The sequence below is a fragment of the Salarias fasciatus genome, chromosome 12 (genome assembly GCF_902148845.1).
Source record: "Salarias fasciatus chromosome 12, fSalaFa1.1, whole genome shotgun sequence".
Classification (NCBI taxonomy): Eukaryota; Metazoa; Chordata; class Actinopteri; order Blenniiformes; family Blenniidae; genus Salarias; species Salarias fasciatus.
In genome coordinates this window covers 29,529,489-29,601,300 of record NC_043756.1, presented here as the reverse complement: position 1 = coordinate 29,601,300, position 71,812 = coordinate 29,529,489, and the positions used below count along the sequence as shown (strand labels likewise).

Below are 71,812 nucleotides of genomic sequence, written 5' to 3'. Positions count from 1 at the left end.
TGATAACTGACAAGGAAACAAAGATCTGGCTTCAAGTATTGAAATTTTATTTTCAGTGAAACAACATTGTCTCTGTCCTCACAATGAAAACAGTTCATAAAATAAACAAAAACTGCACTTATGCAAACTTAAATGCGCCTGTGTCGTGCCAAAACTTGATTTTTCCAGAAAGTGATTTCCGGTAGGCGGAATCAGTTTTTGTCAAGCAAAATAAGCTGATTTTGACATTGTAATGTCTTTACTCATTTTTCAAGTGGCATAAAGTACTGATTGTGTTCAAGTGTTGTAAATCTGACTCTGCTGTGTTATATTAAAACATTTGGGGGCAAAATATCCCTCTGTATACAATACCAGAGGCATGAATCTGTTTTTGGCAAGCAAAATAAGCTGATTTTCACATAATGTCCCTTTACTGAATTTTCAAACCGTACAAAGCACTGCTTGGGATCAAATCACTCTCTTGAGCGATCTAGTAATTTTGGTGCAGAAAAAAAAAAACACATAGAACAAGGCAACTGGACGTATAGGAGGCTATCAAATGCAAACACATATAAACATCGTTCGATGTTCATAAACAAACTTGTTTGAGCCCGATGGAGACTGCTGCAGAGACACAGAAGCTGCTTTCCAGCCGTCCGCGGATTGGCTCCGTTTCTTTTTCTATTTTTTTTTTTTCCTTTCCTCACTCATGGGGCGCAGCGGACTATTCAGCCAATCATTACCGTTGTTCTGAGGCGAGCTCACATTTTGAAAAGCACGATTGGCTTGAAACTTGTCACATGGAAAAAGATGCCTTCAGGGTTCACAAAAAAATCCAACAGACAGCTGCGACAGGCTGATTACAACCAATTACAACCACACTTTCACGAAATGGTCAAATTATTGTATATTTGGCCTTTTTTAGGATTATTGAACGTACATCATACAGAGGGCAAAATTATCGTACAAATACGATAATTATCGTACACCTGGCAATGCTGCGAACGCTGGACAACTGAGCAAACAACAGAGGCGAAGTTATGATACCAACTTTAAACTGATGGTGATCAACGCAGCAGAGTCATCAAACAACTGCCAGCCGCCAGGAGATCTGGTGTAGCAGAGCCTCTTTCTTATTGGAGAGCACAGAAAAACACCTACAGAATGCTAATGCTATGACAGGGGTCGGCACCTTCGGCTCCCAGAGCTGCATGCGGCTTTTTAGTGCCCCCAAGTGGCTCCCTGGAGCTTCTTCAAAATGTATGAAAATGGAAAAATATGGGGGGGATATATTTTTTGTTTTAATATGGTTTCTGTGGGAGGACAAACATTCTTAGCGTTTCAAAATGCTGTAAAAGGCGTGCATAATAATTATTAAAGGTGCTGTAGGCAGGATTACCTTCGCAAGATGGCGATTTGACCCATCCAAGATGGCGATTTGAAACCCGGAGTCGTGCCCACCTCGGGGTGCTGAGCGGGGCCGGCAGTGTTGCTGCCGCCTGTGCCGGCGTGTTGATTCACCTGTGACCTTTTCACGGTGGGCCTGGTACCAAAGCCTTTTTTTAAAGAATTTGTGCCGTAGGCAGGATTACCTTCGCAACATGGCGATTTGACTCATCCAAGATGGCGATTTGAAACCCGTAGTCGGGGCCGGCAGTGTCACGGCCGCCTGCGCCAGCGGGTTGATTGACCTGTGACCTTTTCAAGGCGATCCTGGGGTCAAAGCCTTTTTTTAAGAACTACAGGAGAAACAGACAGTGTCCTCCGGGGAGTTTTGATGATATCATGTCCGATGAAGCAGGTAAATATGCGGGCCTGGACTTCCTCGTGTGCGTTCACGAGAAGCAGAGATTAAGCGGCGCCCCCCTCGACCAATCAGGATAGAGCCTCAGGGGCTCTTCTGATTGGTCAAAGATACCTGGAGCGGTCAAGATTCCTTTTCAGCTCAGAACAGAGACAGATGGAAACGCTGCGTCCTCGCGGTAGTGCAGTTATGCTACACTCCTAAAGGATTATCAATGGATACTCTAATATTTAATTCAAACAAAACAGAAAAATTTGCATTGACTAGCAAAATCCTGCCTACAACCCCTTTAAATTTCAACATTTCTGTCAACCAAGATTTGCGTCACAGCCTGTGACAGCACTGCAGCGCGGCGTTGTGCCAGACAGCTGGCTGCTGTAAACAAACCAGCGGGTCTGTCATGGGCCATGGATCCCAAAGGTACAAAGAGAAAGATAGATATTCAAGGAAGAATAGACTGAATCATTTGCTTTCATTGCCAATGCGGAAGGATTGCCTGCATGTTTGCTTTGTAATTAGTAGTTACTGGATGTAACTCCAGTTCTACGATTAAGTGCGTGCCCGCCTACGGGCTTCGCTAGTGGCACTCCCCTTGGCGCAGCCAATCAACTGAGACAACAAAAGCTCGACGCACCAATCCCCCGCCGCCCGATGGCGCAGCTCCACGCCCCCCAAGGGTATACCCCGAGCTGGAGGCAGCCATTCTCCCTTCTTCTGAATCAGCCAAGTAAGGGAAGCAGACAGCTGGGCCAGCAGGTAGGCGGGCACGCACTTACTCGTAGAACTGGAGTTACATCCAGTAACTACTAATTCTACTTCGTAAGTGCATAGCCCGCCTGCGGGCTTCGCTAGTGGCACACACCCAGGCGAAGGCCGTAGGCCGATGAATGTACTCCCGGCTGGCATGCTGACGGGATTGGTGCGTAAGATGGAAGTAAACAAACTGTACGTCCAGAACGGTCGCAGAACCCCCGAAGAACGAGGCGGCATCCACGCGCGGATGCGTCGCCCACAGGGTGAACAAACATCGCCACAGCGACACACACACGCCAGCCGGCGCAAGCCACAGCGGCAGGCGGGGAACCCCTGGTCCGCGACCCACACAGGGAAGCGGCAGCCGGGCTAGAGAATCCAATACAGCAAGCGGCAGAACTCCTGTTCCCGCGACACCGTCACTGTAACAACATCTGCACACCGTGGCAGAGCCAAGCGGCAGGCGGGGAGAAAACCCTGGCCCGTGACCCCACCCAGGATGTGGCAGCCGGGCAAGAAGACCAACACGGCAAGCGGCAGAACTCCTGTTCCCGCTAAGCACCATCACAGTCAAAACATCAGCAGGCCGTGGCAAAAACCAAGCGGCAGGCAGGAAAGCCCTGGTCCACGACCCCACTCGGGACGCGGCAGATAGGCCAGAAGGACCAAAACGGTTAAGCGACAGAACTCGTGTTCTCGCTGAAACCGACATGGCCACAGAGTCAGTGCACATATCCAACAGATATGAACGCGGAGGCCCAGGAGGCAGCCTGGCAGATGTCACCGTGACACCCCTGCACAGGGCCGCACAGGCAGCCACACGCCGTGTGGAATGAGCATGAATCACTGCCAGTGGCGAGAGATTCTGTGCCCTGCAGGCAGCTGCAATAGCGCCCCCCACCCAGTGGACAAGACGCTGAGAGGTTGAGGGGGCCCCACGCCCCCAGGCTCCAAACCCCACAAACAGCTGGTCCGTGGTGTGAAAACCAGCTGTGCGCTGGACATAACGCAGGGCCCTAACCGGGCACAGCAACCGCAGCCGTGGGTCGTCCTCAGATGAGCCAGGCCGGGAGCAAGCGTTTGGATCCGGATCACTCGCGATCGGAAGTCCGAAGTGATCACCTTGGGACTAAAGGCCAGGTTAGGCCAAAGATGCACAAGTCCCCCATCCTGGCTGAACAGCCTGCAGGATGGGCGGACCGACAAGGCGCAGAGATCCCCAACTCTCTTGGCGGATACTAGCGCGAACAAGATGGCGACCTTGAAGGAGAGAAAGCGGTCCTCCGCCTTCTCCAAAGGCTCGAAGAGGGGAGCCCCCCCAAGACCCTCCAACACAACGTGGAGGTCCCACGGGGAGACCCCATGCCTGGGGGGGGGCTGTAGCCAACACGCCCCACACAGAAACCACTTCACCAGCGGGTGACTGCAGAGAAGCGGCCAAAGCCGCCGTAACCCGCTGTGGATGGTCGATTGCAAACACCGCAGTGTGGATGCAGCACAGCCACCGTCCAGCAGGGCCTGGAGGAACTCCATGGAATCCCAGGCACCGCCCACCGCGTGGTGGTCCAGGGTGCCTCCCCACCCTGCGAGAGACGCATCCGTGAACACCTCGATGTGATGCGATACGCAGCCCAGGGGGACTCCTAGCATAGGAGAGCAGGATCCATCCAGAGAAGGAGATCCTGGCATGCCCAGGGGCGGGATCGAGACCTTTCTGCATCTGTCCCGCTTCCCCAAGCAGCGGAGGCCTGCAAACCACCGTAGCAGCCTGTGCATGTGCAAGAGGCCCAACCGTACCACCAGGTGGGCCACGGCCATTAAATCCAGGACGGTCCTGACCAAACAGACCCTGACCAGAGGCATGGTCACTGCAGACCTCAGGGCTGAGAGGAGGGAGGCTCGCCTGTCCACAGAGAGGTGGGCCGTCATAGAGAGCGTGTCCAGCTCCAAACCCAGATAAGCCATGTGCTGAGCTGGGGTGAGTGCGCTCTTGTCCCGGTTCACCAAGAACCCCAGGAGCTCTCCAGGAGGTGTCGGTGATGATGCCGGGACCGGGACGCTCAATAGCGGGAGCCCAGGCTGGCAGAGCTCCTTGCTCTGAGGCTTCGCCGTGTCAATACAGGCGGAAGCCGGCGGAGCAGAACGTCACTGAGAGCGTAATGAATGAAGCCGGGACCGGGGGCCCTACGGCGGAACCCAAGGGTGGCATAAGTCCGCCGCTTCTGTCGCTCCGCTGTGCTAACACAGACAAGGGCTGGCGGAAAACGCTGCAGCGCAGCGGTGGAGGGGGTGTCCCACAAGAGCACGGGCGGTCACTTTGGGGCCGCGGACCAGCACTTGTTGGGGGCAAACCTGGGGAGGTGGCATGATCCCGAGGCTTCTCGGGCCGCTGAACCTTGATGATGATGCCGGGACCAGGACGCTCAATAGCGGGAGCCCGGGCCGGCAGAGCTCCGTTGCTCTGAGGCTTCGCCGTGTCAATACAGGCGGAAGCCGGCGGAGAGACATCGCTGGAGGTGGTATGAGTGATGCCGGGGCCAGGACGCTGCGCGGCGGTAGCCGGGGCGGCACGGGCACAGCTCTGCCGCTCCGACGCCTCACTGTGCCAACACGAGCGGAGGCCGGCGGATAAACGCAGCTGGAAGCGTGGCGTGTGATGCCGGGAGCGGGGCACCGTATGGCGGGGACCCGGGCTGGCGAAGTTCCGCCACTCTGACGCTTCGCTGTGCTAACACGAGCATACGCCGGCGGAAATATACGGGTGCCGCCGGGGCCGCAATGCCCCACGGTGGGGACCCGGGCTGGCACAGCTTCGCCGCTCTGATGCTTCATCGTACTCGCATGAGCCGAAGCCGGCGGATAGTGCAGCCTGGAGCGTTTGCGGGGTGCCAGCAGGACATCGGCAGCGCTCCGCTTGCGTGACACGCACGGCGGGGAAAGCTAGCGGCCCCAGCTCGCTGCTGTGCCCCGCGTCCACAGCCTCCGCGCGGCAGAGCGTGGAGGGAAAAACCGGTGACGGTGCGTGCGGCCAGGCGGCTCCGTGTGCAGTCCGCTCACTGTTCTACGCCGCTTATCACATAGCGGGGCGAAGGGAGGGAAGAGCCCCGCCGAGCTTGATGCTCAGTCATACAAGCACGGGAAGGGGGAGGATAGCTGATCTTGAGAGATGCAGCTGTGGAGAGGGCGTCCCATGAAGAGCGCGGGCGGCCGCTCCTGGGCTGCGGACCAGTGCTTTGTTGGGGACGAACCCGGCAGAGGCGGTGCGGTCCCGAAGTTTCTCGGGCCACCGGCCGTGGTAATGCTACCAGGGCGGGGTGCTCATCAGCGGGGACCCAGCCGGCGTGGCTCCGCCGCTCTGACGCCTCGCTGTGCTTAACACAGGCGGAAGCCGGCGGAAAGTAGTTTGGAGCGTTGCGAGGCACCGTGCAGGACCACGACGGCGCTCCATTTGCGCCTCGCGCTCGGCGGGAGAGCCAGCGGCCAAGCTCGCCGCTGCGTCCCGCTTACACGGCAGCAGCGCGGCGAGCGCGTGGAGGGAGAGCCCGTGATAGCGCAGTGCATCTGGGCTGCTTCGCGCACGCTCCGCTCGCCATTCTCTGCTTTATCACGTAGCGAGAGAAGGGAGGGAGAGAGCCCTCCAGCTTGGTATGCTCAGTCATACAAGCGCGGGAAGAGGGGAGGCTAGCTGCTCCTTCGTGATGTATCACAACAGCCGTGCTAATGGTAGCCCCTCACCGTCCTCTTGGCGGTGAGCGGGGCATCCCAGACACGCAGCACGCAGGCCAGGAACGGTGGCACGGCGGGACACAGCACCGCAGTCCTGGACCGAGTCCGTGACTGGGTTGCTAGCCCGGGTGCTAAGCCGTGCTGCGCCGGCTCGGAGGCTACGGCGGAGGCGCGAGGCCGCGTTGAGCGGCGGAGGTGAAGAGCCCCGCGAGGTGCTCCACGGGCTCGCGGGGGGCTCAGGCAGAAGTACTGCAACAACACAACATGAGTAGGGCAAACTAACCTGTCTCACGGTGGTCTGAATAAGGTGGAGAAGGCGCCGTAGCATTTCGTGGGCTCCATAGACGCGGGGACGCCGCTGCTGCTGCTGCTGCTGCTGCTGCCGCATGCGCGGGAGCCGGTGATACGGCTCCATAAAGGCGCTCGGCAGGCAGGCAGGCAGGACGGCCGCTGGCAGTGATGCCGTCAGCCGACGCAGACAAAGCAGCGCTTTTGATGATCTTGCTCGATGAGCAGGGTGATAGGCCCGATGCCGACTGGTCACGGGCTGGTCCATCCATCTTGATCCGATGAATCTTGATCCAAAGAAACTTGTGGCTTCTTAATGTCTCAAGTGATGCTGAGGAAGAAGAAGGGAGAATGGCTGCCTCCAGCTCGGGGTATACCCTCGGGGGGCGTGGAGCTGCGCCATTGGGCGGCGGGGAATTGGTGCGTCGAGCTTTTGTTGTCTCAGTTGATTGGCTGCGTCAAGGGGAGTGCCACTAGCGAAGCCCGTAGGCGGGCTAAGCACTACGAAGTAGAACGAGAAGTTAGCAAAAAATAACATAATTAGTCATTTGGAAAGACATTTTCAGGAAAGGCATGCTACCATTTGCAGCCGACCACCCAGTTCGCAGAGAGAAACGTGCTTCTGAAGAAATTAGAGGAGAGCAAAGATCGATTTAAGAAGTGGATTGCATCTCCAAACTACACTACTGCTGCAAGTTTGTTGCAACCCGAGAGATAATAACGCGAGGAAAAAGCGCCTCTCTACGCAAAGACGGTCAAGAAACGGCAGGCGCAAATACCGCCCCGCCTCAGAGGAGCTGCAGTCCTGTGTGAAGATGAAAGTTTCATCTTACATGTCCGATGTTGAGAACCTGTCCAGTGATGTCCGAAAACAGAAGTCACATTAAACAGGTGAGAACACAATCCTGTCAAAGGCACATATTTGTTATCAAAGTTGTTTTTATAAAGAGATTTCCGATTTTTGTCAGTATTTTGAATGACACGCAGGGACATTATTGTTTTTAATTGCTCAGGTCCGAGGATTGCTGTGCTGGTGTTGTGCTGTCTGTTGCTGAGAGAGGAAGGGGAAAAGAGAAGAGGATGCTGCTGCACTGCACCCTTCACTGAGTTACTTATTTGCAGAAAACTAAAGAGAAGAGGATAATGCAATATTGAATTTAAACTGCCTTATCTTAACTTTATGCTTTACATTTTCAGAAAGCTATTCTACTGTCTTCTACTTTTTCAAGCAAGCTGCCTTTTAATTGCAGGCTGTTTTATTACTCGTTTGCAATCGTGGCCTGTTCATTTGTGTCTGTTGCTGCCATAAGTGGGAAAATAGAAAAAGGATTGTTCTGCATTTTATTCATTTGCACTGACTTCAGGCTGCCTAACTTTGCATTTGCAGAATGCACAGAAATGCACTGAAATCAAAATAAAAAAGCTTGTTTTCATTTTATATTACCTATTTACCTTTTCAGAAGGCTGCTGTTCTATTTGTATAGTTGCAGACTGTGTTTTAACTGCAGGTGTTTTATTGCACTGTTACCCAGATAATGGGAAAAGAGAAGAGGACTGTATTATTGAAGTTTGAAGAGGATTGCACTTTATTTCCATGGGAAGGTGTGACATTACAGGAGGCCTATCAATAATACAATAATAGGCACGTTCCATTTTGTTTTTGTTTTTTCAAATCCTCAAAATAAAAATGACACCAACAATTTGATTTCTTTACTGTATTTCTTTAATTTCATCAATGTGACAAAACATAATACATTAATATTGTAATGGAAGTTAAACGTAAAGCACCAAGTATCGTACAGCAGGGTAGTCATGTGGTGTTTCATTCTCTCCAGGATGTGCTGCAGGGAAAATAAACATACACAGGGGTGCACATAATATTTTTTTGTCTGCTTCTCAGGGGAGAACCTTGGGTTGTTGCTTGGTCCTCACATTTTTAAATACATTTTTTCCCATGCCTACCTACAGGATGAACAAAATAGAGGGATACTTGGACAGTGTTACATAGCCTGAAAATGAAGAGAAGCAGCAACAGAATGTCTGAAACCTTGTAACTTTCACAAAATATAATGCTGTTTAAAGCTCTGAAAAATAAAAGTGCTCGTACAGTGTCAACTTTCTCACTTAAAGTTGCTGTAGGCAGGATTTTGCTAGTCAATGTTAATTTTTCTGTGTTTTCTTTGGATTAAATGTTAGAGTATCCATTGATAATCCTTTAGGAGTGTAGCATAATTGCACTACCGCGAGGGCGCAGCGTTTCCATCTGTCTCTGTTCTGAGCTGAAAAGGAATCTCCCCAGCTCCAGGTATCTTTGACCAATCTGAAAACCCCATGAGGCTCTAACCGTGATTGGTCGAGGCGCGTTCGTCGCACGTTCTTGTGGGAGGGGCTTAAAGGGACTTAAGGCAACTTTTCAAAATTTACCTCAGTGCTGCCGCGATAGGTGCTGCGGGTAACTGCAGCCACCAGCCAAGGCGGCACGGGAGCGCGCACAAACATTTTACAGAATGTCCGGCTTCACAGCACTGCACCAGGGATGCTCATGCTGTTTACTACGTCGCGGATTACTGCAGGACCACAGTGCATATTATGTGATTTTTTCGTAAGCATCCATTTTCACTCCCAAATGCAGCTGAAGTTCCCTCCATGAATCAAACGCATATCCAATATTTATTTGCGTGCCTGCGCGGCTTCGGTCATATTTTTATTTATTTATTTATTTTTGACTCACGAGATAACGCTGATAATAGGGCTGCGTTAAACGATTACTTTTGTAATCGATTAATCTAGGAAATAGTTCTTCGATGCATTGATTAATCTAACGATTCATTTTAATCCGTCGCGGAGCTCCTCTCCGCCTCCGTGTTATGCGGCGGGTCCCTGCGCGCTCCGCGGCTGGCACGGAGCGCGTCTCCGCCCGGGAACAGAGATCCGGAGCTCTCCCGTCAGCCTCCGTGGGGCAGCTCCACTCGGTCCGTGGAAGCCGCGGCCTGCTTCACGCGCCTCCGTGGAGCAAGCCGCGGCGTGGCAGCTCCGGATCTCCGCTCCCGGGCGGAGACGCGCTCTGTGCCGGCCGCGGAGCGCGCGGGGACCCGACGCATAACCACGGAGGCGCGTGAAGCAGGCCGCGGCTGCTGGAGCTCTCCCGTCGCCGCAGTGGAGCAGCTCCGGGCCGTTTACCCAATCGGCCCCAACTCAGCAGGGAGCGCTGCTGAGACTGGCCGCCTGTGAGTGCTTTGGGACGGGGGAGGGGCTCACGCAGCACCCGCTGCTTGCTGAGAACAGCGGAGACGTCCTGTCATGTCTCAAGAGCACCGGAAAAAGCTGCTAAATTTGTCGCTAGTTACTTTTGACAAAAAAAAGTCGAAAAGAGGCTTTGGAAAGTCGCCAGATTTAGCAAGAAAGTCACCAAGTCGGCAACACTGCCCGCCCCTGATCCCAGCAGTGTTTGAGTCCGTGTCCACGGCGGCCATGTTCTTCCTGTTCGGCAACGCGCATACAGCGTCAATTTACGTCACATCCCCACGATTGCGCGGGAAATTCGGACCCCGAACAGCAACAAATTATTTGGCACACAGCCTGTATAAGGCAGACACGCGGATTGGCCTGTTATTTTAGGTTTTTAATGCTTCACGACCCATTAGCATTGAATAAAGTGGAAATGCATGTGTAGTTTTTCACAAATCTTGCCTTAAGTCCCTTTAACTTTCGTAAGGGCGTGATGTCAGAGAAAACAGGACAGGATTGGCTATGCTGGGTTTCAAATGGCCATCTTAGATGGGTCAAATCGCCATTTTGCTTAGGTAACCCTAAGCAAGATGGCGGAGATGCGGAATCCTGCCTCCAGCACCTTTAAATCAGCGGTTTTCAAAGTGTGAAGCATCTCCCCTGGGGGGCACCAGAGGGCTTCAGGAGGGGTGCGGCAACCTTTATGTCCCTGTGCAGCTGCCGTACCCGCAGCGCGGGAGTGCAGACTCAGTGCAGTCCGAAGTATTATCCGCGTCATTTTACTCACAACAGCAGAACATAATAATAATAATAATAATAATACATTTTATTTGTAATGCGCTTTACATTTCAAAAGAAATCTCAAAGTGCTACAGAACAAGATTAAAAACAATTCTCAGGCAGAATACAAAGATCAGAAAAGAAAAAATAAAAAGTTAAACATAACATATTAAACATATTAAACTTCAAGTCAAGACCAAGATGGAGAAGACAATGGATCTAATAGGCCTTTGAAACAATAAAGTCTTTAGGCCTTTTTTAAAGGTTTCCACACTTAGTGGGGCCCTCAGCGTCTCAGGGAGAGCATTCCACAGCCGAGGGGCCACTGCCTGGAAGGCCCTGTCTCCCATGGTGGAGAGTTTAGTCCTGGGTTGTTGGAGGCAGTAGGTGGAAGAGGAGGAGGAGCGGAGACTTCATGTGGCGGTATGGGGTGTAAGTAGTTCGCGGAGGTAGGACGGGGCAGTTCCATGTAGGCACTGGTGAGTGAGGAGGCAGACTTTGTAGTGGATTCTGTATTTGATTGGCAGCCAGTGGAGAGTTTTGAGTATCGGTGTGATATGATCGAATTTGCGCCTCCTCGTCAAGATCCGGGCAGCACAGTTCTGAATGTGCAGCAGCTTTTGCAGATTCTTGCCAGGGATCCCGACGAGGAGGGCATTGCAGTAATCCAGCCTGGAGGAGATGAAGGCATGGACCAGCCTCTCAGCGTCTGGTTGGGAGAGGGAGGGGCGGAGTTTGGCGATGTTTTTGAGGTGGAAGAAAGTGATTTTACAGAGGTGGTTTATGTGGGTTTCAAGAGTGAGCTGAGGGTCAAAGATGACTCCAAGATTTTTAACAGAGGATGACAGGGAAATGTTATGACCAAAAATGGGAATACTGCTGAGGGGGAGGGACCGAGTTTGATGTGTGGTACCAACCAAGATGGCTTCTGTTTTGTTGCTGTTTAATTGAAGAAAGTTTTCAGACATCCATGCCCTTATCTCCTCCAGGCAAACACAGAGAGCTGGTGGTAGAGCTGAGGGGAGTGTGGGGTCCATTTTATGTATAACTGAGTGTCGTCGGCGTAGCAGTGAAATGAGACATTATGTTTTTGAATGATATGACCAAGGGGAAGCATGTATATGGAAAAGAGGGTTGGACCGAGAACTGAACCTTGTGGTACACCATAGCTTACAGAATGGGGGAAAGACTTGGATTTGCCGAGTTGCACATATTCTATTCTGTCCGTGAGGTAGGATTGGAACCATTTGAAAGTGGTTCCAGTGATACCAATCACTGATTGGAGGCGATGGAGCAGAATGGTGTGATCGACGGTATCGAAGGCAGCTGACAAGTCCAGTAACAGGAGGAGGGATGGTGAGCCCTGGTCCGCAGCCATGAGTAGATCGTTCATGACGCGGACCAGAGCTGTCTCTGTGCTGTGTGCAGATCGGAAACCAGAATGAAACTTTTGGTAACGCTTCCTTTTACAGTACGGTAATTACCATGTATTAACGTGGTAATTGCAAGGTAAGTACCATGTAATAAGGAGAAGTTACTGTAAAATTACCATGTAATTACAGGGTAACTATGTTGCTAATTGCCTAGTACTTTTAGAGTAATTACCAAGCCAATTCCAGGCAAATACCAAGTAACTACCTGGTATTAAGTATTAATTACTGGGCAATTATAATGTATATAGCAACTATGTCGGTAATTGCCAAGTACTTACTAAGTAATTGCTCAGTAATTACCATGTAATCATTGGGAAATGTAGACTTTTTACTAGGTATTACTAGGTACTGCTGGGTGTGTACGCTATGTATTTCCCTATTAGTCAAGTGTTTTTTACTACTTACCTGGTAACTTCTTAGTATTTCCCAGTAACTACAACATTTACCTGGTAATTATGGTTGAACTGTAGACTACTGCAAAAGGAAGTGAGGCCTGTTTCCACACTATTACCTGGTAACTACTTATTCGTTACCCAGGAACTGCAAAAATACCTACCTCGAAATTACATAGTTATTAAAGTGGATTTGTACTGTAAAAGGAAGTGAGGTCTGTTGCCATGTTATTACATGGTAATTGCTTATTTGTTACCTAGTAAATAGAAAAATATTTACCTGGAAATTACATAGTTATTAAAGTGGATTTGTACTGTAAAAGGAAGTGAGATCTGTTCCCATGTTATTACATGGTAATTACTCATTTATTACCCAGTAAATAGAAAAATATTTACCTGGAAATTACATAGTTATTAAAGTGGATTTGTACTGTAAAAGGAAGTGAGGTCTGTTTCCATGTTATTACCTGGTAATTACTCAGTATTTAGCCTGTTACTCGGAAACTTTCACATACCCCACAAACTTGCACCAAAAATGCAGCAAACCCCATCAGTGTCTGTGATACAGTGTCTGAACAGCACACTGTATCTGTCAGGAGATCAGAGTTTCCATCAAAACCACCATCACCAGCCATCACATTACATGAAGATGAACGCATTATTATTACACTTCCTCACTCCAAACACCTCACTGTGACAGACATGCAAAAACAAGAGAGCTGCCAAAGATAAACATTTTAATCAAATGGAGTTCAACTTCTTATAAAACAATTTACAAAACAGTGCACATTTTTAGCAGTCAGGCACCTTTTTTTAAGAAACAGAACAGATTTCTTTTGCAAAAAACAAAATACAAAAAACATTGATAAACAATCACTATAAGTCAACATTAATAAGCAAACTGCTCCAGTCGTGTGAATTCACATCATCATGTGTTTTCTGCAGACCCGTCTGGTCTACAGGAACCCTTGATCTCCATCATCTCGAATACCAAGGGCCGTCGTCGCCAGGTGTTGTCACGTTGTCCACGTCCAGACTTGTACCTCCCTCGGCGTGATGGAAACGAGGACAGCACAACTGTTCCTTCTTAATGCTCAGGGTTTATTCACTTTAACACCCAAACCCCAAACGTGAGAGCTGAAAACATACAAATATACATATTAATAAGCAGAAACTTACACAATAAACAAATATACACATTGCACAAAACACAAATATCTTTGAACCTTCAAATATACACATGAAACCGACAGGAGGAACAATGCGGTTTTCGTCCTGGCCGTGGAACAGTGGACCAGCTCTATACCCTCCATAGGGTGCTCGAGGGTTCGTGGGAGTTTGCCCAACCAGTCCACATGTGTTTTGTGGATTTGGAGAAGGCATTCGACCGTGTCCCTCGTGGTGTCTTGTGGGGGGTGCTCCGGGAATACGGAGTCCGGGGCCCCTTGTTAAGGGCCGTCCGGTCTTTGTATGACCGGAGTAGGAGTCTGGTCCGCATTGCCGGCAGTAAGTCGGACCTGTTCCCGGTGCATGTTGGACTCCGGCAGGGCTGCCCTTTGTCACCGGTTCTGTTCATAATCTTCATGGACAGAATTTCTAGGTGCAGCCAGGGGGCCGGAGGGGTTCCGGTTCGGGAACCACAGGATTTCATCTCTGCTTTTTGCAGATGATGTTGTCCTGTTGGCTTCATCGAACCCGGACCTACAGCATGCACTGGGGCGGTTCGCAGCCGAGTGTGAAGCGGCAGGGATGAGGATTAGCACCCTCCAAATCCGAGGCCATGGTCCTCGACCGGAGGAAGGTGGCTTGCCCCCTCCAGGTTGGTGGAGAGACCCTAGCCCAAGTGGAGGAGTTCAAGTATCTTGGGGTCTTGTTCACGAGTGGGGGACGGATGGAGCGTGAGATTGACAGGCGGATCGGTGCAGCGGCTGCAGTGATGCGGTCGTTGTATCGGTCCGTCGTGGTGAAGGAGGAGCTGAGCCGAAAGGCGAAGCTCTCGATTTACCGGTCAATCTACGTTCCCACCCTCACCTATGGTCATGAGCTTTGGGTCATGACCGAAAGGACAAGATCCCGGATACAAGCGGCCCGAAATGAGCTTCCTCCGTAGGTGGCTGGCGCTCCCTTAGAGATAGGGTGAGGAGCTCAGTCACCAGGGAGGAGCTCGGAGTAGAGCCGCTACTCCTCCACATCGAGAGGAACCAGCTGAGGTGGCTCGGACATCTGTTTAGGATGCCTCCTGGACGCCTCCCTCGGGAGGTGTTCCGGGCATGTCCCACTGGGAGGAGACCCCGGGGAAGACCCAGGACACGCTGGAGAGACTATGTCTCTCGGCTGGCCTGGGAACGCCTCGGGATCCTCCCAGAGGAGCTGGAGGAAGTGTCTGGGGACAGGGAAGTCTGGGCATCCCTGCTGAGACTGCTGCCCCCGCGACCCGGCCCCGGATAAGCGGTAGAAAATGGATGGATGGATGGATAACAGAAACAGCAGTCCTCTGTGTTGTTATTTAGCCTTTTCGATGATGCCCATTTGGGGAGGGAGAGAAAAAAAAAGAAAAGCACGAGCATTTGTATGGGGGAGGGGGTGCATCGTGGGTATTTTGCCCAGGGCGCCAGATGTCTCAGCACCGGGCCTGCCTACAGGAGAATATTTCCATTGAGGAGTGGGAGAAGGCATGCACTAAAGTTCAATTGCAAACAGTGAACACTCACTTAAAATATCTGCAGTACAATTGGCTGATGCGTTTATATATGACTCCTGTTAAATTGAACAAATTCTACAACACAGTGCCGGATGTTTGTATAAAATGTAACAAAGAAAAAGGCACAACTTTTTATTGTTTGTGGCAGTGTTCTCAGATAAGGATATTTTGGGAAGAAGTGAAACTGTGTATTGAGGAAATACTAGAGTAAAACTATACTTGGATCCAAAAATTTTTTTAGGAAGTATCTATTATTCTATTTATATATATTTTTTTGTTTTAGCGTTATCGTTTATTTATTTATTTATTTATTTTGTATCAGAGTTGATGCTTTGTTGTTATTACCTTGGCAAATGTTATACTGTTTTACTTATTTGAGGGCATCACTGTGTGTGTTCCACTTTTGAAAATGAATAAAGACACTGTTGGAAAAAAAAGTGTGTGGCTCCATGTAGTGGATCCCCAGTCACATGGAGGGTCTGGTTCAAGTCAGACTACACGGAATGGAGACAAGTAGAGTTTGATTCGGTCCACATTTTTAGGGTCCCTTACAGCAGAGCATGGCTGTGAGTGTGAGTGACAGACAGATTGAGCATTATGACATAACATTCATTAGTCTATCAAAGAACTGTTCCAAATATTTATAATTACTTCTTGTGTCTGTTGACTGTCATATAACGTGCATGCAACATCACATGAATTTCAGCAGATATAACAGAAAGTCAGTATGACCTCCCTGAAGTAACATACATTTTCTTTAGAGAAGAAAAAAGGAAAAGAAAATATAAATTTCGAATTTTATCATTCAGGAGACTTCAGATGGCGTGACCAAGGTGTTTTCATTGGACTCCTGCCTGATGGGTGTGGATGAAAGTTTGATTGAAATGTAGCTGGTCGAGATTCTACCAGATCCTTCTGATGAGACTCAGAGCGGGACACACAGGACTCAGAGCAGCTGCATCTCATCAGGTTTTTACATTTCTGTCTTTAAAATGATCTCACTGAATTTCTGTCTTTAACTTTACAGTTTGATTTCAGCATGTTTCATGTGACCAGTAGTATGAAATAATAATAGTTTTCAAAAAAGTTTTTTTTTTTCATTAGTTCCAAACATTGTTGTGCAAATTCAATAAAATGTTCCTGTTTTCACTGAAAAACATTATAGGTGGAGTCCTGAAGCAGCTGAATTGTGGAAAATGATTAAAATGATCCAAAAAGCTTATAAATGCTTCAATTAGTTGAACTCTTTCAAATTTTCTAAAACTTAATGAAACAGCTAAGGTCACAAAAATGAAATAGAATGTGTTGTGAGTTGCAGTTCTGAAACTCTCTAAATTAGCCAAGTATTAATAAACTAAACATAGAGCTTTCTGAGAAAGATGCGCTTGTCTTCCCGTACTCATCAGACATTCCAGCTGTCTGACTACGTCTTTCATTGTTTGTTTGGATTGTTTGTGAACCGCCCTTAGTTTCAGCTGTTTTTAAAGTGCTTTGTAAGTGCCTGTTCAGTGTGTTATGGCACTATGGTGTGTTCATTTGTACCTCTTTTTATCTTGGGTTGATTTCACTGCAGAAGAATTTTCCTTTAAAGTTTGCCAAATAAGTCCCATCACTTCTCGGAAATGCAGTTTAAAATAGATATTTGTGTCCATTTCAATTTGGGGCTGATGAATGAAAACCACTTGCAGAACTTGTTATATTTAACTTTGGGTCTTGCCCCTCTGGCTGGGTCTCCCATCATCTCCTGTGTCCTCTACCCCACCTGTTGTCTGTATCTGCCCACCTCATCTTCTCCTTGCCCGTGGCATTCTCCTTTCGCTCATCAGTGGGTGCGTTTACATGCAGTCAATAACCCTTTCTTAACCAGAATATTAGCAATAACCCGGTTGCGCACAGCCATGTTAACACGTGCAAAAACCTGAATATGCTCATATTCCGGTTTTTAAAAACCTGAATATTACCCTTGGGTTACTCCTTTTCTAACCTGAATTTCTGGTCATATAAACGCGCATCGGGACATGAAATACTGCTCTGCACATGGTCTACCTGCAAGGAATCTCGGTCTTTTGAGTCCAGGAACTACTTGTGACACAGTTTAACTGCAACTAAGTAAATAAAATGTGCCAAAACGATCGTTCAGTTCTTCTCTTTTACTGAAAAAAACGGTGCATTGCATCATTAAACATATTACCACGTCTGGCTGGCTTACTCTTTTTCTAACAACATGCAGAGAGAGCCTGCAGCGCCCTTCTTCTTCTGTGGTGTCTGTGTAAAATAAGGTTGAACATGCAAACAGCACACCTAGTGGCATAAAGTGCAAATGCAGTCATGGCGTGTCTGTGCTCCGCAGTTTGAATGGGGAGATCCCTGATCATGTAAACAGGAGTAACTCTGTCTGTTTAAGCATGTAAACGGGTTACCCCAATATTGATTGCATGTAAACGTAGTCAGTGAGTTACACCTTTATCTTTCCCATTTCAGCCCTGCTCTCCTCCTGTGTGACTGTTAGTACAATGTGAATCTATGTACGTATGTGTCTGTCGGTGTACAGTATGTGGCAGTGTTCGCTCCTGCGTGGGCGCCATCCCTATGCTCTTCTATGTTGTTATGTAAATTGAAGAGTTCCTACTCTACATAGAAGTCTACGTTTGAGTCCATCACCCACCGGTGTGACAGCAACGAGTCAAATTATCAAACTACAAATGACAATACCTGAGAGCCGCACCTGTTGGAAAGCATTACAGAAAATACTTAAGTGTCATTTGTGGTAATACAGTGGAATGTTCTTGTAATCACTTCCTGTTTCACCTCTTTTCGCTACAACTACTTTATCTGTTAGAACCTTTAGAGCAGTGGCATCACTAGACCTATTTTAGGGGGGCTGAAGCCCCCCTAAAATAATCTCAAGCCCCCCTAAATAATTTGGTGTTTTTTTTATTTAATATTTTTTTTGTTTTTACAAAAACGTGCAGACAAATTCAATATAACGTGCCCAGAATATTAGTTGAAATCAATAATCATATAACTTGTCATTATTAACGCAAATATGATCATAAATCTGTCAGTTTCCCTTTACTTCACAGTGTAAGCTGGAGCGCCCGTCAGAGCGTTGTTATCCAGTTCATTCCACTTGTTCATATAGAGTCGCCCACATCACTTGAACTCCAGTCCAGGTTTTCTCTGCCACCTCGCTTGCTGCGCAGCGCTCAGAGTCTCAAGAGCAGGAGAAGATTCAATGAGTAGATCAGGAGAAGATTCAGGAAAAATGGATTTATTAAGGCTTTTCAACAAAGTATTTATCCCAGCTGGTAGTAACAGTTAGCTCCAGCCCCTGTCTAACAGCAGAAAGTCCCATGTATTTAATAAAAAAAAAAACCTGTCTGACACACTCCCGATGAGCGAGAGACGTTTCAGCTCGCGAAGTCGCAGCTAAAAAACACGCTGCTATTGAGTTAACTTGTTAGTCTTTCATGCAGTGGATAATAACAATACACTAACAGTAATTATTTCACCATCCCTATTGACCTGCAGGAGTCAGGAGGACAGAGCAGCTGAGAGCCTGAGAAGGGAGAGAGAGCTCTTCTGGAAAGGTGAGTCTAAAGCAGGACTCACCACCTGCAAGCAGCTGATGATCAGCAGCTCCGTCTGAAAACAGCCACGATTCACCCAAGATCCATCTGAAACTGAGTTGGGATGGGGGGGATTGTTGTTGAATTATTTTCCCTTGAGTGGATTTAAAAGTAACAGTGTCAAAATGAAGAAACAAACAAAACAAAAAAAAATCTGAAAGTGTGGATATTGTTCTCTAAATAAATGTTCCTGAAATAATACTTTTGTACAGACATATACCAGATGTGATTTGGAGTGGAGTATATTCGAAGTTGCCACAAAATGATCTCATGTTAAATGACTTTCAAAAGCAAAGTGAGTCATGTGACATGTTAAAATATATCTCCCTCTCTCTGACAAGGGGAAGTCCTGCACCTATTGAGTGCCTAATTCTTTTACATACATTTTTTTTTATTTTAGGGAAACTATGCAGCTCTTAAAAAAATCATTAAGTTTGTAACAAGTAGCCCTTCACGGCACTTGGTGACCCTGAAGCAGCTCTCAGGGTCAAAAAGGTTGATGACCCCTGGTTATATTGTATGAAAAATCTAAAGGTTCCTTAAGAGTTTTACATACTAATGTATCTCTGTTAAATCTGTCCAGAAAAGTGGAAAAGCTACTTCTCAGTTTTTGTTTGCTGTTTGTGAGCGTTTATGCTTGCCCACTACATTCGCTCACATCCTGTGCATCTCCTGGGGGCTAAGCCCCCCTTGTATTCAAAACCTAGTGATGCCTCTGCTTTAGAGCATGTACCATATCTCATTTTATGATTGTTGATTGTAGCTTTTTCAGCACCAGCATTACCTGCCCTAACGGAACCCTGTTTTCACTGTTTCGGTCTGTTCTCTAGCCTAGCTTAGCATTAACATTGGTGCTGTCTCTGTCCTTTTTTCCTGCCTCTTTCTCTTGCTCAATGTATATTTGATGTTGCTTTCTCCTCAACCTTATCAAGTTCAGCCATTTGTCAGCATTGAAGGCGATGCCCAGTGAGTGATAAACCTGGTTCTGCATCCTCCAAACAGTCCAGACTGCGGCGAATGCTAACAAGGAAGATGGTTCTGTTAGTGTTCCTTCAGTAGGTGGTTCTGTTAGTGTCCTTGAGCAATTGGTTCTGTTGCAACACGTCCTCCAACTCAAGACCACAGTAGTCATTAATTCATGCCTCAAAATACAACCATGGGGTACATTTTGACATCAAGTGCCTCCATATAAATAATGTCAAGCTCAAATATAGTGCAAAGACACACGTACATACACGTACATACATGTCCACACACACACACACGCACAGTCTCGTATTTCTATCCTTGTGGGGACCTTCCATTGACTCCCATTCATGTCTAGCCCCTAACCCTAACCCTAACCCTAACCCTAACCCACACCACAACAAAGCCTAACCCTAAAGAAATGTTTTTGCACTTTTACTTTTTTCAGTAACAACAACATGGTCAAGAAAACACTGTTTCTCCTACTTAGGACCGGAAAAAGGTCCCCACAAGGCACGTCGTTCCACGTTTTGCTATCCTTGTGGGGACATTTGGCCCCAACAAGGATAGAAATACGAGAACACACACACACACACACACACACACACACACACACACACACACACACACACACACACACACACACACACACAGTATTCATTCCAAATTGTATAAGTTGTAAACATCTGTGAGGGCTGCAGTCCTTTTCCTTTATTTTTTAAATAACTGACTAATCATCCTTTATTTTATTTGTTGTTGTTGTTGTTGTTATTACATCGATACTTCATATTCTTCAGTACTAAATTAAAAACATCTGGAAATACATGACACTAATTTTGTGATATAATATATACAGACAGATGGTCAAATTGACTAATTTACAACAGAAGAGGAACAAAATTGTTCTAGCAGTATGAATACACAACTGATTCAAAAACAAATAAATGAATATTTGAAAAATAAAAACAGAAGTTATTTAATGCACAGAGGCATACTTGTGGGCAAATATTATTAGTTAAAGAGCAAAAACTCCATCCTTAAAGAAAAACAAATCAGTCTGTTACACACACCAACTTCCTACTGCTTTGCGTTCAGAGTCCTTAGCAACCAGCATAGCAATCAGCAGACTGACAGCTCTGCAGAGAAAGCTTTTCGAATGCTCATCAAAACGTAAAAAACAAACAAACTGCAGATCACATCCTTAAACCAAGTTTAAACTAAGTGTATATTTGTTTCGAGAGAAGCATTGAGTAAATTACAATACAGAGATGTCTCCATTCTATAGATTTCATTGTGCTTCTTCCTTTGATCTGTTTTAGAAAGCATTTCAAAGATTTTGTTGTGCTTTGAAAATCAAACTGAAGTCATTATTAAATGCAGAGAATCATATCTGTGGTCAACTGTAACTCTTAAGAACGACTCACTCCACAAAAAAATGAAAATAAAGGAAAAAATACCACTCCATCAGTCAGTGATGTGGTGACATTATTTACATGGCCACTCGGAGACACTTGATGTTAAAACCTACCCCATGCTCCTCATTCGAGGCATGAATTAACGACCACTGTGCTCATTTTCTAGGAGAGGACAATCTCTTCTGTTAATGTTGGTGTACCAAACAACCATCAGCTGAGGGTTGTTTGAGCAGGTTGTTCTGTTAGTGGTCCCCCAGCAGGTTGTTCTGTAAATGAAAGAAAAAAAAAAGAATATTTGAAAAATTAAAAAACATAGTTGTCCTGTGTGTCAACAGATATGCAAAGAAATGTTACCCATTTGTTCTTTTCATTCATAGGCTGTCAAGCCCAGAAGTTCGGGGAGAGTTGAACTGTTTCCAGTTTAGAGAACACAATGGCAACTGCACATTCTGGTGAGTGCAAATGTTTGTCTGGGCTGCTTTCATACCAGGAAAGTCTGGGACTTGGCTCTTCTGGCTAGGTGCCGGTGAAAAATAAATTTAACACGTGCATTAAAATGTACCATACGTTCGTGTACTAAAGTGTGAATAAAGGAGACGTATTATGCTATTTTTCAGTCACGTCATATTCTACAATTCTACAGTTTCATTCAGCAGACGCTTTTGTCCAAAGCGACGTACAACACAAGCAAGAATAGAGACATAAGAAAGAAAGAAACCATTAGTAAATGCTTCAATTGCTTCAAGTGTGATTGGTCAAGGGAGTTGCCATCAAGTTGCAGAAGAGGAGCCACTACCCCCCTCCCCCCACACCTTTTTTTTTTTTTTTTTTTTGTGTGTCAACTTAGTCAGTGGTACATAAGTGCTGGGTTTTAGAACACCTGACCTATTCTTCCCCAAACATGGGGTCGGATTAAGTCCCTAGGTGTTCTCTGAACAATTGAGTCTTCAATTGTCTCTTGAAAGTAGAAAGAGACTCGGCCGAACGCACAGAGTTAGGAAGTTCGTTCCACCATTTGGGAACAACAGAGGAGAAGAGTCTGGCTGGAGGTTTAGAGCCGTGCTGGACTGGAAGCACCAGACGTCTCTCACATGCAGAGCGAAGAGGGCGTGAAGGAGAGTAGACCTGGATCAGGGAGTCCAGGTCGGCCGGAGCCGTTCTTGTAAGCGTTTTGTAAGCCAGGAGGAGAGATTTGAATTTGATCCTGGCTGCAACTGGAAGCCAATGAAGGGAGATGAACAGAGGAGTGACATGAGCACTTTTGGGCTGGTTGAAGACCAGACGTGCTGCTGCATTCTGGATCATCTGTAGAGGTTTGACTGTACATGCAGGAAGACCCGCCAGAAGAGAGTTGCAGTAGTCAGTGCGTGATATCACAAGAGCCTGAACCAGAAGCTGTGTGGCCTGTTGGGTCAGGAAGGGTTTGATCTTCCTGATGTTGTAGAGGGCATAACGACAAGACCGAGAAACTGAGGCCACATGAACCTTAAAGGTCAGCGGGTCATCAATCATGGAACCCAGGTTTCTGGTTGAGTTAGTGGGCACAAGTAGGCTGGAGTAGTCTCAGAAGCCCAAAAACATAAAATTTAAGTTGGCTCGCCCCAAATTCATCCTTTGTTCGGAGTTTCAGCAGTATAAAAAGTCGTTCTGAGAGCTTGTCTGTTTCTGAGCCTGCTTTCCTATATGCACTTGAACGCATCTGTCCACACACACGCGCGCGCACACACACACACACACACACACACACATACATGTGCAGGTGTTTTGACTTTTGACAAGAACCATTTATCTTCTCGCAGGAAAACTATCTTGAGCTAAATTCTGATTGTAATGATTCTGATTTTGAACCACATGAGGGGATTGACATTCCTATTCCCCCAAGCAAGACATTCATGCCTAAAAATGGTAAAGATACAGTGGTGCTCATCTCCAAACATGCATCAGGCAAACCTGTCTGCAGGAATTATAAAGAGTTCCAGGACCCACTACGATGGCATTGACTCATGTGACAGACGTCAGGTCAGCGTTTGAGCTGGTCAGGCCTAATTCAGTACAGAAAATCATCCTGGATCTGGATTAATGTAGGACTGAGGAGTGTTTTTGGGGAGGAGTGGAAGGAGTTGGACTAAATACATTCAGAAGTGTATTTGGGGCTCCTCATCCTGGCTGGGGTCTAAAAGTCAATGGATGAATCGACGGCCAGTCTGTGGGATGCAGAGACAAGCAGGACCAGATTTTGAGCCACAATGTCTCTGGAGACTTTTCACAAAGTTGACTTTGTGAGTTTGCTTTGGCAGCATTTTGGAGATGCCTCCATGTGAAGGAACAAAACAAATAATACAAAAATAAGCATAAGCATTCCCTTCTTCTACATTTGTGTAGTTAGTAAAGTGTTTTCCTTTTTATGGATCTGTGCTATTTGGAATTACTTGAAATCTGAACCACAATTAAACATTTAACTGCCTTAGCTGCACGTCCATGTGTAGCCCACTGTACAGGTTGACACAATGAGAACCTGAGAGAACAAAACCCCGAGAGAGAGAAAAAAATAAACAACTCTTCTTCTCTGTGAAGAACAAAGCCATTTATTTTGCAGCCAGATAACGTTCCAAAAGTTCAATGAACGATGGCAAATAAAATGATTTCAAAAACTGAGACTGAGGATAGCTAAACTTAAAGAAAACTGAGAATAAAAAAGGAAAAAAAAGATCTCTGATGCCCAGCTAGGTAAACACTATTGTAATGCAGATGCATGATGATGCAGGCCACCCACAGGCCTCAGTCCCTAACCCCACCCACACACCCACCTAGTTGAAACTGAAAAGGTGCTTGTTCATCTTCAGAAGAAGTTGGTTTTCAAAGTTGCGAGAACTCAGTCTCACTCTCCTTGGGGTGAAGACAAGGCCTGCGATGCTAAAGAGTCTCTCACATGCTGCTGAGGCGGGCAGAGGCGTGTTCAGCTTCACAGAGATGTTGCACACAACTGGGAAGGATTTCAGCAAGTCCATGTGTACAAGCCAAGTATCCGTCCAGTTGTTTGGAGGAGTCTTGTGCTTGAGATGTGTTCAGGGCAGCAAAGAAGTCATCTTCTTCAGATGAGGATGTGGCAGCAGGCTGCAGGGGGGTTCTTCCAAGTGCTGCTTGACTAGTCTATGCCTGGTATACAGTGAGGATAAAAATATAAATGATAGGATTAATAAAACTTTATAACATGTATTAAAATAGTTTGTTTTAATCTGAGGCTTATAAGTTGTGTGTGAATGTTGTGTGTCCATAATTGAGCTGCGAGTTTGTTTTTGTCTACATTGCAAAATGGACACTACAGAACGTTTCTCGACACATATTCTTACCCAGTCTGATTGTGGCATCATCCTTTGTCCAAGACGTTCGGAATTTTGGAAGAAGAATGGCAGCTGCGATCAACTCAGGGTCTCCTGACATGTGGATAAAGCACGTCTTTACTCCCACCTTCAAGGCAATATATTTGTATAGCACATTTCAGCATCAAGGCAACTCAAACGCTTTACATGAACCATTCAAAATTGAGACAAAGTGCAAAGGAAACACATTTTGAAAAGACATTTAAATACAATGAAAATTATTAGAGTTAAGACAACTGAAAATATGCTAAAATAGATTAAGAATCTCAGAGTGCTACAGACTTAAAGGGCAACTCCGGTTTTTTGACACCTGGACCTTATTTATAGGTGTGTGCATGCTCATGTACTCACGCAGACAAACATCGTGCAGCTCGGAGTCCTTCAGAAGTTATTTAGATCCAAACGATGTAGCTGCACTAGCGGGGGTGCCACAGCAATGGAGCGTTAGCGCGGGACATAATCTCTGCAAAGTCACTCATTTCGGCTGTATTTTTCCTCCATCGGCGCTGGGTTGCCTTTCGGTCGGAAGGGGGGCCTCCGGCGGTGTCCCGCGGCCTGGCTCGGAGGCGCATCTGCCGGGCGGTGGAGATCTGGATTCTCCCAGCGAGACGAGAGCTCCGGCCGCGGCGCGTCCCGCGTCCGGCGTGGAGGGCGCATCCACCGGGGAGCAGAGATACGCTTCCTCCCGGCGAGGAGAGAGCTCCGGGCCGTCGCGCGTCCCGCGGCCGGCCCGGAGCGCGCATCCGCCAAGGAGCAGAGATACACTTCCTCCCGGCGAGGAGAGACGTCCAGCGGCCCAGCGGCCGCGCGTGAGCCGTGCGTCTTCGCCGGTGTCCGGAGCCTCCGTGGAGCAGCTGAGGGCCGTTTTCCAACTCGGCCCCTGGAAGTCAGACGCCGGGGCGCCGTGACAGCCGAGGCCGACTCAAAGTGCCTCTCTGCTGGGGAGAGGAGCGCCGCAACGTTCCCGTCCGAGCTAATTGTGGCTAAGTTAGCGAAAACTGTCAGCTCTTCAACTGACCCACCTGAAGACGGTAGACGAGCTGACTTTATGATAACACTGGCGATGGATGAAGAAATACAGCCGAAATGAGCGATTTTGCAGAGATTATGTCCCGCGCTAACGCTCCATTGCTGTGGCCCCCGCTAGTGCGGCTTCATCGTTTGGATCTAAATAACTTCTGAAGGACTCCGAGCTGCACGATGTTTGTCTGAGTGAGTATATGAGCATGAATCTGAATCTTGGACCTATTTTGTACGTTCTGCTGACGTCTAGATGTGGTCCTTCACAGATGTCCAGATCAGGTACGAATGTGAACGTAACTGTCACGTCTAAATGAGGTCCAATAATGACGTCTGAATCTTGGATCTATTTTGTACGTTCTGCTGACGTCTGGATTTGGTCTTTGGATGGCGTCCAAATCCTGAACGTCATCATGACGTCAAAAAAAGGTCCAATAATGACGTCTGAATTTTGGATCCATTTTGTACGTTCTGTTGACGTCTAGATATGGTCTTTGACTGACCGACCCAATAATGACCTGATCTGCACGTCTTCCTGACGTCAGATGTTTGGTGGGTGTACTGTACGAGGTAGTGTACACCGATCGATAATCTGCTCCGCCTCTCAGAGACACGCTTCCTGACAGTGGAGCAGAAAAAAAACGGAGGATTATTTGTTCCGCATGCGCGCCACTGTACGTAGTGACGTGAAGACGTGCGCAGTAAACCGAAGCAGGACAGTCAAAAACAAGCAGAAAAACACGACGGTTGTTGAAAAACATTTTTTAAATAAAAAACCAGAGAGAAAAAACACTGGAGATGCGAGATGGAAGAAAATCGCCAACAGTGAGTGGTTCAGAGAGCTCCGTAGCAGAATATGAGCGTCGCTCCGTCGGTGTTACGGATTAACTGGTTCCCGTGTTAACGAGTGACGGCGGAGGTCTGTGTAAATACATGCTGATAACAGCAGTTGTTAACGTAAGACTCACAAAAGACTTTAAACTTATACATTCACTGTAACTGTAGAAAACCGACGTTCGCTCGATCGTCTACCAGTCTCAGTCATTCTTGCAGACAGAGTCGCGTCATAGGTCATGTGACTGCAGATTGCAACCGTCCTCCAGGGGGAAAAACTACAGTCTCACGCAGTTCATTGTGCCTTGTGCGTTGCGGTTTTAGGTGTTATTGTAGTGTAATTTTACATTTGTTCAGTGCATGGAAGGTCTTGTCGGCTATAGATGGCCTACACATACTACGACGAGCTTTTTGGGGATAGTTTGGCCCGATATCGGACAAAATTGGACACTGTGGGTGTTAAAGTGTGCCCCTTCAGACTCCCTGCTGAGGAGTAGCTAACGGTATGTGGGAATTTTTTTTAGTAATTCATCTGTGAAGCGGCACTGTCTGAACAGCCCCGTCTGCTCCGCTCCGTCTGTGTGTGTATAATTACCTCGTGCAACAAAGTAAGCTAGTATCATAGTATTGTGTACAAAGCGCCGGTCAATTTTCGTTCACGTGTAATTGTGCTCTAAAAAACAGTGAACACCGGACATTTTCCTGAATTTATAAAACCTGCTCGGACGCACCAGACAGGACGTAAAAAGTGGACATGTCCGGGAAAAAGGGGACGCTCGATCACTGTATCTATACAGCCCAGGTTAGAGGAGGAGACAGTGCAGGAGGACGAGGAGGAAGAGGAGGACAGGGTTTGCAGCTTGCAGCCACAGTCGGCGCGTTTTGGGTTCCGTACACTCACTCGGTATCATATAAAATGATAGAGTACGATTTTTTCTTTTATTGTTGGTGCAGTCAACCACACAACAACTTTTAACCATCTTCGAACTTCCCTCGTATTGTACGTCTTTACTCTGTCGAAGCGAGCGGAGACGATGGCTTTCCCCTTTGCACTGGTTGCTATAGGCGACAGACCCAGATGTTCCTCCTGAAGCCAGCAACCTCTCACCCCACACGACTTGACCTACACCCACACAACCCACACATGCTTGGACTCTTCCGCAGAGTCACCAGCTGTTTTGACCCAGACGTGGGTCATGTGAACTTTGGGTGGGATGAATGGACAATTGGGTTGATTGCTTCTGTCCAAGGGGTGTGAAGCTGGACTACACCTCTTACCACTGTGAAAAATCATTTGCTGTTATCATCATCGTTTCTTTGTGTTGCACTTCTAATACCTGTTACCTTCGAATATTCATCACAATTGTAACTTGCTGAGAGTATTTCGAATGGCCATTTGCACAGGTTAAAGTTGTGCAAATTTGGTATGTTAGTTTGTCCTGTTTGTTTTTCTTTTTGTTTCGAAGAACTCAATATATGGTACCTTTTTATTTGCAACCTTAACTCCAAGTCTCTGCCTCTTCTCTCTCCACGAGCGAACCCAGAATCTTCTGATCAGCTAGCCTGTTGTTATCATTGGAATTATCTTCATCTAGTCCTGGGCCTGATTAGCCTTTAGCGTGTAACATAAGTGCTACATTGGCCAAATGCCCGGATGTCCGTCTGTATGAATCTAGTGGTCACAAGTTAACATGTGCACCAGTTAATTCGAAACATCGCCATGCGGAGCACAAAGCACAAAGTTTTTGAAAGCACTTGATTTATCGTGCTTTATCTGAATAGAATAAATTCCTAGGCATGTTGGAAATCTTTTTGTATTTTGTGTGAATTTGCGTTTTAGTTGATAATGGTACACATTGATGAGAAAATTTTAAACTGGCACTCCATGACAAAAAGGCCGAAACCTGGTCTATGCTTATAACTAATGGAACGTTAACACTGCAGCTTCACTGCCACTTCAATGTAGCTACTTTTAACTTACCTCAATGTGTTTATTGAGGTTGGACGGGGAGTTGTTGAAGGCCAGTATCTCGTTGTTTTTGGGCAGGCATAAGCGGCACTGCATCCGGTATGAGGAACATTTCACGCCGATGTACAAAAACAATTCTTTCAAGTGTAGTACAATGACCGAGCAATAAACCCCTTTTTAAATTTCACATGCACAGTTACGTGATCCGGCATTAAAGAAAACCAAGGCAGTGATGGCAAAATATAGTACTTTTATTTTAGACTTCTGCTGAAGTTTAACAATTGAGATAAAATCTTTTTGGCAACACAGTAGCCCAATAATCGAAAAGTAAATATGGAATTCAGAAGTTAAACAAATTTAATACACAAAAATAGTAAAGAAACTCCAAATCAAACAACTAGTAATGGCAAACTAAATGAATTCCAAAACCCATATCTTCTTCGATTTTAAAGTGCTGTAGTGCTTAAAGTGCTTGAGATGTTAAAGTGCTTTGAGTGTAAAGTGCAATTGCTGTGCAAATGGGCAAAGGGTAAAGTGCTTTTAGTTTGAGGTAGTTGTTGAAATACTAAACACTAAACCGCAAAACCCAAATGCAATCCCTTTATTAACTCAAAGAAAATACTACACACTACAGAATTGGGACAGGCTAACAGTGTTAAGGGGGAGGGGGGAATTAATTTATTAGAGATATCTTTTTTTAAAAAAACAATTAGTTACTTTCTTAAGATAATACTGGAATTAGAGAGCTTAATGAAATCACACAGCCTATAGAGCTTAAAGAACAGCAGCGGCCAGCTATAAACAGAAGAATGTTTATGAAAAACCAGCCGATTGCCTAAACATCCGTGTTTTTGTAGATTTAATAAGCAAACTTACATTCAGCTCGACACGACCGCACCCTGCACCCAAGCTCTCAAACGCCGAAACTAACCCACCGGTGGTCAATCAGCTGATTAAGTAGCGAAGCGAGGGAGGGGACCGGGTGGTGCGTTCAAGGCCCCTCCGCTCACAGAACACTTCAATAACCCACTCGGTTACACAAGTATGGCCATGGGTGTTGGTCTTCATCACCACCGTTGTTTGTCACTGACGGAGTGGTAGCAGCAGCCGATGTACTCGTGGTAGCAGCAGGCGTGTTTGGTGTGCTTTCATCACCCTTCAGCAACTCGTTACTCGCCATCTTTACCTGAAGCTTGTCTTCGTCGATACAGCAGATTTAGCCCGGTGTCACTGATACGTAGGACGTACGTAGGGCATTGAAAACTCGCGAGACCCAAACGTGATCAGTCACAGAGGAGTTGCTTTGAGCTGCTCCAGAGCAACTCACCGCGGCTACCTGGCCCACCTCTCTGTTTCATACAGGCAGGGGATTGGACCCCAGCCCACTCGTCATCAGTTTGATGACAACAGGCTTTATTTGCACAAATAAACACCCAGTCCCAGCTCCAGCCCAGTGCAGGGGGGGGGGGAGGGAGGAGGAGACGCACAGGTGGGGAAAAAGTAACGGAGCAACACAAACAGAATCCACAGATCAGAGGCCTGTTCTACCATGTCCAAAAACGTATGATCATTAACCACATTGCTAAAAAGCACAAATAGTAAAAAAACAAATGATAAAATAACCAGCTCTCACCTTCAGCAGAGCTGGAGTCTCCTTTTTTTAAAATTTTTGAATAGCACAACACTTCATATTGATTTGACCAAGCCAGCTGAGTTTGCTGATGTTTTTTAAGCACATAGCATAATAGACTGAAAACTTAATTTTTTTAATGATGAAATACTATATTTTGACTGAGGGGGCGAGGCAGTCTGCCCCCCCTTGACGCCGGTCCGCACTTGCAGCAGCACGCAGACTTCACATGACAGAAGCCGAAACGTAACTTAAAATTATTTTGTTTTTTTAAATTGTATTCATTTCAGTTAACTGAATATGAATTAACACAATGTGACACACAAAAGAAATTATGAATTCTTTTGTTTTCAATAAGAAAAAAAAATTTTTACCCCTCTGACAGCCAGGTGGGGAAAGGAGGCAGAGGCGGGGGGAAGGGGGGGGGGAGGCATTGCCCCCCTAATTGACACCCCGGACGACGGGTCTGTAAACACCCCCCACGGTGGAGTCATGAGAAACACAAACATGGAGAACATAGGGTTGTCCAAGTTGAAGGCAGACTTATAACTCCGCCCCACGGCTGCGCCGTCTACCTCTGGCTTTGCCATCGTGAACGCACCCACTGATTTGCCACAACATGCTTACGTCAAGGACTAACGATTCATTTCAATCTTATTTTATAGTAACGAGTAACGAAGATGCTTTTTAGAAATGTAACGGAGTAAAAGTACACATTTTAACATGAAAATGTAGCGAAGTAAAAGTGAAAATTCACAGAAATATAAATACTCAAGAAAGTACAGATCCTGAAAAAAAATACTTAAGTACAGTAACGAAGTATTTGTATTTCGTTACACTGATGGTAGTTGAATGATAACTGTCTCACATGTATGCCTCACATACAAACTGATCATGAGTTATTAAAATCTTGTTACTGTAAGTGCAATGCAGTAACTTAATGTGTTTTAATAGTCTATAATAGGTGTAACTGTGGCAAAATGCTGTTATATATGTATTTTTGACCCCCCAAAAACCCAATTTTTTTCAGCTGCCTGCGAGAGGCATCCATTATTTCAATCTCTGGGAGTTGGCAACCCTACCTGTAGCTGTGGCCTAAAGAGCTAATACAACAAAAGGCTGCCCCTATTGACAGCAGATCAACAGTTACCTCCCTTAAAGGTGCATTAAGGAGTTTTTCAACTTTAAAAATACTTATTTTCCACCATAAATATGTTACACATTTTAAATGATGTGTACAATGTGCCCTGACATATTCATTGTAAGTACCGCTAACCCCCGATGCACACTTGATGCGGTCCGGCTGCGGAACGGCTCCGATCCGGACACCGCAGCTAATCCGTAGTTATTAAAATCAATGCTGTGATGCACACCGGCCGCAGTGCGGCTGCGGTCTGGCTCCGGTCTCTTTCCGCAAAGATCCTATTTTTCCGCATGCCGGAGCCCTACCGCGTCAATTCAGACGGAAGCAAGTCGGGTGCCTGGAAGGAAACGCGATACGTGTTCCAAAATAAGTCACTTCAAAATAAAATCTGTGTCATGTTTTTGCCTTAATATTCTATTTTTTTACTTCTTCTGGTAGAATACAGAACAAACAACGTGATGTAGTCATTATAAGCTTTAGAAGAATGAACGGTTTTGCATTTCGTCACTGCTGAAAAGCCAAATGACTCCAAAATGGCTCAAAACAGCTCTGTGACCAGAGCAGCTCCGTGTTGCCAGATTGGGCAGGTTTGTTCCAAATCAAGCGTCTTTTTTGAACACGATGGACGGGTTGATGAAATGATTCTGTGTTTATGACGTGTTTTTTATCATACAAATACGGCTTTAACGTGCATTTTCATCCGAGACGGTGGTTTGGGCTGCTTTCTATTGAGTAAAACGGGTTTCAAATTGTCTACGGGGGATAACGACAGATCTGGCAACCTTCTTCAGTGGACTGCGGAGACACCGCAGGTGGTGTGAATCACAGTGCTGTGGTATATTGGACCGGAGCTGGACTGGAGCCGTTCCGGAGCCGAACCGCATCCAGTGTGCATGAGGGGTAACAGCGCTAAATTGTCACTTGAAAGTTGCAGTGCTGGTCCGGCACCAGAGTTTTTTGGGGGAGAATTTGAAAGTAATGGCGTAATGCACGCTCCGGCTGGTCTGATTTAATTAGGTTTTGTTTTGTCCGCCATTACTCCGCCAGATACTTAGTGAGCAACAACTGAGCAGGATCTTCCAGAAAGTCAGAACAGACCGGCTTCTAGCACTGCCACAGCTCCACACAGACTCCACCAGGTAAAAGAAACTTAAATTTTACTCGAGCGCTACTAAAAGAGCAAGGAAGGAGTTCCCCTCTTCTGAGCACGAAAGCCACAGGCACGAGTGTTTTACTGAACTGCAAGGCCTGCAGGGGCTGCTGTTTTGCATAAAACGTGCAAACTCCTTAATGCACCTTTAAGTGCAAAAAAACAGCAGATATATGTTCAATTTGAATGTACTGCTTGGCGTTCACTCGTATCTAGACACCTCCAGCTAGATATCTATATCTATATGTCTAGGTGGTAGTGTGATGTAAGCGGGAGCTACGGAAGCCGCAGTGTTGTGTGTTTTTTCGACTGCCGATGCTAACGCATGTTTCTGATGCCTGCTCTTGGAATAAACATCCTCACGTTGCCAAATGCCTCTGGACTTCTTTCAAGCAGATTACAGAGATAAATGTTTTGGTTGTTTTGTTGACCTCTGAACTGAAAGCTTTGTTTAGGGCTCCCGCGTGCATGCACAGTACAGTTCATTGTTTCCGGGGCAACCTGAGGTGACACACGTTTTTTTTTTTTTTTCCAGTGTAGTGTGAAATGAACGAATATCTGTCGGATGAAGATGTTGTGGACGAGAACTTTGAATGATTTTCCCTTTAGCAAAAGCAGCATTAGCATTTAGCACTAACTTTTAATCCAGAAGAATGAATCTCACACTCTGTGACTGTGGCTGAAGAGCTAGCTGTCGCCATATTAACTGGTCCGTCACTACAGATGTCCGGGTGGTGCGTAGGAACAATACTTTGGTTTCGCAAGTGGCGTCCGTGCTCCTGGCGTCCAGTCATTATGAAAAATAATCGATTTTGAATATTTATGAATCGTAATCAAATCATTACGTGTCACATCACGATTAATCTAATAATCGATGTATCAGCACACCTCTAGTGCCCATCATGTTAAAATGAAAAAGATCGCCAGTGACTGGGAGCCTCACTGGTACCAGGTGCGGTGGGTTGTTTTTTGGTAAACACCACTTATCTAAATAGCCCACTTTTCCTGGCCTGACTTCGCTTGAAAATGCTACATGGAAGCCTTCTCCATCAAAGAGATGAGAAAGAGCTAAAAAAACAACAAACAAAACAAAAACTGCTTCTATAATATAAACAGATGGAGAAGCTTTGCTTTTGCTATACAGATATTAATAATCAGTAGAATACAATGTGTCTCTGATACTTTACAGTTCACAACTTTGTTTTCCTGTATTTGTGAAAACGATCTGTCAAAATGAGTAAATCCTGGCTTTCTTACTCCACAGGTGAGGGAGAGATGCAGAGACCAGAGCCACTCAGAATAGTTCTTCTTGGAAAGACTGGCCATGGAAAAAGCTCCACAGGAAACACCATTATTGGAAAGAATAAGTTCAAAGCTGATCTTTCTGTATCATCAGTCACCAAATGTTGTCAGAAAGAAGTGGGTGAAGTGGACGGTCATACTGTCGTCGTGGTCGACACTCCTGGACTGTTTGATAACAATTTGTCCCATGATGAGGTTCAGGAGGAGCGGGATAAATGTATCAGTCTTCTGGCTCCAGGACCACATGTCTTCTTACTGGTGTTAAAAATCAAACGACTCTCATTGGAAGACAAGAAGACCCTGAAACTCATGACCACAGCATTCGGGAAAAATTCAGAGAAGTTCACCATCATTCTTTTCTCCAAAGGAGATTCACTGAAAAACCAGGAAAAGTCAATTGAACAGTACATCAGTGAAAGTGGTGACTATTTTAAGAGGCTCGTCTCTGACTGTGGAGGAAGATACCATGTGTTTGATAACTCAGACAGACAAAACACAAAGCAAGTCAGTGAACTGATAGCAAAGATCAACACCATGGTGGAGAAAAACAGAGGTGACTGCTTCATCAATGAGGCACTGAAAGTTGAGGCACTAAGAAAAGAAAAGCAAAACATCCCGAAGGAGAAAGAAAACGAGACGAAAAATGAGATGGAAGATCGTGGGAGAGAACATGAGTGGGAAGCACAAGGAAAGACGATAAGAACAGAGGAAGAGGAAGCAGAAACTAGTTGGGAGATAAAACTGAAAGGAAGACAGCCGAAGGCAAGAGCGGAAAAACTCAAAATGTTCAAAGAAATCTTCCAAGAAGAAGAAAAGAGAGAAAAAGAAGAAGAAGAAAGCAACAGAAAACAGAATGAACTGATCCATTGGACTTGGCAAAAAAAATGGGAAACATTGCAATTCAAAGTAAGACGGCAGTCCGTATCACAGCAGATGATTGTAAAGGATCTCGAGCAGCTGAGCGCAGTAATGAAAGAGAAACAACATCCTGAGAGAAGATACAGCAGAAGGGGAATATGGAGAACACATGAAAAAACAGATGAAGTATTACATGGAAATTCAACACCTGAAAAAGCAACATGAGCGACCAAAAGCAAAGCTTGAAAAAGAAGAAGAAAGAATGAGAACACTTTTGAAAAAGAGCTCAAAGATTTGGAGTAAAAATGAAAAATGTCTGCAGAGAATAAATGATGAATATGATGAAAAGGCCAGAAAGCAAGCATAGAAGTGCAATGAACTCTAGTACCAAAAAAGAAGAGAGGGATAAAAGTGTCAGAATGTTGTCCTTTCTCTGTTGATGTATTGTCCTGACTCTCATCCGAGTCCCCAGTTGCCCATCTTTCAGACTTAGGGGCTGTTGGGTGTCAGGATCCAGCCCTTTCTCTGTTGGTGTGTTGCATCTCTCTCATCCTTCTGCTGTCCTTGTCCCTCCCTGATTTTTTTCTGTGTGTCATTGGTTCCATCTGTGGTCTGTCTGCCTCACCTCATGTTTCTATATTCTCATTATAGTGGGGCAGATTATCTCAATATTTCATTAGAATCTTTCACTTGGTGATACAAGCACCAAAATTGGCACAAATGTCGTTAAGAACATACATTTTAATAAAAATATGTCAGTCATCAGAAAATTCTAGATGGCTGCCAGTTTTCAAGATGGCTGCCAAAGCAAACCTGACAAATTGCAATAGTTGAAGAGCAACTCCAAATAACACAGTTTCTTTATGGTCCAAAAATAAAATAAATGTATTTTCATATAATAAAGCCAATGATGCCTTCAAAATTTCAACATGACCACCATTTTTCAAAATGGCAGCTTATAGATGGCTGTATATATTGATGTTTTTCACCGAAACCTTGCACGTTTTTAAGCTCTGTGGTGACAAAGTTTGCATGTAATTAAGCTTCCACCCATCTGGCCGAGCTTCCTCAGAGACAGTGACAATAAGACAGAAGTGTTTGAGTTCCTAGCAGACAAGATTGTATCCCTGTGTCCTGACAATGTCGTTGTTGTGACCAAAGGGGAAAACGTCTTGTCAAACAAACCGATCAACTTTGAAGGTATACATCCTTGCAATCATGAAAAAGCTGACTCCAGGATTTACACACATGCTCTCCATGCAGTCAAACAGCAGACAAAGTCTGTATTGATCAAGGCAAGTGACACAGACATTCTTGTCATTGCAATTGGTGTCTTTGCGAGTCTTCAGGGTGCAGGCTTAGAAATGCTTTGGGTGGAATTTGGTCAGGGGCAGTCCTTTGTGCCTCTCTCCATCCACGCTTTAAATGCTGAGAAGAAGAGGAAGTAATAGCATGTCTACCAGTTTCCATGTTTTACTATGCAACTACTGTGTATTTACTGACAGTAGTTTGTCATTTCTTATTTACCGTCTGGAATGTTTCACACAGCTTGGTTTTCATGGGTCCACCTTGCTGATCTGCTTTTTATTTGTACTGGAGCTAACTATGCACCAAGGTCTGTTATGCTTTTATGTTGTCTTATATATTTATGTTATGTATGAATGTGAACCTACTGCACACTGAATTGCCCTCCAAGGGACAAATGAATAAACTGAAATCTGAAATCTGATGGTTCCCAATTCACGACTTGGTGAGGAACCTTGGCCCTGAGAAATCTAGTGGTATGCTCTTCTTTTATGCCTTCACTGGCTGTGATGTTGTGTCAGCGTTTCGAGGTAGAGGCAAGACAATGGCATGGCAAACATGGGCAGTTTGTCCTGAGGTGAGCCCAGTATTCAGCAAATTCAGCCGGTACCCACCTACCATAGAAGATGCCGATCTTCACATTTAATTCTTGAAAAGTTTGTTCTCACTATGTATGACAAGCACAGCAACATGACCAAAAATGATGAGGCAAGACTGCACTTGTTTGCTCGGAGACAAAGATCCTATGATTCCATCCCACCAACTAGCGCATCTCTTGTTGAGCATGTGAAACGATCTACCAAGTTGCCTGCATATGGGGCCAGGCAACAGTCTGCAAAATGCATTCTGAAAGCCCTGGCAACTGGGGCTGGGAAAAGCATGGGGAAGCCTGGGAAGTTGTTTGGTCAACCCTCCCACCCATTGCTCAGTCTTGTCAGCAGCTGACAAAATCTCGTTGCTCGGGTGAATGTTGTCATGCAAATGTTATTGCTACACCCTGAAGTGCACACAACTGTGTACCTATAAATGCAAAGAGTAAAACAATGATTCAGGCTAAATTCAAGCAAGTCAGTTCAGTCTGTTGTACTTCTGTCATGACAATTTGAGATACCACATGGGTAACTTTACTGAGACAGTGGCAATTCATTTAATTGTCATCATATCTTTATAATCCTTAATGATATTGAAATTTTGATTGCAGAATTAGATTCCTCGTGCCCGAAAACATATATTTTGATGTAAAGATCATCAAAATGTCATTACTTTGTCAATATTTAGTGCAAACACTGTTTCATACTGGAATGAATGGTGGCCATCTTGAGAAAAGGTGGCTGTTTTGTTTTTGAAGTTGGCTAATGTGCTTTTCTGAAAGAGGAGGTTCTGAAGCAGTTGTGCGCCAATTTTGGTGTTTGTATCACCATGTGAAAGATTGTTTCAGCAATCTGCCCCACTATTAGCCAATCCCCTTCCAGCTCCTTTCCGCCTGAGCATGTTTAGCTTCCTGTTTCCTTTCGGTCCTTGTTGTATTGTTTGCATGTCTGTACATTCTCTCATATTCTCCCTGGGACTCCCTGTAGTCTCTTGTATCTCCGCTTGTGGACTCAAGACTTTAATAAACCTCTGAAAAACCATCAACCGTCTTCTGTTTGAGTCTGCTTTGGGTTCCACCTCCAGCCATGACAGAATGAACATGAGGAACAATTGAGTATAAACAGTAACCATATGGTGTCGTAAAGTGGAATTAGGCCTAGCTCCTCCAGTGAGTCAGCCTTCAACATCTCCGCATCTCACCGCACACAACAGCCCATTACTGGCTCCACAAAAGGACACTGCACAGCAGAACTGAAGCCTCTAACAGAACCACTGTGAGGATGGTTTTTCAATCATTCAACTTCTTCATCTTCTTCTGAACCAGCAACAAGCACACGTTAGCAGAAACCTGCTTACTGGGAGCAAAGAAACAACCACATGGCTAGTGCCAAGGAGCCAGCTGCACCACAGCAATTCCTCTTCAGAGAAAACTGAACGTGGTAATTATCTGGGCATCACCATAGAACAAGTTTTGAAAAGAGTAGAACTATTTAATTTCATGATGTGTTGATTTAATTGTGTGATTGTTTTCCTTGTATTGTAATCTTTGATAACTTTAATGCCTAAGCCTACACAGTGATGGGGCAAGGGTCCTTGGGGGCTCCATGCAAAAAAATTAATCGGGCCCCCACCCCATCTGGGCACACCAAAAAAAAAATTTTTTTTTTGCACACAATTTTTGGGACATTTGATATGTATTAGAGCTGGGCAACAATTAAACTCCTTAATCGCGAGTAATTGTAATCCTGGAGTTAATCACAATTAATCGTGATTAAAATGGCTCATTTGAAGTCTGCCAAGGCCATTCAAAATGTGTGTGTTACATAAATAAGAAACAAGTAATCAAGAACGAGTTTCTGTTTATTCAATTAGACATGAATAATCACCAGCATCACAGGAAACCAGCAGATAATTTGACACAGTTCCGTGTTCATGTGTCATCAACCAAGTCACAAACAAGTCATAAACAGATGAAAAATGGAATTTTCTTATCAGCGCACACTTCCTCAAACTTCATCATATCTCCGACTCTCAGACAGAGAAGGCAGGATAAATTCAGTCACACCGAATTGTGCCTCATCCTTATCTTTATTAAGCCAGATTGTGTGTTGAAGGGAAATGTACTTTGTTTTGTGTGTTTTCAGAACCTGAAGAAAGCCCAGCGGGAGAAGCGGTGCATGGGCAAAACACGTAATTTAAGTTTGATTTTCATTTTTTTCATATTTTTGCTCCTGATTTCAGTTTGTGCCTCATACCAACCTTTTACTCGTGATTTTTCTGATAATTCAGCCGAGTTCAATTTGGTAAATAATGAGGAATGGACCGTGTTTCACCGCTAAAAGCGCGAGTGCGGTTTTTTTGACGGTCAGCGGGAGCACGGTGACTCTCGCGGCGCAGGACAGGTTCAACTGTTCACCCCCCACAGCGTTATTCAGCCAGCCTGAGCCAGGCAGACATCCACAATAAAATATATCAAAGTGAATTGCATAGCTTGCATGTGTAGACATAGCTCCCAAACCCAACTTTGAAAAACATAGATTAACGGCGACATTTTTTTTCTCGCACAATAAGAGTCTCGGTAACGCAGCACGTTACCGCCGTTAACGGCCCAGCTATAATATGTATACTGAAAAACATCAGTGAAAGTGGTGACTATTTTAAGAGGCTCGTCTCTGAATGTGGAGGAAGATACCATGTGTTTGATAACTCAGACAGACAAAATCGAAAGCAAGTCAGAGAGCTGATAGCAAAGATCAACACCATGGTGGAGAAAAATGGATGTGACTGCTTCACCAATGAGATGCTGCAAGAAGCTGAGACACTCAGCAAAGAAATGGAAAAGATTCTGAAGGAGAAGCAAGAAGAGATAAAAAATGAGATGGAAGACCTCAGGAGAAAACATGACAGGGAAATGCAAGGAATGAAAATAAGAAGAGAGGAGGAGGAAGCAAAAGTCAGTTCAGAGATAAAACTGAAAGGAAAATAGGAAAATATCAATATACTTGAAGAAAAATTACGAGAACAAGAAAAGCGACAACAAGAAGAAGAGGAAAGGAAAAGAGAAGTTGACGTGCTCCACCGAGTGTCACAACAAACCTATGAAGTCTTGCAATTCAAAATAATTCAAAAATCCTTATTACAGGAGATGATGCTGCAGAAGCTGAGAGAAGAGCTGAAAGAGAAACAAGACGCCTGGGACACGATCCAGAGGGAAAATAGGGAGAAAACATTTGCAGAAAATATGCAGAAACAGATCGAGCATGACATGGAAGTCCAAAGCCTGAAAACACAACATGAGAAAGAAAAAGCAGAGATTAAAAAAGAAGAAGAAAGAATGAGAAAAGACTTGGAGGAGTGTGAAAAATCACTGCAGAGCGTACAAGATGACTGCGAAGAAAAGGCCAGAAAGCAAGCAGAGGAATGCAACGACAGGAAGACAAAGTACCAAAAAAGAGGAGAGGAAATCCAAAACTTGATGAAATGTGCCACCAGGAAGAGAGAAAATGTCAAGAGAATCAGCCACTTACTGAAAAAACAGGAGAAGGAAATGAAGTCCACAGATGGAGAGGAGGAAAAGAAAGCCCTGCAGAAAGAACACGAGGAACATTTGAGTGACTTGATCCAAGAACTTCTTGATAAAAAAACCAAACCTGATTGTACTGTTCTATGAGACATATTCATTTTCATTGCAGACTAATTTGTGCTAGAAGAATGAGAAAGACAGAAAATTTTACACATGCGCTAGAGCACCACAGCAAACAAAACATGACGGTAAAAATGAAAGTAGACGGAGCTCCAGCCTGATGGCTCCACTTAAAGACACCGAAAGAGTGAAAAACTCGTGGAAAGAGAGAGCAGACTGTCTGGAGGGAGGAGAAGGTCTGCAGACAGAAGTGAAAGTAACTAATCACTCCGGCGCCGCCCCGTGATTCAGAAACAGGAAAGAAAGGCTAAATAAACTTTAATACTTAAAGATAATGTCGACAATGTATGTGCTTAATTTTCTATCTGTAATAAAGGAGCAGATAAACAGTCTGTAGTGCTGTAAAAGCTTCTCGATGATGCGTGGATCAGTGCGCCTGCATGGAACGCGCACAGCTGAGCTCAAAATGTAGTATGGGAGAAAGCGCGTGTGCACCGGTGGTGCACGGACTCGCCGCAGACATTCCAAAGCGGACGCGGGCTGCAAGTCACGAAATGACAAAGCACCCAATTAACCACTAAAACGGAAGGCTCACAACAATGCTTACCCCCAATTTCCACCAGACGTGAAAGCGCAGCACTTTGAAGTCATTCTCTTCTATGAGACAATTTCCACCGGATGTGAAAGCACCGCGTCCCAGAAGTGCTGGTGTGCGCCATGGCGCTGGTGATTCGCTTCAGTTCTATTTTCTGCGCCGCCGCTTCTAAACCTCGTAAACTCACTGTCGTTCAGAAAGCACCAGAGAGGAAGTTACACTGGAAGTTTCGAAATAAAACACAATGCAGGACCTCACAGACGTACATTTTTTCTTATTGTTATTAGGCCACCTCGGTAGGCACGAGAATCAGCTCAACAGGGTCCCAGACAGTAGCGAACGCAGAAATTACCGTTTTTATATAGAATAAACCATACAAAAGTAACTATTGGATAAAGAAAAGCACTCATTTGAGATCAAAACATAACCATGTACTCATCCTTGCTGGAAGTCCTATAAATCACAGATCAATGTGGCTGGACGAGCAGAGCAACCTTACAGGAGCGAAATGAGGTGTGTTTTTTTTTTATTTTCTGTTTATATCATGTGTTGTTCGTGTGATATCGAGAGCAGAGAGCCTCTCAGAGCAGAAGCCCTCCCCATCCAGACGGAGCGCCGCTGCGCTGCCGGTGACTTTGGAGCAAGATGCTGGCATTCCGCGGTTCAGCGCTTTATATGTTCCGTTTGAATTTACTATTCGGCGCAGTTAAGAGGAGCGCGTGTGTCTAGATACACATATCTAGAGATCTATATCTATAGGTCTATGCCGGAGCTACGGAAGCTGCATTGTGTTGTGTTTTTGACTGACGATGCTGATGCACGTTTCTGGATGCCTGCTCTTGGGAATAAACATCCTTTCGCTCCCGAAACGCCTCTGGAATTACTTCAAACATATTACACTAGCAGCCCGTTGCCGCAGGCAACACGCTCACGCAGACTGCGCTGGTAAGAAAGGGACGCCTCAACACGCTGCTCCAGCGCCCGCGCCGTCTACGCGTCCGCCCCGCGCCACGCAGTGACCGCGTGTGTGTGAATGAGGCCTAACAGGCTAAGCTATAAGCCATCACACATGGAGGCAAGATCCTAAAATACTATGAGGCTAAGAGGCAAGGCAGGGTAATGAAGTTTACAGAATGAGTCCTGGACGCACATACAAAACACAAGGCACTGTCAGCTACATGAAGGCATCTCACTCAGGACCCAACCTTACCTTGGGCTCAGACTGGGTGTGGTGCAGCTTCGGTGTGGGCTCTGCAAGTAATCAGAAGTCATTAAAATCATTGTTGTTGGTGCACACTAGCCGCTGTGCGGCTCTGGTGCAGTTACGGAGGCCGTGTGGTGCTGTGGAAGACTTCACTGGGATCCAATTTTTTCCACACACTGCAGCCCTCCCAGATCAAGCTAAACAGAAAGTCAGGTGCTGGAAAGAAAGCTACGGAGACCCTAAAGGGGCACCAACTTTATTTTAAGTGAGCTCTCCTAAAAGTATTAGGTGAGCACATAAAAGTATTAGGTGAGCACATAAACTTGTTCTATGTGCCACTGCCATGGATGTCTTTAGGTGTCTTTAGATGTCAATTGCATTTTTATTGAGAGTGGCTCTGGGGCACCATCTGTTGAATAATTTTATAATATTCTTCACATCATGCTTATTATATTATGTTATTTAGTATTCTTCACATTATGCATATCTCTGTTAGAAATAGTGTGCTAGTGGACACAGGCGTGGAAAAGACAAGGTCTTCTTTTTCTGTTCTCCTGCCTGCCATCTTTCATTTTTACGGCAGCCTCTTGGCAGCTGGACAGTTTGCTTTTTTCTAAAGCTAAGACTACAGGTCATTTGCCTCTCTGTTTCCCTCTTACGCAAATGAGGCTCATTTGACAAGGAATGTGACACTATGTGAATTGTTGAACAACATCTGGCATTTGAGAAGGATGGATGGAGAACTGATGGAGGCTGATAAGGCCTCAGAAGGGGTCACGGACAGGCACCTTTGTAGGGAGGGGGGAAGAGCGGCAAATGACAGGTTCACAATTGTGCTTTTAGATGAATAAAGCTCTCTACTCGAATCGAACACCACGATTGAAGACTTCAAGAACCAAGAATGGATATAACTGAAGATTTTGAGATTTTTCCGGAAAATATGCTTGTGGGGTTTTTTTTGCACCGTGACTGGCCTAGGATACTTTTTAAATAAAAATCCACGACACATCACAACTCAACCGGCATAAACTGGAGAGGAAGCTTTGAGACGATGATGTGAGAGAACTTGGCTATAGGCGAGTCAGACTCGAAATTCCAGCAGCTTGCACTCGGACAGAGTATAAGACGCGGTGTCCTGAGTCAGTCCAGTCGAGATTGTGGAGAGGATGAAGGAGAGGAGACACCGTGATGCAGGTCCGTATCCGAGGGCCAACCCGCACCGTCAGGTGCAGCCTGAGGGTGAGATCTGGTGTGCCGTGCAGAGTCCGCTCCTCAGTCACCCAGCCTCTCCGATTGATCTGGGTCAGCATGATGTGGATGGATCCTTGATTACTGATTTAGGGGTGGAAACATGCACACACACACACACACACACACACACACACACACACACAGAGTCTGAATTGTTGAGTTTTCTGTTATTGAATTGTACATAATGTAAAATAAATGATTGTTTTACAATACACGTCCCTGATCGAAGTGTTTTTATATTTTATATTATGCTACAGTTACGTGTCAACCATGACAGTCCCTGCACATCCAGAAACTTAAGGTACTCAGTGATGTGGAATAATGCTTTGTTTCCAAGTTCTCAGGAACACAGTGTGAAGGCCTCTCTGTTTTGTCTGAAGTCACTTGGAAACAGCGTCTGCTCGTCTCGTGAGATCTAGCTATATGAGAGGGCATGGCCGGAAGTCATGCCAGAGTTGGGCTGGATTCTCCCCGGAGCAACAGCCTTGCTCTCAATCAGCTGATTTATGTGTGCTTCCTCTGCAATCCTCAATAAATCCTCCTTGTGCAGCGTCAACACCTTGACTTGTCATCTTTGGCTCTGATTCACCAAAAATTCCACAACATTCAGAGCACATCTCAATTACCCCCAGTGCCTTGCCACCGAGGATCTTACCAACCACCTTGGTGACTTCAGCTTGGGTGATGGACGAGTCCACCTTGACACCTCGGCCTCTGCTTCCTCCATGGAAGATGTAGCAACAGGATTGAGGAGATCCCCAGCAGCTCCCCATCGTCACTGGAAACAGTATTGGTGGAGACCTGCTTTCCCGTCTTGAGTCACCGAACAGTTTGAAAAGATTTCTTAGAGGCAGACCGATAGTCCTCTTCCACATCCTCTCCACAATCCTCTCAGGCCCGAGTTTTTGCCACCACAACCACTTGGGCAGCAGTTTGCTTGGCCTGCTGGCACCTATCAGTTGCTTCAGGAGTCCCAAGAACCAGCAAGACTTAATAGGACTCCTTCTTCAGCTTGATGGCAGCCCTTACTTCCGGTGTCCACCGCCGGGTTCAGAGGTTTCCACCACAGCAGGCACCAGACACCTTACAACCACAACCCTGAGCAGGTGCTTCAGCAATGGAGGTGGAGAACATCGTCCACTCAGACTCTATTTCCCCCAGCCTACACTTGGGATATGAGAGAAGCCCTCTCGGAGCTGAAAGTTGAAAACTGTGCTGACAGAGGGTTCCGACATTATACTGGCAGTTTTAAGTCATTTCTTTCATGAATACTTAATTCATTTACTTTTTTCAGACATGTGTATCCATACTGCTAAAACAATTTAGTTATCCTGAGGTAAATGAATCATTAAGTGAATCAGCAAATCAATCAGTTTATCTGCTTGTATGTGTGTGTATATTACATTAAAACATCAAGATCATAACATTTTCAAACTTTCTTGTCAACTGTACTTCTGAAGATTATGACTTATGGACATTTATGAAACTTGAAACTGCATTTTGATGTTTAGAAAACGTTTTGAAGCCAAGGGATGATTTTTCTTGCTCATGTTAGTCCAGGAACAAGATTAGTGTCACACACAGAGTTGGGGTCTGTTATTCAAAAAAGTAAAGCGTTACCCGTTACTCGTTACTTTTGAAAAAAGTAGTGCCTTACACTACTTGATTACTCCATGGAAATAGTACAGAAGTTACACCACTCATTACTGCATAGTGCTCCGCAGGACTGTGCTCCGGTATATCCTTCCGCGGAGCACTGCGCTCCGCAGGTCTGTGTATCAAAACGTTATTTTAACTGATTGAAAAGAAAACACATCTTTTAAAATGTTTTATAATCATTCGGATTTACTTCACGTTCTAATACGCCGTGCCCTGGACCACTGGAAGGAGGATTTTGTACACTTTAGTAGTCCGGCTCTGATTGACTTCCAGCTAAGCTTCAAGCTAAGCTAACTACGATGCTAACAGCTGGGAACCAGCCGCTGGACCAGAGACACAAAAAAGGTATTTATGAGCTTGTCTAACTTTGTCAATGATAGGGAAAGGGCATGGGTCCAAAATCTTTCAAAAGGGGCATTTACAGTAGGAGGGAGTGCAGTGTTGTCAGTGGGGCACAAATTTATATAAGTCAACCAATTTTACTTTCACGGTTCCATCAGCCCCGACCCGGAAGAGATAGTGAGCAGCTGCTCGTACGGCCACCGTTCCATCTACTGGTGGTAATAAAAAGAACTCCGCTCAAATAATAATATTTTGTTCGCTCTATTTGCAGTCATTGTAAAAGTAACGATCATAGCGTTTCATTTGTAATGCAAGTTTAACTACCAATCTAGAAGGGGTAGTGCCATTACACTACTAGTTCCCATCAAAAGTAATTAAACTACTTGTAACGTTCGTTACTTTTCGTTACATACCCAACTCTGGTCACACACTCCTTTAAAGGAGCTAAGGAAAGACCATGTAACCCTTAGAGGCCTCACTGAGATATGAAGCCTGTTCAGACCTTTGACCTCTATTGCTCTTTTGCTCTCATTTCTCCTCAGTAGAAACAGACCTGAAACTTGAACTGTGAGGCTTCAGGAAACTGTAAAATCATAATCTGATGGAATCATTTCATAGGTTCCTCCCCAAACAGGAAGTAGCTTCAGGAAGGAGGCCGGGCTCCCACATTTTAAATATTACTTTCTGGTCGAGGTGTGAACACATCCCACAAATCTCATGTCATTTAGAGCAAATTTGATCAAGTTATAATGCTCCATTCATCCAAGGCGTAAGAAGTTGTTACACTTTGAACAAAAAGTTTCGACGTTTTCAACTCAGCATCTTGTTGCATGATTAACCAGTTACATTTTGGGTTTAATTACATTTATTTTTTTGGTAATAATTTGAGTCCTTGTCACATTTGTGTCATTGTTACACATTGGGCTATAACAAGGTACTTTGCAAAAGTCGAAATGATAAATGAGACTGAAGCCAGTTTCATTAGAGTTGGGGAGAAAAGAGGAGCTGGAGCCAGATGTAGTGGTACAAACAAATAATTGAAAATTCCAAACTTGAAACACAAAAAGTAATGCAGGAATGACTGACACATCAACACATTGGCTGCAAGACACACAACAGAGGCCCAAATATATAATGCAGACACCAGGTGAAGCCCCAGGAGGCTTTCAGAAACAGAAGCAGTTTCAGAGTAAAGGGTCATGAACATTTTTCAGGTGTGTATTAAAGCATGTGTCCATACAGTGGATCCCCAGTCACATGGAGGGTCTGATTCAAACATGACAACAGACTAGTGCTGTGCAGAGTTTGATTCAGTCCTTGCTTTTAGGGTCTCAGGCTTTATAATGGAGAATGGCTGTGAGTGTGAGTGACAGCCGGACTGAGCATTATGACATAACATTCATGAGTCTATCAAGGAACTGTTCCAAATATTTATAATTATTATTTCTTGTGGCTGCTGACTGTCATATAATTGCATCCAACATCACATGGATTTCAGCAGATATAACAGAGTTACTATGACCTCCCTGAAACATTTGAGAACAATTCATTTTTCATTTTTCCTTTTTTGTTATCAAGTAGCACACTTTCTTTTGAGAAGAACAAAAGTAAAAGACAATATTAATTTCCAATTTCATCATTCAGTAGACTTCAGATGGCGTGACCAGGGTGTTTTGATTGGACTCCTGCCTGATGGGTGTGGATGAAAGTTCGATTGAAATGTAACTGGTCCAGATTCAACCAGATTCTCCCGATGAGACTCAGAGCGGGACACACAGGACTCAGAGCAGCTGCATCACATCAGGTTTTTACATCTCTGTCTTTAAAAGATCTCACTGAATTTCTGTCTTTAACTTTACAGTTTGATTTCAGCGTGTTTCATGTGACCAGTAGGAGGAAATAATAGTTTTCAAAAAGTTGTTTTCATTAGTTCCAAACACTGTTGTTGTGCAAATGCAATGAAATATTCCTGTTTTCACTGAAACATTTTGTCATGTAAAAGGTGTTTATAGTAGCTGAAATGCAGAAAATGATTATAAAGATTCAAATGCTTAAATTAGTTAAAACTTTCTGAAGCTTTCTGAAAACAGCTAAGATTTCTGAAACAGCTAAGATTTTGAAAATTGTAGAAAATGTGTTTGGTTGTAGGCTACAATTCTGAAACTGTCTAAATTAGTGAAGTGTAAACAAAACTAAACAACCTTTCTGAGAAAGATGGCCTTGTGTTCCCGCACTCATCCGACAGGCTGGCTCACAGCTGGCTGACTGCATCTTTCTTTGTTTGTTTGTGTTGTTTGTGAACCGCCCTTACTTCCAGCTATTTTTAAAATGCTTCATCAATGACGGCAGCTTGATCAATTGTAGCAAAGCAAGTTTAGCTCGTTGTAGCACTATTGTGTTTTTATTTGTCACTTTTTTTTTTTTTTTTTATCTTTGGCTGATTTCACTGCAGAAGAATTTTCCTTTAAAGTTTGCCTACTAAGTCCCATCACCTCTTGGAAATACAGTCTAAAAGAGATGTTTGTGTTCCAATGTACATTTCCTTTTTGTGGTCGATTACTGAAAATACAGGAACTATTGTGTTTACTTTGAATCAATACAGTAAACAGTTGAAGGCAAACTGCCCCACTACAGGTTTAAATGCCAGAGAGCCACACCTTTTGAGAAGCATTACAGGAACTACTTAAGTGTCATTTCTGGTAATACAGTGGAATGTTCTTGTGATCACTTCCTGTTTCACCTGGTAGCAGGAAAGCAGCTCTTTCTTACTACAACTACTTTATTTATTAGAAGCTTTTGAGCTCAGTGTACGGTATCTCATTTTACTTGAATGTTAAATGTGGCTTTTTCAGCACCAGCATTACCTGCCCTCACTAAAGTCTGTTTTCATTGTTTTAATTGGTGACACTTTACTTGAAGCCCCCGGTATAACACATTATAAGTAGTTATAAAGACTCATAAATGATCACAATGCTTTATAACCCACCATACAGCATAGGGTTAGGGTTAGGGTTAGGATCCTGGCATTGTGATCATTTATGAATGTTTATAACTATAGCTACACGTGTTATAATGGCATTATAATGCTTTATAAATGTTCTTATAATGTGTTATACAGGGGGCCTTCAAATAAAGTGTTACCGGGTTGGGGTTAGGTACTGATGTTATACAGCATTGTAATCATTTATGAGTGTTTATAACTATAGTTATACGATGCTATAATGTACTTATAATGTGTTATACAGGGGTGCTTCAAGTAAAGTGTTACCATTACTTCCAGTGGGGTTGAACACCTTACAAAGCACCCTCAATTAATGTGAGGGTGTGTGAGTGTGTAAGTTAATGAATGACTGCATGGGCTCAATATCATGCCATAAGTGTTTTGCATCTGTCAATGAAGGTTTGTACATAATGTCTTGTTTTGCACATAATTTCACAGTTTATATTTGTAAACCAATTCAACTTTGTGAATGTGTAGAAACTAGTGACCATGCCAGAATTCACAACCACAACTTCAGAGACTTGCATGCAGTTTTTATACTTTGCACCTCAAAACAGGATATTTGCAACGGAACTTCCATTTCTTTTCACAGATGCTGATCTTTTCTCCTGCCATGCAAATCTTTTTCAACAGATTCACAAAGATTCATTTTTCGTGAAGCTTTTTTTTAAAGCATGGCAAAACTTGATTTGCAAATACAAACTCTGAAATGGTGTGCAAACATTCATTTACAGAAGCTAAATATTTATGGCATAATATTGAGCCCATATGGATGTGACTGACCACAGGAAGTGATTACCAATGAAACTATGAAGGATTCAGACATGCTGTACCCTGCCTTCCAACCATCCTCGGCTGGGATTAGTTCCAATCCTTCAATAAGATGAACCTGAGTCGAGGAGGTTCAGAACGTCATCGTGAAAATATCGCCAGTTCAGTTTCATGTTTTTGTGAAATGTTCATGTTCTTCCTGTGCATTTGGCTTTGTATTAACACCCAGGTATCCTCTTAAGCTGCGTTCACACCGAACGCGATTTCCGCAATTTTGCGTCAAAAGTCAATTGGGAACAAATGGGAACACGCGTTCCAGCCGCGATGACTGCCGCGGACGCGGCGCGTTGTCACGACATGTCACGACATGTCCAGACGCGTTTTTGCGACGCGTTACGATTTTGTGTCCGACGCTGAAGTTGGGAAATCTGAACTTTGACGCGTCGCGATTTTGCAGCAAACCAATCAGAGAGCGTCTCCATGGTGATGGAGGTCAGGGAGCGGGAACCGGAGAAAGCAACACTCGTCCTGGCGCAGCTCCTGGAGCAAATAGTGAAACTCGCCAAACTCTGACCGTCTGTGGATCATATCGTGCACCCAGGCACGGCGTACTGTCCGCCGACGGCGTCGTTGTCTGGCTTTATTAAGTAAATAAAGCCAAGCCACCCGCTCAACAGGGTTAGCCATGAGGCTAAGCTAACACAGGAAATACGGCCGGAAGCCCCGCCTTCCCACCAGACGCGACGCGTTTGACGCGTTCGGTGTGAACGCGGCTTTTGGCCCCGCGTTGTTCAGCGTCGGACCTCAGAATTGACACGCGTTCAGCTTCTCGCGTTGACGTGATTTTTGACACAAAATCGCGTTCGGTGTGAACGCAGCATTACACTCTTAAAGACATGAGTCACTCTCCAGGTGTTTCCTTAATTCACCCACAGTCACTTAGAATCAGATCAGCACCCTGAGACCCTGAACTGGATAAAGCAGTATAAATATTAATGAACTGGTGGAAAGGTTTCTTGTACTAATATTTTTGTACTGTATGATTTCTTTTTAATATATGGGCATTTTAAGAATGAAAGTACATAATAGTCCTGTGTGTCAACAGAAATCCAAAGTGATGTTACCCAATTTGTGTTTTTTTGTAGGTTCTCAAACTGAGAAGTAGGATTAGAGTTGAACGCTAAATGTCTCCAGCTGAGAGGAAACAATGGCAACTGCACAATCTGGTAAGTCCAAACATTTGGCGAAGACAATAGAGTTAGATTGCACAAGAGAACGCCCCCCCCCCCCAAAAAAAAAAAAAAAAAAATATTATAATTAAAAAAACAAAAACAAACAAACTTCCATTTGTGTACTATATGTGGATCTTCTATGACATATTAACATTGCTTTTTTTCATTTAATCATCAAGTTTTCATCAGAGTTTATGAAAATTGAATTTTCAATCAACAATGCAATGCAAATGTAGCAGGTCCCAGCTGGGTTTCCACTGGCAGATAAATAGATAATCCTTCAAAAGGGATGCTCTGGAAATACTGAAAATATTGCAGAGAAATCAGTGACACAGCACAACAGTTGCTCATTCTCCATCCATCCAGAGTTACTCTACACCGCTAAAGGTTCCCCGAATTATGCTTTTTTTCTGCGCAGTGTGTATTTTGATAGTGTGCAAGGAAAGCAGAGCACCCAGAGAATACAACCCCCACACAGGGAGAACATGCAACCTCCACACAGAAAGGCTTTCGACCAGAAAAAATCAGGGAGACTTTCAGTGTGATAACTACACCGCCTTACATCCTTCACCTTGAAGAATAGAAAACGTATAAAGTCCTCCGTGAATTGTCTTTTCTGCTTTCTTTCAGCGCCTGAGGTGAGGGTTGTTGTGTTGTGGAACAGCTTCTCTCAGAGAACCCAAGTGCTGAACTTCCTTCTGGGAACAACAAATTTACACGTTGATGAAGAAGACTATTGTGTGAAATTATGGGGAATCAATGACTTTGTTTTCATTGTCACTCCACATACAGTGTCTCCCAAAGTCTCTGAGAAAAAACTGAAAGAACTTGTAGAGAACTGTTTGAGACTCTCTACTCCTGGCCCCCATTTGCTCCTGTTGGTTGTGCAGCCTGAAGATTTTACTCAAGAACAGAACAAGACATTCTGCAAAGTCCTTCAACTCTTCAGTGACGATGCATTTCATCATTCATTGGTGCTGATTACAGCATCTACAGAGCGGGGCCCATATAACTACCAGTCCAAGTTTCTGCCCTTGAGAGACTTGATCAGCAAAATCCGAAACAGAGTTATATATCAGCAAAACCTCAAAGAATCAGATCCCCAAGAGCTCCTTAAACAAATTGTAATGGAGAACAAAGGAAAATATCTGAGCTCCCATGAAGACTCTCCAGTATCACTCAGTTTTCCAAAAGTGAAAACCTGGACAGACGATCCTGGTAAGTTATACGTGTGTGAAAGTGAATCACATGGTGAGGCGTACGTGTGAGTGAGCATGTGTGTGTGTGTGTGTGTGTGTGTGTGTGTGTGTGTGTGTGTGTGTGTGTGTGTGTGTGTGCAGGACAAAGTTTGAATATGGAAAGTACAACAAGCAACTTACTGATGTGTAAGTGACTGAATTACAATCATTCATCCTGTAGAATCTGAAATATGTTTTTGGTGGATTATTTACCCTTGAAAATGAGTCTGATTTTATTTTGCTCTTTAGCTGTGGCAGAGAATTCAATTCCATTTTATTTCAATAGGACTAAATACAACTCAGCCATCTCAAGGCACTGTGAGAGAGAAAACCCACCAATCCCTCATGAGCAAACAGAGGGATGATGGAGAGGTGGTCCAAGATGTGGTCCATCTGCTGATTTCTTCAGAGAGTTGTGCGAGCATGGGCTCATTGTTGGCGGAGCTGAGATGGCATAAATCTCATGCCCAAGTACTTAAATCCTTCTGTGGCGTTTACAAATGGATGGGACACTGTTGGTTTCTTTCTCTCATTTAAATTTAAAAGCATGATGGATGATGAATAAAATTTTGCATAAATCGCCCTATCATAGCGCCTCCTCTGTCCATGTGATGCCGTCATATGACAGGCTCGGCCAATCACATTTACATCCGGTTTAAAATGCTAAGTATGGAGACGTCCTGCTCAAATCATCAATACAGGATTTCAGAATGCTATGGGTGAATTTTCTTCCTTGTTAGAGAATGTGAAGTATCTATTCCTGATGAGCGAATGAGCTTCAGGTCCAGAGTACAATTTCAGTCACCTGCTATTGTTATTTTACTTGGTGGATTGGCCATCAGTAAAAACAAGTTTTCAAGGTATGATGGATTATCATCATCGGGGCCATAAACATTGACTAAGTTCTTGGTTTTTTGTTTTTTGTTTTTGTTTATTTAATAGTCCTCCTTGAACCAGGACAAATATACCAGCTTTATCATACATGGTATGATTGACCTGGAAAGGCACCAAATTGTGTATCAATACCATAACCCCTCCAGAGCATAAGGGGAAACAGGATGCCAGCACTTTGCCTAGCCACCCTCTTTATATCTTCATCACATCATCTCTGAGTTAACGTGTCTCTTGTATAAAAGCTGTTGATGTATTGAGCTGCTTAAGCCTGGTAATAACGTGCTTAAACTTCACCAGTTTTACCATCCATCCCAGATAGCAAAATTCTTATGGCCCATATCTGGCCCATACCTGACATGTTCATATGGCCCACATACCGCGTGGAATGATGGCACTTGGGAGGTCCGCTCCTGTTGGCCAAAAGTGGGCCACAACCAAGCCTTCACAATGCCAGATGTCAACCATAAACAGGCCAAATCTACCAGAACTCAACCGAATGTGGGCCACGAGCAAAAAATTTTTGTGCACAGTGGCCCAAATTTGGGTGAGTGCTGATTTCTTTGGTCTCCTCTTGGCTGACATTTGGCACCGTGCTGGTTTGGTTGTGGCCCACTTTTGGCAAACAACTGTGGACCACCTTTGTGCCATCATTCCATATCGTATATGGGCCAGAATAAAAGCATACAGTGGCCCACATTCGGTTGAGTGCAAGTTTATTTGGCCTGTTTTTGGTTGACATCTGGCATTGTGAAGGCTTGGTTGTGGCCCACTTTTGGCACACGGGAGCGGACCTCCCAAGTGCCATCAGTCCATGCAGTATGTGGGCCGTATGAACATGTCAGGTATGGGCCAGATATGGGCCAAAAGAATTTTGCTAGTGGCCCAAATTTGGGTGAGTGCTGGTTTATTTGGCCTGGTTTTGGTTGACATCTGGCATTGTAAAGGCTTGGTAGTGGCCCACTTTTGGCAAACAGGAGCGGACCTCCCAAGTGCCATCATTCCATGGGGTACGTGGGCCGTGTGAACATGACAGGTATGGGCCAGATATAGGCTGAAAAATTTTTGCTATCTGGGCAGATCTTGTCGAGCCTACACCATGACAAAGTTCTAGGTCAAACATGAACACATCATATAAATGAAGCAGAACTGGTGTCGTGTGAATTTGTGGCTACATATTATTTCGGTACCTCCAGATATTGTGTTAAATGGTGGCATGCAGTGGTCCAGTCTTGGGACTCATCAGGGTCAAAGATGAAGATACTTTCTGAAGAAATGAAGAAATAACCAGACACGAGAAACAACTTGTGAAAAGTAGAGAACTAATGATCCTTTATTTTTTTAACCTGTGCCCCAAAATAGGCAAAACAAAATAAAAAAATAACAAAATTCTGACTCAGTGGAACACTTGTTGACCTCCAACGCTCACTGCAAAACAATCACGGCCCCAGCATCGTCTCATCTTCTCTGGCCCTTTAAGAAATGCACAAAAGAACATATTTTGTTGACTCAGTAAAGCAGCTCTGTGGTTACTGGACATGGTTGCAGTGAAGTGCTAACTACAAAAACCTTATCATGAAACCAAACAAAAAAAAAGGTTTTTTAAATTAAATTAATCTGAAGGCATCTGATCACTGACCCAATATCTGCTTGCTCAGACAACAATGAAAGATGGCACTGATACATGCCAAGTGAACTTGAGTAAAGCAGTTTGATCAAACACTCTGACAAACTTCACATTTAACCTGAAGTTACAGTAATAAAACATAGAGTTCAATTCATTTAGAATTGGGGAGATTTGTTCTGTACTTCACCCTCTTTTTCTTTTTTTTTACATATGGTGACAGCTTCATCTTGATTTCTGCTGTAGAACAGCATCACACGTATACTGCAAAATAGGTATTGTAGCTGGCTTACATGTGAGCTGTGTGGCACGCCTTTTCAGCACTGGTCACTTTATCCTTACATAAAAGTGAATGTTAACTACCTAACATTTTTGCAGCACTGGCAACCTGACAAAACAATGTAACGTTCCAACAATAAGAGCTAAATGTTTCCAACAGACAGATTAATTCATTCTTTTATTTTTTGTTCAGGGACTTACCTCACCATGACTGCTCTTCTGTTCTGGATAGAAGTCACAGCTGCAGGTTTGCAGCAATTGCTTCCTTGTGCCCATTCGTCAATTCAAATATGATGCATTTAAAGGACTCGGTAATTTGGAAAACTCCGACTTGAAGCAGGAAAAACCATAACGGAAAGTAGAGTTTGACTAAAGATATGATCCTTCACGGCATACAGACTTAGTAGTTGACTTCATTAACAAAAAACAAACAAACAAACAAACAAACAAAACAAAACAAAAAAAAAAACCTGTCACTGTGGGTGATATGTTCAGGTACATCGTGGAAGATTCCACTGAAAAAGGAATATAAAGTCATCTTATCTTATCTTATCTTATCTTATCTTATCTTATCTTATCTTATCTTATCTTATCTTATGTTTATGGTTTAGTTAATAATGGATGATCTGGACAAAAGAAAAGCAGTAGCAGTTTGCATAGCTATTCATGGTGGCGTAGTAGTTAATGCTCTCGTCTCACAGTAAGAGGGTCCTGGGTTCAAGTACTGGCCAGGGCTTGGGGCTTTTCTGTGTGGAGTTTGCATGGGTTCCCAATTCTGGCTTCCTCCCACAGTCCAAAAACATGCATGTCAGATTAATTGGTCACCCTAATTTGTCCCTAGTTTTAAATGTGAGTGTAATGGTTGTATGTTATATCTGTTGTACGTTGCTTTGGACAAAAGTGTCTGCTAATTGAAATTGTAGATACAACTAGGAGCAAGTGATAGTGGACAGCTGTTCAATGAGAGAAGCAAACTAACATAGCTTTTTTTGTCTTTTCTTGCCCTGCAACATTTGTACTTCACAAAGTATGGACCCCACCATGTTACACGTGGGCCACTTCAGGCTCACATCCAGATTAGTCGATGCTGATTTGCCGTCTTTCGGCCAAAAGTGGCCCAAATGAGTTTCAGCAAAGGTGGGCCACGTGTACTGAACCATATGTGGCCCAGCCTTGGTTCACCTACAGAATAACTATTTCCTACTCTGCCACGTATTTGCCAAACATGGGCCATATTTGTTTTATGAGGTATGGGCCAAATGTAGTATTTACCACATGGGCCAGTTTAGGCTTACATCTGTTTTTTGCGGCCCAGAAGAATGCCTACAGTGCCAGATTGTTGCCTGAAGTGGCCCACATCCGTATGCTATCTGGGTAACCTCCTGGCGGAGGTAATAAGAAGAAAACAACTTAGTTGCATTTGAATGCACCATGAACTCTCACCAACTTTACTGTATTAAACTAAGCGCAGGTAGCATTACCACAGTCTTTCCCTGGTTTGACCTAGTTTGAAAATCTTACGTGGAAGACACCTCCATCAAAGAGATGGAAAAGAGGTATAGAACTGCTCTTATTGTGTAAAAGGATGGGAAGGGTTGGTGGTTGGCTTTCACTTCACAGATATTAATCATTAAAAACACATTAATAATCTACTTCTGACAGTATTTACAGTTCAAAACTTTATATGCGCCTTTATTTTTGAAGCCAATCTGTCAAAATGAGTAAATCCAGTTTTTCTTACTCCACAGGTGTGACAGAGATGCAGAGACCAGAGCCACTCAGAATAGTTCTTCTTGGAAAGACTGGCAATGGAAAGAGCTCCACAGGAAACACCATCATCGGAAATAACCAGTTTAAAACTCAGATTTCTTTAACCTCAGTCACCAAATGCTGTCAGAAAGCAGTGGGTGAAGTGGACGGTCGTGCTGTCCACGTGGTCGACACTCCTGGACTGTTTGATAACAATTTGTCCCATGATGAGGTTCAGGAGGAGCTGCTGAAATGTGTCAGTCTTCTGGCTCCAGGACCACACGTCTTCTTACTGGTGCTACAAATCGGACGGTTTACTTTGCAGGAAAAGAAGACCCTGAAACTCATAAACGATGCATTTGGAAAGAATTCAGAGAAGTTCACCATCATTCTTTTCACCAGAGGAGATTCACTGAAAAATGAAAGATGGACAATTCAACAGTTCATCAACGAAAGTGAAGATTCTTTCAAGAAGCTCGTCTCTGACTGTGGAGGAAGATACCATGTGTTTGATAACTCAGACAGACAAAACCGCAAGCAAGTCAGTGAACTGATAGCGAAGATCAACACCATGGTGGAGAAAAACGGAGGGGACTGCTTCACCAACGAGATGCTGCAAGCTGAGGCAGCGATAAAGAAAGAAATGGAAAAGATCCCAAAGGAGAAGGAAGAAGAGATGAAAAACGAGATGGAAGACCTCAGGAGAAAACATGACAGGGAGCTACAAGCACTGAAAATAAGAACAGAGTGGGAGAAAAAAGAAACTGATTGGGAGATAAAACTTAAGGAAAATCAACTGAAGGAAAAAGAGGAAAACATCAAAATGCTCGAAGAAAAATTCAAAGAACAAGAAAAGAGAGAAAAAGAAGAAGAGGAAAGGAAAAGACAGCAGGAAGAGGCAATCCACCGGGTGTCACAACAAAGCTATGAAGTATCGCAATTTCAAACAAAAACTAAGAAGCTGGAGCAGCTGACTGCAGAAATGAAAGAGCAACTAGATGCCTGGGAGAAGGAACAGAAGGAAAACAGGCAGAAAAGATTTGCAGAAAACATGCAAAAACAGAAGGAGCATTACATGGAAATCCAAAAACTGAAAAAACAACATGAGGAAGAAAAAGCAAAACTTCAAAAAGAAGAAGAAAGAATGAGGAAACTGGAAGAAAAAGAGCGAAAAGACTTTGAGGAGGCGTATGAAAACTCACTGCAGAAAATAAAAGATGAATATGAAGAAAAGGCCAGAAAGCAAGCAGAGGAGTGCAACGAATTCAAGACAAAGTACCAAAAAAGAGGAGAGGAAATCAAAAACCTGATGAAATGTGTCACCAGGAAGAGAGAAAATGTCAAAAGAATCAGTCGTTTGCTGAAAAAACAGGAGAAGGAAATGAACTCTGCAGATGGGATGGAGGAACAAGAAACCCTGCAGAAAGAACACGAGGAAAAGTTGAATGACTTGATCCAAGAACTCCTTGATAAAAACAAACACGGTGATTGCACTATCTTATGAGCCACATTTGCTTTCAGTGCAGAATAAAGTCTGGAAGAGAGAGAAAGAGAGGAACTGTTCAGGTTCGTCTGCAGCTGTTAGGAACTGAACTTCCTTGGGGAAGGATATTTGAGTCTAGTTTTCATGATGCATTGTGGGATATTTTCAGTGCTCTATATTGAATGTTCACGGTATTTTCTGTGTGATCCATAATACTGTATAATAATCACATTCTAACAGTGCTCTGTCATGGAGTGGACAGAACACTCTGTATCTGCACCTGTATCTGAATTTCTTGTGTTATTTTAAAAAGGAGGTGTTTACTTGCTAAACTAGCTGGGTCAGGGGTGTAGCGGTCTCTGCAAATGTGGATACATTTGATTTTTGCCTTCTTATACAGCATCCCACTTTTTAACAATGACATGAAAACTACTCTATTTAGTAAAAATCTGTCAATAGGTTTAGGGTTACAGGATTAAAGGTTTAGGGTTACCGACTGGTTTTGTCATCCTCGGGAAAAAAGTAGTGCTTAGTGGTGCAATGCAGCACAAGCTTTGAAAGAGGATGTACATCATGTTGATTGAAAAATGAAAGGGTGCATGCACCACGTGCACCCTGGACTACACCACTGGTTACTGTAACATGTCACATGTGTTACTCGCAGAACTGACTTTTACCTTGAAGAGGTTATTTGTTTGTTACAGATATTTAGTTCTCTGATGGAAGAAACAGTCTGGATAAAAGTTTAAAGTCAAAATGTTTTGATATTTTGAATTTTTTTAACCTTTATGAGAAATGTTATACGTTTTGCTTGAATATTAAATCTCCTGTTATCCTCACAGTCTGTCCCATCCCTGCTTTGTTTGCTGTGTAGTTTTTGTATTTTTCAAGTCCAAAATGTTGACATGTTGAGGGAATTATCTTGATGAATTTCCAGAGGTGGCAGCCACTCGGTTGTTGATGGAGCTGTGCTTGTAGCAAGTGACGATGTTGTTTTTTCAGGTGTAGTGTAATCTCAGTACTTTGATTGACCTTGTAGGAGGCAAAGTTTTCATTCTGGGAGATTTGAAACCATCAGTAAAAATGTGAAATGTGTTGAGTGATAATTCACTGATTAACTCACTGCGGTGAAGTCTTAATTAGCGTTTCATGAAGGAAGAGACTTTGGAAAAGAGATTTTAATTTCAGGCTTTATTCCAGAGGAGGTCAAACTTTACTGGATGACATGAACATTTGAGAAGGTCAAAGGTCGCGTCAGCGTCGACGAGCCTACTGGCTGTCCAGAGTGTAGCTGTAATGGAGGACTCCTTTTTCCTCCAGGAAGCAGTCGAAGCGGTGCGTTCCGTACTGCAGCTGCCTGGAGCAGATCCCCAGCAGGTCGTCGAAGAACGTGTCCTCGTCGTGCACCTCCAGCCTCAGCACGTCGTCCTGCTGGGCATAGGAGTAGTAGAACTCCTCCTCCCACCAGGGGTTCACCTGGTTGTCCTTCACTTTTGTCTGGCCGAGCGATTGTGAGCCGACGGACACCTTGATGTACGCGTCGGTGATCCCGAAGATGTCTGAAGGCAGGTCGCTGGCTGATATCTCGAAGATCCTGAGGCGAGCCTCAGAGGAGACGCTGCAGAGGAGCAGCAGCAGCAGGAAGTGAAGACCGGAGGCCATGGCTGCAGAGGAACAACAGGGACTGTGAGAATCTCTTGAAAATCAAGAAATCCAAAAAAAAAAAATACTAAGAAAATTAAAGCATTCCAAATTTAAACAGAATTAAGAAAGAACAAAATAAACTTCAAAACAACTCAAACTTCAAATATACAAAAGTCAACGAATAATTAATTCCGAAAATAAAAGTCTAAACATGTAAAAACTATTAAATGAAAAACAATTGAAAGTTGCGATGAACATGCGATTAACACAAAACCTACCAAACGTTTCCGTAACACTTTACTTGAGGCACCCCTGTTTAACACACAAGTACATTATAGCACTGTGTAACTATAGTTAAAAACACTCATAAATGATCACAATGCTTTATAACATCAGGACCGAACCCTAACCCTGTGCTGTATAATGGGTTATAAGGCATTGTGATCATTAATGAGTGTTTATAACTACTTATAATGTGTTATACCAGGTGCTTCAAGTAAAGTGTTACCAACTTTTCAAATGTAAAATCGAAAGTGAACAGCTGAAAAATAATGCTTCGATGTCAAAATGAAAGCACAACAAAAAGCAGAAATACTTCATTTTTAAAGACTAAAAGTTTCAAGCAACTCAACCTGCCGAAAAGTCAGTCGTTATGCCTCATTTGGTATAAATGTGATTTCAGATCAAAGCAAAAGTGAGCTCTCACCTGTGCGACGAATCTCTCGTTTGTCACGTCGTTCTCTGCTGCTTCTCAGGTTTTTAGAGACCGGCTCGGTTCTTTATCAGCTTCCTATCTCCCTGTCACGGCACAACCTGCCACTCTCCCACCGTTATATAACCATGTCAAAACTATTTATTCTGAACTTATCTCACACTCAGAACACACAGATGTTCAAGGTTTATAAAATTGCTATTTTCTCCTCTTTCTCGGAATCAAACAGAAAAAAAAAAGTTCTACTCCTTCAGATTTTTAGTCAAGTTGTGTTCTGTTGTGAAACAAATAAATGCAAAGTTCTTTGCTGCACTTTATATTTACATATTTCTAGACTTTTTTATGGTTAGGTGTATTTTAATAGTAATATTAACCCTCTTGCAACAAATCATGCTTGAACTAAACCTAGAACTAATAACTTTTTCTTTCTATTACTTTGAATCTTTTTAAGATGTCATGGGATGTTTATGTCCAAGAAAGCCGGGGGTTGAATTCTGTACCACTTTTTTTTCTGTTTTTAGAGCTTTGGACATTTTAGGCAGCAAAATTTGTTACGATGGCAAAACCTTGGACGCAAACTACTTTGTCAAGAAGTTATAGCTTCAAAAAAGAAATATTGGTTCATTTCTTACATCAGGACAAACTCGTGCAGATGTTGTTGTAGAGCAACAAAAACAATGTTCAGACATGTGTTTCACTGTTTCCAACCCCAGCCCACCTAACCCTAACCCTACAATGAGTTAAAGATTCAGTGTCTGTGTTGGAGCATCTACTATCAATTAGAATAACTGTCATAACAGTCACAATAGTCAGAGTTCAAAACAATATGTGGAGCAAACCTTTTTTTGTGCCTGTATGTGCTCATGCATATTTATGCTTAAACAAGCAAGTACTTGATTGTATGAAATAACACATACAAAAGCACAAATTCCATTAAAAAGTTCTATGTCGTTTTCTTCTCCAGCCAGAAGTGGATGCTAATGAATCCGCTGAAGACAACTGAGAGGAAAATGAAGATGTACCTTCCGCACAGAGCCTGGTAGTTCCTCATCTACCCACATTCAGACTAAAGTGACTACACTCAAAAGCACTGGGTAGTTTTCCAACCCAACACTGGTTACATATTGGACCTGACACGTGCTGGGTTATTTAATCCAACAAGATGGGCTACTCCATTTCACCCAAAAATCGTATATAATGTAGCGTTGAGCTTGTAGGTAAGAAGACAAGGCGAGGATTGCTCAACCAAGCTTTTATTGTGACACAAACTAAAGCAAGAGAACAGTTCACACACCACACTGAGACAAACATAATGGCAGCCGTAGGCCCCATGTCACTCCCCCAGCAGCCCCCTGACCCACGGTCCGACACGTGTGAAAATAAAAGTAAATGAAAACACGGCTACGGCACGACAACAATAAACACAACACAACCACAATAAAAGGAAACACAAATAAACAACACAGAACACATAAAATGGCCCAGAACGGCCCAAACAGTCCCGCCTCCCACAATCCCTTGCGGCGAAACTCTCAGTTCTGGGGCAGCAGCCCTCTAGCGACCCCTAGCAACCCCCGCGGTCGCTACAATAAGTACATAAGTAAAACGAAAGTTAACTGATTCAGTTACTTATAAAGCAAAAGTATCCACTTTTAAAAGTAGTTTATGAGTAAGAGGTAAACATTATTTCACAAATTCTCAAATGACATTACTAAATGAAGACTTAGACGAGGTCTAAATTGGGACTTTAACAAAGTAATTTTACTTTTACTATACTTTTTTGTAGCTAGATTTTACTTCAGCTAGATTTTTACTGTGCCAGTGTTGGGAAGTGAAGGGGCAAAGGAAAGAAGAAGAAAAAAATACAGTGAATATGAAGATGACAGTAGCCGACTGCTGCGGGGTTACTGGACTGACATCCTGTGCTTTGGGATGGGGAGAAGCTCACAGCAGGACCTGTTGCTTGATAGGGACAGTAACTGCAAAATGATGCGAGTTTTCCTGTCAGAGTCTCCAGAACAGCAGAAAAAGTCACTAGATTTGTCGCTAGTCGCTTTTGACAAAAAAAGTCATTAGGATGCTTTGGAAGTCGCTGGATATAGTGAGAAAGTAAACAACACTGTGCATGAGCGAAGTTCAAATGTTACTTCATTTGTGGGGTAGGCTGAGTTAACCCAACAAATTCCACAGGAAATGAAACCCAACACTTCATAACCCCAGTCCCAACACAGCAACCTGGAGAGTTGGGTTATCAAATAACCCCATTTAAAGTAAAAATAACCCAATTAAATCACCCAACTAGCAGTACCCAAGATTTAGGTAACCAAAACTACCCAATGCTTTTGAGAGGCTACACGTTTAGTTATTGATGGTTATTTTATTCATTTCAGTCTTTTATTGAGAAAGCCAGTAATTTCCTGACAGGATCGTTTTTCTGCTTTGACCTGAAACAGATGTTGACGCCTCACATCAGACTGTACATGTAGTCCAGCCTGCCGCCAGTGGACAGTTTGCAGCTGACAGAATGGCTTCCTGACTTGACGTAAACTGAGCAGTACCCCAGCTGAGGGTCGTATCCGCTGGCCTGGTCGAAAACCTGCAGGATCACCTGCTGTCCCAGCTTGGCCGATCCATACTCGAACCTGTCCTTCCAGACGGGGTTGGCCGTGTTGGGCTGGACGCGGGTCAGACCGGTGTGGATTGTGCTGAAGCGCAGCCTGATGTAGGCGTCTGCAGGTCCCACCGGGTCGTCTCGAAGGCCATAACCCCTGAAGTTGAAGACTTTCAGAGTGAGTGAAGCCAGGCTGCTGCTGCACAGGAGCAGCAGGAGGAAAATCGATCTGGAGATCATGGCTTCACCTGAGGAGGAAGAAGATCATCCACTCACTTTAGTCATCAGACAAACTTTAACTGCGTGGACAACGATTCACTGTGTTGAATTTGGTCATGAACTAGGGGAAGGTTTTGGATTCATTGTAGAATAACCGTCCTCTCATACTAAAGTACAAACTTAAAACCATATGAAACATTCAATTCTAAATAACGAAACATTAAAAAATATATTATTCTGCACTGACAACACAATGTTACTGCTAAATTTAATCGCAATACAGATGAATATTGAGGTTTCCGCTCAATTCTTATTCATTTGGTTCAACTTAGCTTGAGTATGTTCAAAATATTTAAAATACTTTATGAATTCTTTATCTCTTCAGCACATTTACTGGAACATACAATGTTGTGTTGATTCTAATTTGAAGGATTACAAGGCCTCTTCTGCCTCTTGGAATCTTCTGCCTTTATTGAAACACAGAAAAGGTTTGTCAAAGGGTTCTTATCTGGTTCAGTAACCTGCAGTCACCAAGCTGCTGGTCTGCAGCCAACTTTCCCAGAAAGAACATTGTTTACAAAAATGCATAAGTTTATATACGATGTGCTGGTGAGTGATTGGTCGAGCAGTGGGGAGTGGCAGTGGGGTGGGACTGGACCGCCCGCGCTCGGTGGTCAGGTTGCTCCCAGCTTCTTGTTATTCTTCTTTCAGGTCGTCAGTTCAAGTCAGCAGTCTGTAGAAAGAGCTGCTCCCTCCCTAAACGATAACCTGCTCATAAGAGACTCCAAGCTGCAGGCCTCGGACATCCCGACCCATTTCAGCCACATCTCACTATCTTCTTGGAGAAGAACAACTTCCTCTGTAATGATCATACTGCATACTGCAGTTTAGTAGCAAACTGTTACTTTAACATATAAAATTATGAAACTTTCGTAGGCTGCGCTTGATCGAGGCTAATGCTTCTAACCCTGTTATTTATTAAGATCCCTTAACAGCTTGATGAGCACATTAAAAGGTGAATAAATGAGTTAGTTATAAAACAATTCCTTCACATTCCACTGAGGAGTTCACAGGAGAACAGAGGCTGTTCTACAAGGAGGCTTAAAATCTGCTAAACACACTACCTTAGTAAGAAAAATATGAGGCGTATTTCAGTATAAACTCCAATTACAGCGTATCAAAGCCTAATGCTTATGTTGCTGTCTCATTTAAAGGACTACACATTTCCCTCTCAACTAATGTTTTCACAACAAAACAGTTAAACGTGAGATAAAGTAAGTCCACAAGTGAAGAGGGAAGAAAGTGCCACCTGTCCACTTCCTCTGTTGCTCTTTCATGTTTTCATTGATCAGCACAGCTCTTATCAGTTTGATAAAAAACTCTCAGACGGAGTGTTCACTGAAGCACAACCTGCTTCTGTCTCAGCTTTATATAAGCTGTGTGTGTGTGTGTGTGTGTGTGTGTGTGTGTGTGTGTGTGTTGGCTTAATGAGATTTTTGTCCAGTAAACAAAAGTTCAGTAAAATATTAACTGAACTTCATGTGGTTGCTGCCCCCCAGTGCCCAGATGTGGTATTTAACCTGAATCTAACACACTGCACCTTTAAAGCTAGGGTCGGCGATCTTGGAAAATTAGCATGTAGCACCAATGTAGCATCTCCCCAAGGCTCCGCCCAGCTCCCACCCCATTGGAGGAGCTCCCGTTGGGAGCGAATGCACTGGATGCGGAAGCGCCGCGCGCATGGAGTTTGTGATCGCCTCCAATGTTATTAACCTTTCTGACTGCCCGCACACGACGCGCATAGGAGCGCAGCGTGCCCGCTCCGCTTCCTTCTATTTTTCACGCGAGCGCCTTGGCAACGCGCGCTCTGAACCAGGGCCAGTGCACGCCATTGAAATGTATGAGCAGGGGGCTGGTAGAACGGTGAAGGGCTTTGATTGGTTTCTTAAGAGCAGTCCGCGCCTTACGATTGGTCTGAGTTTTTACAGTCCTGTGGCAGCTACATTTGACAGATTTTTTCTGCACCTTTTTCCGCCCACATAATGTATTGACTTCTCCCAGGGGGCGAGGAGCATTTCACTCAGTATGACAAAAAGTGATTTTGGACAACATCGTCTACCCGAGCTTTACTCACACCTTCACTGGATGTAATATGATTATTTTACTGTGATCTTCACTTGAAACATAAAGGGTGGTGGTCTGGATTATTTACAGCCGTTTCTATTTTTCTGTAGCAATTTTGGAAACAGGATCAAAAAGACATCTGAATCCTGCTAGAAAGACAGCAGGAGCATTACAGGGGACATATGATGCTTTTTTTTCACTTTGTGAAGAGTTTTTTATAATAGTATGTGTTGCCATAGCCTCATTATGACATTCAAATTTGAAAATCGTCTGTTTCCTGCCTGTCTTGCTACACCACATTTTGTGAAAAGGCCTGCTGAAACGGCCAAGTTTGAGTTTGGTCCTCTTATCCTGAAAAAAGTGGTTTAACTCCTCCCCCTGACTGTGCCCCCACCAAGTGTGTGTGTGTGTGTGTGTGTGTGTGTGTGTGTGTGTGTGTGTGTGTGTGTGTGTGTGTGTGTGTGTGTGTGTGTGTGTCTGTGTCTGGGTGTGGACAGACGCGTTCAAGTGCATACGGGGAAGCAGGCTCAGAAACAGCCTGTTCTGAGGAGGGCTCATCAGAGCCACTTTTTAGAGCACTGAAACTCCAAACAAAGAATGAATTTAGGGTGAACAAACTTAAATACTATGTTTTTGGGCTTCTGAGATTGATATGACGTGACTGAAAAATAGTGTATTATATCTTCTTTGAGGTGAACAAGTGTTTTAATCAAGTGATGAATCCAGACGATGTCAGAATAATTGCGTGTGTGTGTGTATGTGTTGAATAAATTTGATGTTTTTGTCTAGTAAACAAGACTTTAGTAGAACATTAACTGAGCTGCTTGTGGTTGCTGCCCCCAGTGCTCAGATGTGTTATTACCTTATTCCTTCACCTTGACAGGACGTGATCTCATTATTTTTGTGTAGTTTTTACACTAAACATTAGAGGTAGTCTGAGTTATTTGCAGTAGTCTTTATTGTTTCTGTGACATTGCTGGAAACAGAATGAAAAACACTTTTGATCTCTGTCAGACAGGCAGCAGGATCACTGGGGAAGTGTTTTGTGAAGCGCTGACTCCAGCTGCTCCCGGGGAACGCGCCGTCGGGATGATTAATAACTTGCAGCCAGATCGTAGCTGTAGTGGAGCGTTCCTCCTTTCTCCAGGAAGCAGTCGTGCTCATGGGTTCCCACCTGCAGCTGCCTCTGACAGACGCCAATCAGGTCGTCGAAGAGAATGTCGTCGTCGTGCACCTCCAGCCTCAGCACGTCGTTGGCCTGGGCGTAGAAGTAGGCGAAGTCCTCCGCCCACCAGGGGTTGGCGTCGTTGTTCCGGACGGAGGTCTTGCCCAGCGTGGCCGAGCCGAGGAACACCTTCACGTACCCGTCCGTGGTTGACATCAGACCTTGGGGGAGTTTGCTGGCCCGGAGGTCGAAGACCCTCACCTGGGACTGAACCCCACCGAGGCAGCCGAGGAGGAGCAGCAGGAGGAGCGAGGAGCAGGAGGCCATCGTGAATTCAGGGGAGGCTGAAAAATAGTTGTGAAGTTACTTTACCAAGTTCCTTTTTAATTGTACTCATAGCTCAGCTGCTTATTAATAAAGTAACGACTAAAGGCAATTATTACTTTTTTCAGTTACCTAGTTACTTGTCCTTTGCGTTAACTGTTGGGTAACTTGGTTACTTATTAAAGAAGTAACAATTAACTGTAAATCAACTTTTCACATTCAAGACAAACAGATGTTTTTTTCATTTTCATTTACAACTGGGTGACTCAGATACTTATTAAAGAAGTAACAAATATCATTTCTTATTTCAAGTCAGAACAAGTGTTAAAGCACTAAAAAAGTAAATAGTTACAAGTTACTCTTCCTTTACTTTTATTACTGTTTAACCTGTGAGGCGTTTTATCAGCGTTATGCTGGAAAAAAGTGCTTCATTACAGTTACTTCTTTATTCTACTAGTTACTAGCTGCCTTACTTGAAATACTTCTTGCAACATATTTGCATTTGGTCATAGTTATTGGGAGGAAGATGCTCTATAATCTGGATTAGACAAAGTTGCATCAGTTCTGTAATCTGGTCAAGTCGTGCCCGTCATGGTAGTTATGACCTCCTGACACAAGGCTGCTAAAAGTAGGTGAGTTATAGTTCCGGTAAACCTCTTCAACCTCGACGGGGTAATGTCAGGATAGTCCGTCACGTGCTGGAGTAAACACATATTTAGGCCCATTTTCACGACATGTTTGTGTTTTCTTTAGGAAATGGAAGAGACACTGAAAACACTGCACAGGTCATGAGTTGATGCCGTTGGTTGTTTTTGTGATGAAACACACGTGCACACAGAAAGCAATGTGCTATAAACATTCATAATGGGAGAATAGCTCAAGTTAGTCTATTATGTGACTGCAAATTCTAAAACTACCAGATCCCAGAAGAACATGGACTGGGAGTCCAGACACTCCGGACACACATGTTGCTATTGACCACGACCACCTCCTCACACACGAGCTATTCTGGCGTGCAGTCGCAACTTTTCAGAAAAGTTGTGTTTTCAGCAGCTTCAAGCACTATTATATCGTAAACACAGCCCCAAAACACAACAGTCGTTATCTGTCTTCACTTGAAGACAGAGTCACGTAAACATGGCTTTGGAAAGGAGCCGTCTGATTGGCTGATAAACAGTGTGAAAGTTTTACTCCGCACCACCTGCATCCGTCTGTTTACTCACAGCATTCAACTCGGGTTTGACCTCCGAGAGGTCCAAGAAGCCCCAAAACATGTCATCTAGTTAAGATAGGAGGGCCCTCCTGTGGCCCCTCGCTGCCCCTCTGTGTGACCTGAGGGCCGATATTGATCTTTTCCCACCAGATCAAATCTGAAGGCTCTAGGATGTATTTAACCCTCAAAATGAAGATAACAGTTTGTAAATTCCTTTTAGCTTCTGTTGCACATTCGACAGTAAATCGGTAGAAAATAAGAAGCGCTGATGTTTTCAGTGCATTCTATTTTATTCATTGTTCTGTATTTTCTGCTTTTTGTTCTCACTCTGTAGTGTTTCACACCTTCTGGGTGACTCTGTCGCCTTCATATAATAAAAATGGGCTCTTGTGTATTTGTTACCTCCAATATATTTGATTGTAGATTTTGTGCGTCTGTGTGTGTTTATTTAATAATTTTCATAATAACAATAATAATAACAACAACAGTGTTTTCAGTTCAGTTCATCAGCTCATGTGCCTGCACATGATTTATTTCAGTGTTTTTTGGAGTTTTTTTTTTTTTTTTTTTTGAATCAGACATTCAATAATATTTAATTTTTTTGTAGTTTTAACAGATGTATTTCATGCAAATGGAGGACCAGATCTATGATATTTTATACTTTCATGCATAATAAATGATAATAATTAATCATCTGTATTGACGACTGGTCTTTTGTACGTGTTCTTCTGATCTCCATCTCAAAGGCTCCATCAGTTTAACAATAAAGTCTCTTTTTTTCAGTGTTTCTTCCTGTTTCACTTGATTGAAGCAATATTTTCTTTTCATCTGGTCCACGTGTGTTACGTACTGAATACACACGCAGACGTTCAACATCAGCTTTTAAATTCTGAATGAGAGGAGTCGTGGAGGCTCAGGTGAGCAGATCTTACCTGCAGAGGAGAAACGCTGCGTCTGAACTCCCCTCCTCAGGTCCCTCCTGCCTTTTAAGGGCTGGCAAAGCTCGTATCTTCAGCCTGATAAAAACACAACCTGCTGCTGTCTCACAGTTGCGTAATGTTGACACGGACAAAAATATTATTGGAATCTAGTTCTTCATTACAGGTACTACTTACATCCTGTGTTACCTTAAAAGACCTTTTGCAGCTCTGGTTACTTCTGTCACTTCACTAGTATCTGCTAATAAACACTAACTTGGTAAAGTGGCATAACAATCATGTTACAGTCATGTGGATATCTGTCGGTGATTCTCCGTCATGTTGAAATTTATGGTGATCGTGACAAATAAATACCAAAAGGGCAAGGAAACTTTTCATGTGCTGCAATTTAAAGATTGTGTTGGATACCGTATATGTAGGTATTTTTTTGGCTGTATAGGCTTCACACCTTGAAGCACGTCATGGGAACAGCAGCTCATTAAACGCCTCCACATGGTTCACAGCAGTATCAGTCACATTGATTTTCACAGAATAAAGAGAGAATGTAATTCAAGAGCATCATATTTGCACAACGAGCAGGTTCTGTACAGTTCACACAAGCATCTATCTTGATGAAACACTGGTGTAGGACTCAGTGATGGGAGTGATGGCGTTAAAATTCACTTCAATTCAGTTTTATTTATGAAGTGCCAATTACAACACAGTCATTTCTAGACACTTTTACAGAGCAAACCCAACAGATCCACATGAGCAAGCATAAGTGACTGTGTAAAGGAAAAACTCCCTTTTAACAAGAAGAAACCTTAAAATAAAGAGCATTGCTATTTTAAGTCTCAAGTAATATAACTAATTACCTTTCTCAGTGTTACCGTTTCTGACAGTACTATGAGGTACGGTTCAGTAAACCATAATTCAACGTTTTGGTTCTTCCTCCTCTGTTGTCCTCCTGAGCTGCAGAGCATGAAGTTTGTGTACAGGAAGAAGGAACCGTATTGGTGCAAAATGTATCACGAAATGTGACAGAAATACAACCAGAGAGAGCCCTGATCGTTCAAAGGCAGCTTTTAAACAGCAGAACATACTATTAGCATATTATCCATGTCAGTATACGCCTGTGAAAGAAAGTAGAAATGCTATCAACAGTTGCAAATGAAATTTGATTAGTGTTGTATTGGTACACAGCAACATTTGAAAGTTTAGATTGATGTAGTAATCTACTAGTAATCCCTGTTTGTAATTTATTCTGTCAAGTGTCCATTGCAGTCCGGTGAATGGACTGAGCGCCTTGCATGGCAGCCGCCTCCACCGGTGTGTGAATGTGTGAGTGAATGGGTGAATGTGATAATGCAGTGTAAAGTGCTTTGGTCTCTGCTAATGCAGATGAAAAAGCGCTATATAAGTGTCGTCCATTTGCCATTTTATTTACCATTTATTTCATTAATCAAATATTCCGTTTTATAATAACTACCTGAACATGCATCTTAAAGTTCCATTAAGACTGGATACAAATTATTTGACATAAGTTCTTTAAAGTAATGCAATAGTTACTTAGCCTAGTAATTAGTTACCTTTAGAATATTTTAACTTACTCTTTAACTCAGTTACTTGTTTGAAGAAGTAACCAGCAACCATAACTAATTATTTTTTAAAAGTGATGTGGATAACACAGCTAACCCGTGTCTCTCTCCTGTAGTCCTCAGCCAGGAGAGTTCTAATTGCCACCATCGTCTAATTTGCATAGTTGCTCATTTGCATATCTGTGTAGTGATGGAATCATTCGAAACTGATACACTGTTGCCAGCTCCTGTCAGCAAAGTTCAAAATGACGTCATCATACAGAAAGAAAAAGTCGCACGGTGCAAAGTGCGTTGGTGTTTCGGATCAAATGGTTTCCCTGTTGAACGGTGATCGACTTCCTGCCACGAAGCTGGTCACGCGTCAACATGGACACCAGTTAATCCGAAACACCGGCGGCTTGCATTCAGAAACCGGAAACGAGGCTGTGTGTGCGGCTGGAACACCGGAGCGCCGGCACGCCGGGTCACCGGAGAGCATGTGTGACTCGACCCTGGACTATCTGTGCGGCCGCGGGCTGATCCGGAGGACGGACGCCGCGGAGGTGATCTGGAGCCACGCTGTAAACAGCAGGAGTCGGCTGCAGGAGGCGCTGTCAGGTGGGCTCCGTGGAGGAGGAGGAGGAGGAGGAGGAGGAGGAAGAGGAGGAAGAGGAGGAGGAGGTGTTCAAAGCATCTCCCGTTTAAAGCACCGCGCAGCTTTAAGCTCCTCAGACAGATTAGTCTGTATCCTGCTTCACCTGCTTGTACTTCAGTGTCACTGCTCCCCTCAGGTCCGTCACACATGCTCGAGGCCGACGTGATCCTGAGAGGTCGCGACCCCCGCGAGCCCGTCATGGCCCACCCACCCGACACAGACAGCGACGTGACGCTGCGGGAGTTCCTGCAGGCCGTGAAGCCTCATGGGAAGGGCGTCAAGCTGGACTTCAAGAGGTGGAATTGAATCCGCGTTGCGCAGTGCGCGCAGGTCGCGGAAGTGTGCGCCTACGCCAGAGCGCCATAGCAAACAAAACATGACGGTAAACGTGAAAGTAGACGGAGCTAGAGCCTGATGGCTCCACTGAAAGACACCGAAAGAGTGAAAAACTCGTGGAAAGAGAGAGAGACTGTCTGGAGGGAGGAGGAGGTCTGCAGACAGAAGTGAAAAAGTAACTAATCGCTCCCGCGCCGCCCCCGCGATTCAGAAACAGAAAAAAAAAAGGCTAAATAAACTTTAATACTTAAAGATAATGTACTGACAGTGTATGTGCTTAATTTTCTCTAAATAATCCGTAATAAAGGAGCAGATAAACAGTCTGTAGAGCCGGAAAAGCTTCTCGAGGCTGCGTGGATCACCGCGCCTGCATGAGACGCGCACAGCTGAGCTCAAAATGTAGCTTGGGAGAAAGCGCGTCCGCATCGGTGGTGCGCGGACCTTCCAAAGCGGACGCGGAAACGCGTACATGTGAAGCATGGACCTTACAAACACATGACACCGTCAGGATGGAGCCGGGAGTGAATAAACTCAACAAAACTTCTCAAAGAGGAAAGGAAACGAGTCAGAAAGCGAGGAGTACAACCCAAGATGGGGTGAAAAATGTCAGATATTTTCAATAAAGCCAAAATAAATACTTTCATAACAAATCTGAAAATGAAGTAAAAAATGTTGAACATAAAGTTTGCCTTTTAAGAGTAAAGTCAAAATATTGATAATAAATGTGAATATGTTGAAATATACGAAAATACTGTGTAAAGTTTTACAACAAAAATTGCATTTATTACCATTAAAGGTGGTAAAGAATTTGATCAATGAGCCGAAATGTCGCCTTGCTGCAAAATGTGAATTATAATGAAATATTAGCATTTTTGAAAGCAGATTCTTATGTTTTTTTTTGTTTTTTTTTTTAAAGAAAACTAGAAAATTAAGAACATGGAATAAAGTTTAATTCAGATTTAAGTTAAAATTTAAGAAAACAAATTACGGGGTTATCTTAAAGCTGAAAATTACATTTTAAAGGAGAAAGTTAAAAATATTGATAATAATGTCCACACATTTCTGGGAATATCAAA

The 71,812-nt window shown here is 44.0% G+C and overlaps 4 protein-coding genes across 4 annotated transcripts in view; 3 read left to right on the top strand and 1 right to left on the bottom strand.

The window, feature by feature from the left end:
• The first annotated feature begins 21,476 nt into the window (after positions 1–21,476).
• LOC115398254 (GTPase IMAP family member 9-like) lies at positions 21,477–50,617 on the top strand. Its single transcript, XM_030104936.1, has 5 exons — positions 21,477–21,546; positions 33,486–34,181; positions 38,890–39,041; positions 39,264–39,548; positions 50,606–50,617. Exons 1-5 carry the CDS (start codon positions 21,528–21,530, stop codon positions 50,615–50,617), a joined length of 1,164 nt encoding a protein of 387 aa, XP_029960796.1. The 5' UTR covers positions 21,477–21,527.
• Positions 50,618–51,148: 531 nt separating this feature from the next.
• LOC115398314 (GTPase IMAP family member 7-like) lies at positions 51,149–57,581 on the top strand. Its single transcript, XM_030105008.1, has 2 exons — positions 51,149–51,193; positions 55,756–57,581. Exon 2 carries the CDS (start codon positions 55,767–55,769, stop codon positions 57,258–57,260), a length of 1,494 nt encoding a protein of 497 aa, XP_029960868.1. The 5' UTR covers positions 51,149–51,193; positions 55,756–55,766; the 3' UTR covers positions 57,261–57,581.
• An 882-nt stretch (positions 57,582–58,463) lies between these two features.
• On the bottom strand, positions 58,464–59,621 carry LOC115398507 (probable ADP-ribosylation factor GTPase-activating protein AGD13). Its single transcript, XM_030105312.1, has 2 exons — positions 59,590–59,621; positions 58,464–58,903 (listed from the first exon to the last, which is right to left on the bottom strand). Exon 2 carries the CDS (start codon positions 58,899–58,901, stop codon positions 58,509–58,511), a length of 393 nt encoding a protein of 130 aa, XP_029961172.1. The 5' UTR covers positions 58,902–58,903; positions 59,590–59,621; the 3' UTR covers positions 58,464–58,508.
• Positions 59,622–70,170: 10,549 nt separating this feature from the next.
• Positions 70,171–71,812, top strand: part of fam151b (family with sequence similarity 151 member B) — a 5,505-nt gene continuing 3,863 nt past the window's right edge. The window contains exons 1-2 of the mRNA XM_030104889.1: positions 70,171–70,363; positions 70,537–70,696. Coding sequence (XP_029960749.1) covers positions 70,243–70,363; positions 70,537–70,696 — 281 coding nt within the window. The 5' untranslated portion in view covers positions 70,171–70,242. The remainder of the gene's footprint in view (positions 70,364–70,536; positions 70,697–71,812) is intronic.

Coding starts and splice junctions, on each gene's coding strand:
- LOC115398254 (XM_030104936.1), top strand. Junction 34,182..38,889: donor GAAAAATGAGATGGAAGATC/GTGGGAGAGAAC, acceptor TTAACGGCCCAG/CTATAATATGTATACTGAAA. Junction 39,042..39,263: donor TAGCAAAGATCAACACCATG/GTGGAGAAAAAT, acceptor AAAGGAAAATAG/GAAAATATCAATATACTTGA.
- LOC115398314 (XM_030105008.1), top strand. CDS start 55,767: ATGCAGAGACCAGAGCCACTCAGAATAGTTCTTCTTGGAAAGACTGGC.
- LOC115398507 (XM_030105312.1), bottom strand. CDS start 58,901: ATGGCCTCCGGTCTTCACTTCCTGCTGCTGCTGCTCCTCTGCAGCGTC.